The sequence below is a fragment of the Sciurus vulgaris genome (assembly GCF_902686455.1).
Source record: "Sciurus vulgaris genome assembly, chromosome: 11".
NCBI classification, from domain to species: domain Eukaryota; kingdom Metazoa; phylum Chordata; class Mammalia; order Rodentia; family Sciuridae; genus Sciurus; species Sciurus vulgaris.
The window spans coordinates 121640859-121712030 of record NC_136472.1 but is presented as its reverse complement, the minus strand read 5'-3'; the positions used below and the strand labels follow the sequence as shown (position 1 = coordinate 121712030).

Below are 71172 nucleotides of genomic sequence, written 5' to 3'. Positions count from 1 at the left end.
TTTTTTAAATGAATACTAAAATATTTACTGATGAGACCTAATAACTTCCGTAGTTTACCTTAAAACACTTCTACAAAAGTAAAATTGTTGCTGCTTTAGCCAGGTTTCTAGTTCTACGTTGGCGCAGGGATTTTTGCAGGGCAGAAGTAGTACCTTCCTGACACCGATTTTAACATTTTCCACATGTGTTTGAAAAAAATATACAAAACATTTTTCTAATTTCTGAAAAGCCTAGATTCATGGAAAAGTCGTGTGAGGTGTGCTGAAAGAAAAAGAGAAAGGAAAGTACTTTGGGATGCAGTTACAGTGGGGGCAAAGAGATTTCATGAGTCTGGGGATAGGTCAGAGGTCATAGGAATCTAAGAGAGCTTGAGCCCTGAGAGGCCTTGAACCTCGGGGCCAGAGAAGTGGAGAGTCATTGTCATTTCACAAGTTCACCCAAGCCGTGGACGACAAGGAGTTCTGCAGTCCGGACAGACCAGAGATTAGAGGCCTTTCCCTGTTCTCGGTGCCTCTCAATTCTTAGTCATGTATGCAGTTGTAACAGAAGAGCTGGTTAATTGAAAAGGAGCAGGAATTTATTTCTCACTTATCTGGAGGCTGTGAAGTCTAAGATCAAGATGCCGGCAGGCTTGGTTATCAGATAAGGGCTGCTCTGCTCTCTGCTTCCATGATGCTGCACCCTCTGGAGGTCATGGATATTGTGGAAGGTCGAAGGGCAAAAAGGAATGAACTTCCTCTGTCAAGCTCTTTTATAAGGGCACCTAATCCCAGTCTCAAGGTAGGAGGCCTCATAGGCCTAATCACCTCTTAAAGGCTCTGTCTCCTCATACTATCACATTGACAACACATGGATGTTGGAGGGGACAAATTCCAATTCAGCAACAAGTCTCCTGGATTCTGGTGGAACCCAGGAAGGGGCAGGAGCCTATGAAGTTGACTCTACTTGATTTTAATGAAAAAAAGCAATGGATATTTTTATATACTCGTGTTTGTGGAATACGATTCATATCCATAACCCTGCCATTATTGTTAGCATTATCATTGTTGTTATGATGAAATAGATTGGAGTCTGTGACCCTAGGTCACAGTGTGTGTTGAATCTGCTTGGTGTGAGTTAAATGCTCAGGATGACTGAGGTTCCTTTCCCTGAAAAAGGCTGCAGGCCCTTCAGCTCCAAAGTTCTTCCATGGCTCTACCCCAGCTGGCAATGGGACTTCTAGACCTGCAGTGATGGTACAGACAGTTTTCTGTGGTTGAAGGCTTGGCTGGAAGTCCCTAGTTAAGAGTTGGCTGGATCCAGTAGGTGTCCGTATGGACAGAGTGGAGGAGGAATTGGGCTTCTTTATCCCTTAGCACTGTAGGTAGGTCAGGCACTTGAGGCCTGTGGGGTAATCCAGGGCTCAGAGAAATCTCTAGTAATACTACTCTCTCCATCTTCACGTCTGGCTGACTTCCCTCTCCCTGTTCTCAAAGCCCTCCACCCCAACCTGGCTAGATGCTCCAAGTTCCTTGGCTGGGGCTCAGGAAGGAGTAGGGAGTTTCCAGAATGTCTCTGTAGAGCTCTAGGGGGAGGCTTGGCAACTGGAAATTGTCAACGGTCTCCTTGGTGACCTGCAGCCAAATAATTCTGGGAATGGAGGAGGAAGGGGGGTTCTCTGCAGGGCAGCCAAGAGAAGCAGCCCTCAGCCCCCAGAAAACCTCGATTTCTCATTACCTGTGTTAATCTGGGTCTTGCCAGGAGACAGAAACCACACATGTTAGCTGAAAAACAGAATTGAACATAAAGAATTGATAGCTAGGTATAAGGTTGTTAATTAGGTAAGGAGAGGGTAACAAGAGAACACTAAGCTATCAAGGAGGTGGCACCTGCAGAAGCAGCTCTACTCCAGGGCTGGGAAAATCAAAGGAAGAGTTCTCAAGGAGGGAGCCAGAGAGGGGGCTCTGCTCAGCTGGTGCTGGGGTCTCTGGGGCAGGGGTGCAGGGATGGTGGAGGGTTGTGGATGATAAGTCTTCAAGTGTTGGAAAAACTTTGGGTTTTAGTTGCCACTTCAGAATGGGCCTGCTGCTGCTGGGAGAAAAGGTGTTGTGGGGGGCGGGGGGGCACTACGTGGAACAAAGTCCAACAAGGAGTATGTCCGACCTTGTTCTCCTGCTAGCAGTCCAACTCTTTGTTGAGTCCAACAAAGAGCAAGTGGCAAAGCAGAAATGGGTTCACAGGGCCCAAGCCCGGCCTTACAAAACTGAATACAGGGGATATAGGACTGGAGTTGAGAAACAAGACCTTGAAGTATTAGTTACCACTGGGTCTGGAGTTCTGATCTTTCAACCTTGAGGTTAATGGAAAGAGCAATGCTAAGCACATAGTAGCTGCTCACTGAGTATCACTGTCTGGTCTTTGCTCTGGTTGATTCCTGAAAAGGCACATGGGCAGATATGTGACAGGCCCTCCCTTGCCCTTACTCCTTGGCCTTACTCTGACTTTTCTTTTTTTCCCATTTGGTACTAGAGATCAAACCCAGGAGTGCTTTATCACTGAGTTACAGCCCAAGTCCTATTCATTTTTTATTTTGAGATAGGACAGGTCTTGCTAAGTTGCCAGGGCTGACCTCCAACTTACGATCTCTCTGCCTCAGCCTCCCAAGTGGCTGGGATTAAGGTGCACACCACCATGCCTGGTACTTGGACTTGTTTTGATGAGTTATTGACATTCATAGGTTCTGATAGCTGGAAGGAATTTTTATATTAGCAATGATAAAGATGATAGCAGCAAAGAAATACTTAGGCAAGAGGAGCCTTAGGAAAACAATAAAATCATTTTGATCAAATCACATATTTAAGTAAAAAAGATAAATAGACCCATGGGGGAGAAATAAAATAAAGTCCAGAAATATATCCCAATATTCATGGATTGTAGGGTATCAAGGAAGTGAGATAGAACCAAGTCTAGAAATATATCTCAATACTTATGGATTATGGGGTATGATGATCAACCAGTAGGGTCAGGTCACAGTTTATTAAATAAATCATGTAGGCACAACCAGATATGATTGAATAAAAGAAAAGTTGAGCTCTCTACCTCATAGATTATTAAAACTAAATTTTGAATAGATGAAAAATTTAAATGTAACACTTAAACAGTTTCATCAGAAAAATTAGGATAATATTTTTATAATTAGAATCTGAGGAGATTTTTCTGAACAAAAAACATCTGGAAGCTATCTAGGAAAAGGTAGATGTAAGCTGTTTAAATTTTAGAAAAATAAAAAATACCAGATGCGAAGTCAAAAGACAAAGCTTGGAGAAATGTTTTAATACATACCATCAATAAAGAGTTAACATCTGAGTTAACATCTGGGGGTGCAGCTCAGTGGTAGAGCACTTGCCCAGTATACATAAAGCTCTGGGGTTCAATCCCCAGCACCACAAAAGAAAAAAATGAGTTAACATCTGTAATACACAAAGAGGTCCTCACCCACCAATAAGAGAAATAACCCAGTAGAATAATGGCAGAAGACATTAATAGGTGATTCATAGGAAAGAGAATCCAAATGGCCAATAAATTTATGGAAAGATGCTCAACTTCATGAAGAGTCAAAGAAATGCAAATTTTAAAAATGAGATACAGGTTTTCATATATCAGAATAGCCAAAATTTTAAAAGAATGATCATACCTAGGGCTGGAGAAGTTAAGGGAGAAACAAGGCTCTTAGGATATGTGAATTACCACAGACTTTTGAGAAAGGTACCTGTCAAGATATATGAAAATTAAAGATATATATATATATCTGTACTAGGGATTGAACTCAGGGGCACTTAACCACTGAGCCACATCCACAGTCCCCCACCCCCAGCTTTTTAAATTTTATTTAGAGACAGGGTCTCCCTGAGTTTTTTAGGGCCTCTCCTAGTTACTGAGGCTGACTTTGAACCCATGATCCTCCTGCCTCAGCCATCAGAGCTGACAGATATGCATTTTTGACCAAACTATGTAATTTCCAGAAATTATATTACAGAACAAACAAAATCCAGCATTTGAGGATACGCATGCAAAAATTTTTATACCACAGCCCTGTTTTTGTAGTGGCAAAAACACTAGTAATGGTTGACTGATACCCACATATCCATATAATGTTCCCTTAAGCAACAATTAAAAACAACACATTACAGAAAGACAAATGCTGTATGATTGCACTTATATGAGGTCCCTAGTGTAGTCAAAATCAGAGACAGAAAATAGAACGGTAGTTGGCAAGGGTTAGGGAAGGAGAGGAAACAAAGAGTTGTTTAATGAATATAGAATTTCAGTTTCACAAGAGGAAAAAGTTCTGCAGACGAGCTGCACAACAATATGAGTATACTGAACTGTGCACTTCTAAGCTGTACACTTAAAAATGATAGATTTTGCACTGTGTCTTTTACCACAATAAAAAAGAATAAATTGAAGGGATTTCCACAATGTTGTGTTAGGTGAGAAAAGCAAGTTGCAGAGAAATCTCTATAGTATTTGTAAAATAACTGACAATAAAGCTGTAAATAAATGCCTGCCGCGTAATTCAGACCTGCCAGGCCTCAGCCAGTGTCCTCTAATCCCAGAGTGCACTCCCTCCTCATCAGCGCCTGGGTTCCAGGCAAGAGCTGAGCTGACCTAAGCCTACTGACTTCGTCAGTCTTAGGTGGCCGAGCACCCTTCAAATAGACTCCTGTCCTGGTTGCCCCACTTCACCTCTCCTCCCCGAAGCACTAGGCCCCGACAGCCCCCAGCATGGCCGGCGAGGCCCACAGCTGTTTCCAATATTCTGCACAAACTTTATTGAAATGAGAAGCCCCGTTTATCATCCCTCAGGCCCCCACTCCTCCTGATTAGGTGCAGATGACCCGACAGTCAGCCGACTGGAGCCAGTAATCAAAGAGGAGATTGTTCTGAGCCAGGAGGTGAGAGGGGCAGGGGCCTGGGGAGCTGAGGAGGGCCCAGAGGAGGTTCAGCCAACCAGGGGCAGATGGGGGATGTTCTCAAGCAGAGCGGGGAGAAGAGGGGAGGCTGAGGAGATTCTTCAAGGGTCAGTGCTCTGCTCTTCTCCGGCCATATTTTCTTGCTCTTAGCCTCCAAGTCTCCTTCAAAAGTCATAGCCTGTGCCAGCAACATCTCCCATCTTCAATTTCCAAACATAGCTCCAGTTTCTCTTTGCTTAGATATCTCAGCTTTGCCAGAAAACCTCTCCATATGTATTAAGAAATATCATCAGTCAGGTGTGTTGTTATAGACCTGTAATCCCAGCAACTTGTGAGGCTGAGGCAGGAGAACTGCAAGTTCAGCCTCTGTAATTTAGCAAGGCCCTGAGCAACTTAGACCCTGTCTCAAAATAAAAAGTAAAAGTTAAAAGTCTGGGGGTATAGCTTAGTGGTAAAGTCCTGGGTTCAATCCACAGTACAAAAAAAAAAAAGGTATCTTTCTATCCTCTCCATAATTCCACTAGAGCTGCAGATTCCTTAATCATTACAACTCCTATACTGAAAATAACCTTGATTCCCCGGTCTCAGTTGCTTCTCATTGTAGGGGTTCTCTCAACAGCACTTGACCAATAGCTATTCCAGTTTATGTCTGGATACTCTAAGCTGATACAATATGGTAGCTCCTAGCTACATGTGGCCATTTAAAATTAAAACTAAAAATTGAGTATTTTAGTCACACTAGCCACATTTCAAGTGTTAAATTGCCACATTTGTGTTGGACAGTGTGTCAAGAAACATTAAGGGTCTTTTATTTTTTCCTGGTTGCAAACTAACAAGTCAGTCTGCCAGTTTCATGGATGCTGACAGAAGACATGAGACAAAGAACTTTATTATTTATAGCAATATCAGTAGCCAGAGTTTCAGCATTTTCTTGTTCTAACTTCATGAGCTCCAATTCCCACAGGGCAATGTGAAGAGGATCAAATGATACCTGCACACATAGTGGGTTGCCATACCAGAACCCTGAGTTTAGGGAACATGAATCTTCTGTAATGAGCACTAAACATGCTACCCTTTGCTCTAAAGGAAGGCTCTGTCTTCCAAGGCTGCTGGTTATATACAAATATACTTGAAAATATCTAGAACAAAGTCAGTCAGTGCCTTTGTTTGGAAAATGTGTAGAAATGCAAAAGACCCATGAAAAATTATCTCCCAATACAGTGTAGATTTGGAACATTTCTGTCATTGCAGAAATGTTCTACTGGACAGCTGTTGTTTTAGGAATGGGGAACTCACTTATTTGATTCTCCCCACTGCTTCTGAATTCTGACCCAAGATGTCACAGAAAAACTAGCAGGCATTTTGCACTTTTATGTGTAAATTTCAAGGTGTTTTCCTTGATGTAGGTGTTCATTCACATCATTTTTTTTTTTTTTCCCTGTAGGTCAACCATGAAAGGCTGATTTCATTAGCTCTGTCTTCATAATGGCCCTGTGAGAAGAGAAATAAGAGTAATCCAGGAAGGGGCAAACTACTGTTGATTTAAAGAGATATTTATATAAATATGTAGTATGAAAATTGGCAAAGATGGTGAAGGTGTTAACAGAACAACTGAGGTTTGGGCAGCATTGATGCAAGACCAGTGCAGGCCTGCAGTTCAATGCCAGCTCCGCTGCATCACAGAAATCAAGGCCCTTTGACTTCTTGTGCATGAAATGACATAGTTTCCAAAGAGCCTCCCAGGGTTTGTGAGGATCAGCTAACTCACCCATTCCCTCCTTTTCCTCTTCCCCTTCCTTTCTTCCTCAGTAAGCAGGCACAATCCCTGCTCTTAGACTGCTCACAGCTTAGTGTACATGCTCTGTCAATTTAAATGCTAGGAATTTGGAGGGGCAATTACCGTTCCAGGCTCCCCAATGTAAGACAGAAATGATCCCTTCCTGTCAGCTAAAGCCTGAGGACTTTGGAAGGGGGAACCAGGCCTAGCATGGTGGAAAGTGGAGGGTCATGTAGCCGTGTCCTGGGAAAGTGTGACAGGCTGACAGATCTGGCTCCATGAGAATGTTCTAGGCCAGACTCTAAGGGAAATGACTAAACAGACTCCATTTTGCTCTGCAACTCCATGTTATGTAGCAAATAAGCTTCTCCCAAGGGAACACCCCACCTCTGTGCCCATCATCAGTTACTTGGTGTGACATGTTTAATAACATACGATGGCAACTCCTATGTAGTAAAGAATTGCTCCCTTTTGATTCCTATTGCTCCTAAACAATGTACCCTGTGAACGGTGATTGTGTGGATGTTAGCAACCATTCTTTAGTTTGTACCTAGGTAAGGGTCATTTTGACCCACTTCCCCCTCTGTCGATGATCTCATGATGTTAATGTGTAATTTCGAATCATAGCAACAGACACTAATGGTTAATGTGATTTTTGGTATAAGAACTACAACCCTGTGGTCGGGGCTGTTCTCCCAATAGCCATTTTTGGGGCATTGTGTGAGACAGTCAGCCGGCAGGCTGAATAAAGATTCTCAAATTTGGACTTCTCAGGGGTGATCGGTCTGTTCTTAAGTTGTGCCCCATAACAAAAGGCAGGCACGGACCTTGGGTTCACAGATAATACAACTCGCTCTGTCCTTTGGGGCAGCTGTTCTTCAATCCTGCTACCCTAGGTTAGTATCAACACCACTTGATGAATTCTGAGCCTGTACCCACATGAGAAGGATGGACCCGAACCTGGTCCAGATAATCCATACAGGGCAGGTTCCTTGTTCCTTTTCCTGTTCCAGAGCCTAGTCATGATGGCAGTGGGGCAGCAGGAGTGAAAAAACATGACTTACCAAGAAAGGAAAATTCAGATATTCAGGGGATCATTGGCATCAGAGACATTCCTGGAGGAGGCTTTCAGGAGCCTTGCTGACTGGAACAGACACAGCAGGAGAGAGGCAGACTTCTGAGTGAGCCCCTAGCTCCTTGCTCCTGGTAGAGCGCTCTCGACTCTAAGTGGTGTTTCCATCACGCCATTCATTCTGCAGGTCTTTCTGCCCCCTGCCCGACTCGTTTTAATGATCTCAGACAGACATAAAAATGGCTGAGCTCAGCCTAAGTGACTGAGACATGAACATTGCCTCAGGGTCCCCACAGACCCCAGCTGGGTACCCTGCTGCCCTAGGTTCCACTCTGACAGGATAAAGTGAACTCATTTATTCAGTTGGTTTAAGTGAGCTAACACAAGGCGTGCCAGAGAGCTGAGACATAAATCTTTCCCAGTACCTGGAGTCACTGCCAAACACCTTGGGTAAAACTTTCTGCCTGTTCAAGATAGTTTTCCCTCCCCTCTAAAAATGAAGAGGGGAAAAGTACTAAAAATTTGAGAAACGGGTGTGGGGGGGTGTTGGCAGATTGTGGGAATGACAAACTTGTCGACGCTTTAGCCTCATAAAAATTCTTCCAGTAAGAAAGGAAAACTTCTACATCAGACATTTTTGTTTTTCTTTTTTCTTTTTTTTGCAAGTACTGGGGCTTGAACCCAGAGCCTGAAGTGTACTAGACAAACACTATCACTAGCACAACTACACCCCCATCCCCGCTCAGAGATTTTTCTTAATACTCTTGGTGGGTGTGGAAGCCACCACTGGTCATGTGGTCTGACTGGGTTAACCGTGGCTGGGAAATGAAGGCTTTTCTTCTATCTCTGAAGCCTACATTTGCACCAGAGGTGGGACAGCTTGTCACATGTCACCCCTTGGGCTGTGGTTAGAATCTCAAATGCTTCTAAACTAGAGCAAAAGTCAAACAAGCTGTTTGAAAACATTTGAAACTCTTCCCAGTCAGAGAGAAACCTTACCCCAGGAGTGCAGAGCAGCTCAAAGCAGGCACAATGAGTGGTGTGCCCCACACAGTCCGTGTGGCTGGAGGACAAAGAACTGCTTTTCCATCCTGTTTACTAAGAGATTTCTTTAAGGTTCCTATTCTTTGCAGTTTATAGCAACAGATATATGGCAGAAAGTCACCCACAACCCTACTTCCAGCCCTGTAAGTGTCAACTGGTTTTGTGTTTTTGAGTTTCTTTTCTACACATAATTACACATCTGCCATGTCGGAGATTAAAGGGATCGTGGAACTGGGGGTGAGACCACAGCAACTGAAGCACTTTTGACCAAAGCCAGAGCAGATTCGTGGTGCCCATGGGGCCTGAACCTTGTCCTCTTGCCTCTCTCCCTACACATCACTCACCCCTCATGTGCACTCACTCTTGGCCAGCAGAATCTGGACCTGCAGATGCGCTGGCAGGTGGAGGTGCCTGGGCCTGCTGCTGAGGTCCTCAGCCACCCCACACCCTCTGCCGAGACTGCCTATCCCAGCATGCCCAGCCTGTCTCTGCCCCTGGCAGTCACAGACTCTTGGTCCAGGTGCAAGTCTTTGCTCCTAGCATGCCCCTGACTTTTTCCTTGACACGGAAAGACCCAGCATGTGACTAAAAACTGTAAAGAAATCAGTCTGCAAAGTAATATATGGAGTGAATAAATTATTACTGTCAAATGGATGTAGTCAAATAAAAATCTAGAGCATTTTTTTTTGAAATTGAAGAAATGGTTCTAAAATTAATCTTGAAGAGTAAACAGGTAATGAAATTAAAAACAAAATACAAGAGAGAATTAAAGTAATGGGGAAGGTGAACAAGTATTTAAATTAAAACTCATTATATAGCTGGGGATGTAACAAAATGGTAAAGTGCTTTTCTAGCATGAGTGAAGCCCTGAGTGCAAACTGAAGTACTGCCAAAACCCCCAAGAAACAAAATTACATTCTATAACAGTAATACTTAACTCTTTACTACTGGCACTGAATAAACAAATTCAGTAGGTTCCCAGAATCCTATTATGTGTTTAGGGGTACAGAAATTTAATTATGATAAAGGAGATAGCATAAGAAAATAAAGAGATTTCTCAGTAAGAAGTATTGGAATTATTAGTTTGTTTTTCTTGGTACTGGGGGATTGAACCAGGGGTGCGTAGCTACTGAATCACAACCACAGCGCTTTTTGTCTTAGTTTTAAAATTTTTAGACAGAGTCTAGCTAAGCTGCTGAGGGTGGCTTTGAACTTGCAAACCTCCTGCCTCCACCTCCAGACCCGCTGGAATTACGAGTATGCACCACCACGTGGCCAGTTAACATTATTAAAGAAGCAAAACTGTAATTCCATGTATCTCACACCAGGATAAATTACAGAGATTAAAGTCAAATAACTTTTTAAAGACAAAAGTCACAATAACCAAGAACAAAGTTGCATGTTTTCTAGAGTAGTGCTAACATTTTAGAACCAGTAGCACAACAACAACAATAAAAAATCACAGAATAGTTGATATATTTCATTACACAAATTATGTAATTTTGTGTGAAACTAACAAATTTTTAAAAGGCTAACAGATGGGCAATATATTTTCAGTGAAAATAAGGTTAATATCTTTATTGTAGTTGGAAAAGGAATTCACATACATATTTCAGCAACTTGATAATGAAAGCATTAAGACCTCATAAGATAAATGGGTGAACAATGAACTTCACACAAGGAAATACTCTATCTTGTTTGTACTTAAAAAAAGGTAAACCAAAAAAAGTCACCATGTAATATTAAAATGAAAACATTTCTTGCTGGTAAGGTGAGGAGAAAAATGAGTGAGGAACATATATTGATAAAGCTACAGCCTCTGGAAGCAGTTTGATATACCATCTATCAAAAGCTATAAAAATGCTCTTATTTTCTTTTTTTACCTGGAACTCAAACTTAACATCTCTAATCCTAAGAAATAATTCAAAATATTGGGCAAGAAGATATCCACTATAGCATAGTTATAAGTATAACGCAAGAAAACTGGATACCACATAATTGTTGCACAAAGATAGTTGTATGTATATTCACCAGAAAATCTTGTCAATTATTATTTTAAAAATAATAACCCCAAAGATGATGTAGCAACACGAGGGGAAAAATGCACTTGAATGCTTCAAGTAAAGTGATGTAATAAAAAACATGATGAAGTTATTCATATTAAGATGAAAAGGACTATATCAAGGCAATATTTACAATGATTAAGCAATGAGATATTGGATAACTTTGCTGCTACTTTTGTTTGTTGTTTTATTGCTTTATAATATAAATATTAAGTTAAAAATAATCTACATTCTGCATAAGTTGATGAAGGTCAGAATAAAGAAATGATCACATAAAGAGGCCAGTGAATCTGAATGTTAAGACAAGGTGCAATAGAAGTTAATCACCCCATTTTCCTTTCATCTGTGAGAAATACTCTTTTGTGCTAAGTTTCTGTGGCTCACAGGTATGAAGCTATTCTGTGAGGGGTCATGGAAACAGGGTACATTGGAATGAGCAGAGCTTCAGAGATCATTTTATTCCAGACTCCTGGTAATTCAAGAACCAGAAGTACAGTACTCATTACAGGTAACTGTTTGCTTTTTGATTGCCTGAATACTTCCATGGATGGGCAGCTCGGCCTGTTCAGTCCACACATGACATGCCTTGACTTCAAGCAAGGCAGGGCTTTCATGTTAATCACCTCTTTCCAACTGGGATTTCAAACCAAAGGACTGAAGTGAGACTGATTCATTCTTTCTAGCAGTAGAAAAATATTAAACTCAAAACAGGAGACCATTCCCGTTTGGTTGTTTTTTGAGAATCTCTACCTCTTTTTGCTTCCTGCAGGTACTCTTTCAGCTTTTTATTATCATTCATTGCCTGCATTTGCTCTCTTATCTCATCCTTTGCTTCGTGAATCATCTTAATCATGTATAATCTGAAGTTCCTTTCTGACATTTCTTCTAACATACTGTCATTGGATTCTATTAATATAGAGTCTAGATTTGTTTGGATCATTTTCTTCCCTTGTTTTTTCATGTTGTTCAGGTATCTTCCCCTCTAGCAGTGCAGATCTGGGGTATTGCAGATTTCCCCCTATAGGCTTATAGTGGCCCTATAGGTTTCCAAAACCCTTTCTTTAAGGGATGAGATCAATATTAGCAGTGCCCAATTCAGACACTATGCAATCCTAGACCAAATAGCCCCTGACAATGAGCTTCAAGCCTCCAGCAGGCGTCTCAGGATGGGGAGACCATTCCCATTAAAGGAAAATATAGTCTAGGAACTGCAATGCAGAAATTGATTAGCAAGAAAATTAAAGGCAAAGAATAATTCTCTAAGAAAAGTGCTGCAGAGAGTTGCTCTATTTTCACAGGCTCAAGATTCTCATGAAAATTCTTTTAGCACTCTTGAATACAAAAAGGGAAAGCTTCAGAGCTCCTCTTTCTTATCATATGAGAACTTCTGGTTGTTTCTAACCTTGGCAGAAGTGGATGGCTGGTAAGTTGGTGAAGAAGGACTGGTAGTTTCAGACACAGGCCACTAGGACCCTCTGTGGATTGGCCAGATTCACTGTTACTTCTCTAGTAACACTGCAGATTTATTTCCTGTATTTCAATGGAAGAGTCTAAAGTTTGAGTTCCAAGGGGAGTAAAAAATCCACATTAAAAACGGAAAATGGTGCTTTGACCTGACCCACATTTTAGAGTCATGTTTTGCAATGCAATAAAGGAAACCAGAAGAAGAAAGAAACCTCTAGAGAGGATTGTCCAAATAGCATTTTGCTGAGCAGACACCAGGCAACATTGAGAGGTAGGAGGAAGCCAGTGTGAGAGGGCCTAAGAACAGCCTTCTGACCCTGCAGCAAGTGAAAAGGTGGAGAATCCAGATGAAAACATCAGCCTGGGGAAGTGAGAGGCAGAACTGGAGAAAGAGGGAGTCAGTGAAAGAAGTGGCTGTGTACAATTCTTTTCTCATTCATGGATTTAAAAAGGTACAGAAAATGTTGAAGTGAATGCCTTTTGAATTCTTTTTAGAGTAGTGTTGGTATTCCCCAAGCTTACTGCATGACTGTGATATTTCACAGTGTGTGGGTTAAAATGATATGAAGATGTACTTGATGTACTTCATTATTTCCCAGAAGGGATTGAGAGTTGGAGAGAGGGGTTAGGATTGAAGAGAATCTGACTTTTCTGTTACTCCCTTGTTAAAACTAGGGGGTGACCAATTGCTGGGCTCTTGAAGTTCAGAGAGATCTCTGCTTGGGTGCTTTCTCTGTTCTAGTCTTCTACTTGAATCAAGAGAACCAAGAGCCAAACCAAGGCTTGACATGACCAGCTTCTCTCCCTGGTGTCTGCAAAGGAGCCGCTCATGGCCCTGCCCCCACCCTACCCCAGCAATCCCCTAAGATTTTCCACTGTTGATCATCTCTGCAGAGACTGCTAGTGCTTTCATGGGGACTGAGCCTTGCCGAGGAGGATCAACACTTTCTCCAAACACAATAATGTCTCTTGAGAAGGAGCTGTCAGACATCCTACCAGACGATGACCAGCTCATTTGCCTTTCCTGTTAACAGCTGCCTTAGATCCAGCACCTAACATCACAGCAGCCATGCTCCAGGCTAGGTGATCACTCACAACTCCCACTGCAAATCACAGCCCTGCTCCACATAATCATGAATCGCAATATGTTAACAGTATGAAGCTGGCCAAGATAAACCTAATGGATTTGGTTTAGTACTTGGTGCCAAATAACACACAGCTGATTACGCCAGTTCACAGATGCACTGAAGTCATCTGGTATTCCTTGCGTCTCCATTTACTTCTTCCTCAGGCAGGCACTGAGAGAGACCTCGGCCAGGCCATGTGTGGAGAAGTGAAAATTGCTTACAGTTCTGAGCAAGGAGCTGCACCCTGCTAAACGGCCTTTGAATTGTTGACTCACCAATCTGGACAGCTAGTGTTAATACAGCTGTGACCTCAGCAGAAAACAGGATGGCTCTGTTGCCTCCTAGGTGGCGAGACAAAGGGATGTCAAGAGGGGCAAAGGGGAAGACAGAAGAATGCCTAGTGTTTGCAGACCCTTAGGAACAGGTGCCAAATGGAGATTAGTGTAGGCACTCATGAGAGTAACTGGTAGAGATTTTACCAGAGGTCTGAACTGGAAATGGAGGTGAGCAGGTTTTATTTAAGATATGCCAACACTGGGCTGAGTATGGTGGAAAGTCCAGCTCAATCATCAAACAGTAAGGGAGCAAAATATCACGCTTCCCAAGCTTACCCATCTTATTGAGGTTCAAAACAAGAATGGAAAACATCAAGGCAAAATGTTAATGAATGAAAACATCAAGGCAAAAAAAAAAAAAAAAAAAAAAAAAGAAAATATTTACTAGACAAGTGCCTCACTATATGCTGGGCTCTGTGTCAAGGGCTGGGTATAGAGTAGACAATGAAATTGACCAGTTTCCAGGCTAGAGAGGGATGTGTAATAGTATAAGGAGACCTGGGGTAGACACTCCCAAGGGCAGCTCCACTTTTTATAAATTCTGTCTCCAAGGACCTCTCTTTGCCTCAGTGTCTCCTCCCTAAGTCAGTGGTCTTTACTATCCATTGCTCTGCCTCTCCTTTCCGCTCCTTTTGCCTGAGTATGTCTTTTGGGGATCTACTCTCAGAAAGTGGCTTTGTCTGTAATGGGGGAAGGAATCTATAGTTTTCTCTCAGGTTCTCCAGGCAACAGAGGTGATGAGCGGGGTCTGGAAAACTGCCTCAGTGGGCCCAGGTTAGGAAACTGTTAGGTGATAGTACAGGCACACTGGGCATGTAATAAAACAACATATCCTGCCCTCCTATAGAAGACCCTGAGTGTCTACTCCTCTGGAAGCTGGCCCAGATGGCATGAGGGGCCTCTCCTCTATGCCAGGGACCTGTACATTCTCCTTTAGCACTGTCTATTCTGAAGTTGTCTTCTTTGGGTCTCTGCCATTAGACTCTGAATTCTGAGATGTCTGTTGTATTCTATTCACCCCCCTTTTCCTGGGGTTAAATGTGCACAATAAACATCTGATGTTGAATGAGGGAGCCTGGTGATTTTCATATACTTCTGAGTCCTCCACTGAGGGATAGAAACACAAGCAGGGAGATCTGCAAGTTGGAATGATCATCCACACCAGGATGACAGAGGCACTCACTAGAGCCACTTTCAGCAGCCTGAGGCTGTGACAGAACTGGTGCCTGGGCTTCGGCTGCAGGCTACATGACCTACTTTGTGGGAGATGAGCCATTCATTCCTTGTTCTCAACCTCAGGGTTCACTTTTGAGTAGGAAATGGGAGAGAGAAATCATCCCAATGGGGCTTGAAGGAAAACGACGAGGATTCACAGATATACCATTAAGGCTCCCTGAACGTTACTTCTTTAGGAAGGCACGTGAGCTTTTTTTTAAAATCCCCTCTGCCTGTTTTTAGTAAATGCCTCAAGTAATGCCACATTTTCATACTATGAAAGAACTGACGATTGAGTAAATTTTCTCTAATATGAAGACAATAAAAAGCAAAATAGGAAAATATTCTGAAATTCTCGATGTCATTTGAAATATTAAAAAGCAAAATGTTCTTTCTTCTAAATATTTCACTTTTTAAGTTTTACTCATTTTTTTTGCCTCTGAATGTGTGCACACACAGAAGAGGGTGGAGAAGGAGAGAAGAGGGACATTAATGGCTGGAAAGGATAGCCTGTAAGCGAGGAGGCCTGGAAATACTTGGCTTTTCCATTTGTCCCATCAGCTCAAATTCCAAAACCAGCAATGTTCTACTGCCATCTTGTGGCACTGACTGGCAAGAGGCATGATCTGCTTAGTTTATATGAACTAAATCCAGAAACATCCCAGAAGCCCACTCACAGATGTTTACCTGTAAAGAGATTAGAATAAGAAAGAAAGAATCTTGCTTTTTTAATTCAAAAGGATCATGTGCTTCACATCAATTGTGGTTTCAAAAATTCCTCAGGTCTTAAACTAAGGGTACCAGGTAATTTATTTTGCCATCTGTGAAGTTTCACATTGAAAGAGCTTCAACATAAAAAAAAAAAACAAAACAAAAAACTACCTTCAAAACCCACTGGAACATTCCCACATAAACTAGGATATCTCACAAACAACAGAGTTCTTTCTTCAATATTCAATCTTTTCAATCTCATCCATGTCTTCGGGGTCAAGCTGCTTAATACTGCTGTCTAAAAGAACAAGAGAGAAAGAGAAAGAGAGAGGGAGAGAGAGAGAGAGAAAAAAAAAAAAAAAAAACAAAAAAAAAAAAAAAAAAAAAAAAAGCCTAAATGAAAGCTCATTTCAGCCAACTGAGTTTCTCAAGACAGTACACCTTTGAAAATCTAAGTTCCTGGGATAACTTGCATAGAAAGTCTTGAGACAGGAACACAAAGAAGGGATGATAGCAATATAACTGACTGACACTAACTGAAATGGCAGCAAATACACCTAGACCACACACATTCAGATGCCATGGGGCAGAAGGCTCTTCCACTGGGGTCACTTCCCAAGACCAGATCCTTAGATGCTCACCACAGGAACAGGGCCAAGGTTCTTTCTCTTCCACCCCTCCCCAGTCAGCCTGACACAGGGGTATATAATCTATTTTCCTGAAGGCATACATATAACATTCGGTTTGCAAACTTTTAAAAATTATATTCCAAATGCTATATATGTGTCTATGTGTATTTTTTTGGAGAGTGCCTACTACTTTCAACAAAGGGTAAGTACCACCATCCCAGAAAGGTGCACCGCCCTACTCCCCAGACACATCTGTGCACTTAGGGGAGTGCAGTGATCTGAGGAGTGGATATGCCAGGTGATGTGACTTCATATTAATGCATCTGTCAGTTCAGAGTCCCAGCAGGTTAGTAGAACCTGCCTTGTTTAGCTGGTGGGGCAAGATCTTAGAATTTAGGACTGTTCTATCTGGGTGTAGGTGAGGCGAGAGTAGGGGAAAAAGGTAAATAAAAGAGGAAGCTGGCAGTAGAACATAATCTTAAAGGACTTTAAGATTTTGCTTAGGGTACATCTTTATAGGATGTGAATCTCTGCTCTGGATACTGGAATGAGTTCATATAAATTCTGCTAACTTTTAAATTTTCTTTAACTACCATGTAAGAATTATTTAATCAACTGTCTCATATTATTAGGATTCTGATCCTATGAATGGAAGTCTTCCACCTCATGGCTTCTGCCTCCACACCATCCTAAGCCTTTGACCTAGGGTTCCCTGGTACACCTCGCCCCATCAGTGTGAGCGCATCTCTGGCTCCTACTGTGAAAGCAGTGCTACTTACTAAAATGGTCCTGAATTTTCATGAGCAGGGGTAGCTTGTCCACTTCAATCATGTTGAAGGCAAGGCCTTTTTTCCCAAAGCGTCCTGTCCGCCCTATGCGGTGGAGGTAGGTCTCATAGTCCGGCTCTTCTGCTTGGTTTACAGGGAGATCAAAGTTCACAACAATCGTGACCTGCTTCACATCAATCCCTAGGAGAGGAAGAACACTGTAGGTTCTTGCGGTATTTTCCTCAGGACACAGCCACTTAAGAACCACATTTGCTGAAGCAATTTTCATTAATGGAGAAGATCTGATAATCGAACCTGGCTTTACATCACTGAAACAGGTACTTTGGTCCAGGCAGTTTGCTTGTGTGCTGTGATGCCTACGATGCTGGATAACAGTGTCAAGACAGGCTAATTCTACAGGAGTTCAAATATGTCAAAGCATGTGCACACGCATGTGTGGGGGAAGGGAAGAGGTGCCTAGAGTCCACAGGGCTACTTGCTCCTTTCTGCCTCTGCTGTACTTCAGTCTCCAGCAGGCCCCTCAGTCTCTACCCTTTACCTATTAGCAGGCCTCTGCTCTGCTCCAGTTCATGACTGTTGCTCTCCTCAGGTCTTTTTTTATCCCTTGAATCAACAGCTAGGACAATTTCCAGATTGATTTTTCTCCCACTCCTCTAATCTCTCCTTCAACAATCCCACAGAAAGGTTCAGAGCACTTGTGCTCAGAGCCTACTGCCCAAATCACACAGGGTAAAGTACAAGCCACTCAAGACCTCACAGCACCTGAAGTATCACCTCCTCCTCTCCAGACTCACAGATCCGAAGCACTCGTCACAAGGGTTCCCCATGTAAATTCTCATCCAACTGAATTGCTACCCTTCCTTCAAAACCTTTCAGCTCTAACATTGCCCGGGAAGACATCTGTAATCCCTGTGCCTTCCATTCCCCACACTAACAAGCTATGTGGGTCATGACCCTTGTCCTCCTTGCCCTTGATCTTCATCCTGGACTTTCTGTGCTCCTTTTCCTCTAGGGTCTGGAGTTGTGCTGTCCAATATGGTAACCATTAGCTCCAGATGACTATTTAATTTTGATAAAATTAGATACACTGGCCACATTTCAAGTGCTTCAGAGCTGTACATGGCTAGTGGCTACCAACTGGACAGCACAAAAGAGAGCAATTCCGTGACTGCAGGAAGTGCTACTGAATGGTGCTAGTGTAGAGAGGTAAGCCTCAGTGGTGAGCTTCTGAGGGTCAGGGACTTGGTTCTTTCTCAGGCTATACTTCTACAAGGTAGAGCTCAGGCTTCATCCTAACCCAGCAGCTCTCAGTTCTAGTTGCAGAACTCAAAATGAACTAGGAAACATGGATCAAACTGGATCCAAGGATATGGGAAGGATGAAGAAAATGAGACAGTCCTTCTCTTAAAAAAGATTTTCCCCCTGGTACTCAATAGCTTTAAATCAAAAAACACCCCAGATATGTTCAACATCATCAGTTATTAGGGAAACGCAAATTAAAACCACAATGAGATACTACAACATATCTCCTAAGACGGTTAAAATCAGAAAGAGTGACAATAACAGTTGTTGGCAAGGATGCAGAGCAAGTGTAATTCTGCTACATCGCTGGTGACAATGGTACAGTCACCGTAGAAATATTTTGCTGTTTCTTATAAAACTGAACATATACTTATCATATGACCCAGCAATCCTACTACTAGATATTTACTCGAATCAAAACATATGTCTAACACAAAGAGCTACACATGACTTTTTACTATAGCTGTATTCAAAATAGCCCCAAATTGGAAACAATCCAAATACCAACTGGAGAGTGAATGAACTACCAAAGGACTATTACTAGCAATAAAAAGGAAGGGACTACTGATACATGTGACAACACTGATTCAACTCAAAAGCATTATGCTAGGTGGAAGAAAGACACAAAGGCCATACACTGTATGATTTAACTTATATGGCATTTTAGAAGACACAAAAATGTGGAGACAGAAATCTAATCAGTAGGCGCTAGAGGACATGTGACAGGAAGAGGAGACTGACTACAAAGAAGCATGAGGAAATTGTGGGGAGACAATTTTCTGTATTTTGATTATAGTGATGGACACATGACTGTATGCTTGTTAAAATTCATCAAACTGTACCCTTAATCACTATCATGTGTAACTTATACCTCAATACCTGACTGTGTGTTTGCATTTTTGTTTTTTCAGAATGGGGTTCAAACACACACACACACACACACACACACACACACACACACACACACACACACACCTCGAGCGCAAACATTGGTCGTTATAAGAACCTTCTCTTTCCCATCCCGAAACCTCTGAATGATGGAAGCTCTCTGTTCCACTGTCAGCTCCCCACTTAATAACGACACCTGGTGGCCGTCCTGCATCATCTCCACGGTCAACCACTTGGCGTTTCGACGTGTCTATATAAAAAACAAAACCCACCACAGCACCCCTGGTTACAGCAGACTGGCTGTGCCTTTGATGCTTGATGCTCCTGGATGCAGGGTGTGGGTTGGGTGCAGGAGAGAGAGGGCTGCAGAGGAGTTGTGCTTCATGGCTTTCTCAATCCTCCAGGAATCTTAGAATGTGGCATGGGATTCTCCTGCCACCCGTGTTTCTAAGGATCGCATCCTTAGGTCCACAAAATGAAGGTAAACATGGTGCACTTATCTCATATGGGGCTATAATGACAAAAGGTATTTCATTATGATGAAAACAACAGACACTCTTGAGAGTGCTTTGTATGTGCCAGGCACTGGCTAATATCTTTACATGCATTATGGGCACGTGTTTGTGTGTTTGCACAACACTTTAATGAAGTAGCAACCTAATTTTATCAAAACAATTTTGGAAAAAAAATTTTGAAAGTGAACACAAAAAAATCCAATGCTTAAAAATGTTAACTTGTCCAAGGTTATACAGCCAGTCTGTGGCAGAGCTGCGCTCTTGTATTCTACAGATACATTTTCAGTGCTGTCCACTGGAAGGTGCTAGTCTAGTGCAGTGAATGTGGACATGAATGAGATAGATGAGACCCTGTTATCATGAAGCCTTAGCATGTTCAACTGGCAGTGGGAAAATAAAACACACAAGTGTGAAAAAAACAGCAAAAAATAGACATGAAAACAAAAAAGTCAAAATTAATAATAAGCAACAACTTACCCTGTAAAACTACTATAAACACCAATCTAGATGGGGAGAAGTTAGAGTAAGAAAGACCTTCATTTAGGTTCATAGTGAAGATCCTACTCCATTCCTTAACCTTTCTAAGTTTCCCCCCTAAAATTCAAATCATTTATATTCAGAGCTGCTCTGCAGAGAACACGTAAGTGTTGAACACAGTGCCTGGCTACCTGGCACCTATTCATATTACCATCCCCTACCTCTCCCTGTAGGGAAATTAGGGTACAATAAAGACACATCCAGCGAGTTTACCTGGCAGAAGATAATGGCCTGGCCAATGGTGATGCCGCCATAAATGTTGCACAGAGCTTGATATTTGTCTTTCCTGTCCTCACACAATACGTAATACTGTCGGATGTTGTTCAGGGTCAGCTCCTCTTTGCGCAACTTGATGACATTAGGGTCAGGAATGATTCGCTCAGCAAACTGCCACACAGAGTCCTCAAATGTTGCAGAGAACAGGAGCATCTGGCATTCGGAGGGCAAAGCTCTGTAAAAGAGAAGATGGCTGTTACCCAACTGCCAGGACGGTCCTCTCCTCCCAGTACTGCAGGTCCGCTGCCACCAGATGTTCCACACGTACCTGAGGGGCGTGAGGTGCTACCTGCAATGACAAGCTACACCTCCAGGTAACGAGCCAAATGTCCTGCCCCTTCTTGTCACCAAGAATTTGGAAAAGCACATTACTGGAATGTAGAGCTGAGAAAAAAGTTTAGGTATACACTCCAGAGGGTATGCCTCTGAGGTTTCTCATGCCAACTTCCTCCCTAGGTAAGCAGACTCCCAGAGCCAGGAGGGGTCATGTACACGAACATAAATGGGAATGAAGGAAACAAAGGCTAGTTGTTCAATGGCTGGTGTTATGTGTCCTGGGAAGAAAAGAACCACAATCAACTTAGTTTGATTGGGAGAACCTATAGATAAATAAAAGGGAAGCGAAGGGGAAAGAGCAGTAACTGAAGTGTTACTTCATAACACTGAGCCATCATAACCATCATAAACCCAGGGATAGTTTATATAAAGCCATCATAAACACAGGGATAGTTTATATAAAGTTCCAACACAGGAGAAATGAATCCATGGAGTTAGCAGCCAGGAAAGAGGTGAGTCCTGGGGAAGAGAGATGGGCTAGTGATAGGAAAGGGTCTCCACGGAACTCCTGGGATGCTGGTAAATAAATAGTACTTCCTGATCTCAGCTGTTATTTCATGGATGTGGCTTTGAGTGAGAATTTACCCAACAGTACACTTGGGACTGGTCTTATTTCTTTGTACATATTTTACACATCAATAAAAAGTCAACTTTTAAAAATTAAATTTATTTTAACTGATATATGAAAACATAAAAATTATACCTATTTATGGGGTACCATGTGATGTTTCAATACGTATGTTATGTAATGCTTAAATCAGGTTAAATGTATCTATCTCCAATCATGAAATTCATTTGGAAAACAGGAGACCCAGAATAGCCAAAGCAATCCTTAGCAGGAAAAGTGAAGCAGGAGGCCATGACAATACCAGACTTTAAACTATACTACAGAGCCATAGTAACAAAAATGGCACAATATCAGTACCAAAACAGATATGTAGACCAATGGTACAGAATTGAAGACACAGAGACAAACCCACATACAGGTATCTTATACTAGACAAAAGTGCCAAAAACATACAATGGAGAAAAGATGGCCTCTTCAACAAATGGGGTTGGGAAAATAGAAATCCATATGTAGCAAAGTGAAATTATACCCCTATCTCTCACCCTGCACAGAAATCAACCCAAAGTGGATCAAGGACTTAGGCACTAGAACAGAGACCTTGTGCCTAACAGAAGAAAAAGTAGACCCAAATCTCCACCATGTCAACTTAGAAACTGACAAGACATCTAAAGTGCAAGAAGTAAAACCAAGAATCAATAAATGGGATGGAATCAAACTAAAATGCTTCTTTTCAGCAAAGGAAACAATCAATAATGTGAAGAGAGAGCCTACAGAATGGGAGAAAATTTACCATCTGCAACTCAGGGTATTAATATGCAGGATATATAAAGAACTCAAAAACTTTACACTAAAAAGCCCCAAATAACCCAATTAATAAATGGGCTAAGGGGCCATTTCAGGGAGCTTGCTGACGCTGTCGCAGGGGTGGATCCTGTGCTGCCGAAGCCGCCGTCCTGCTCCTACGTACGGGCTCTTCTAATCCCATTGTTTCTTTCAGATTCGCTGGGGCCTAGTCGATATACGGGCTGGGCGGTACCGCGGCCTGGGCCTCGGGGCTTAACAGTAGCAACAGCGGCAGCGGCGGCAGCAGCAGCAGCAGCAGCAGCAGCAGCAGCAGCAGCAGTAGCAGCGCAGCCGACTCGGGACAAGTACTACAGGCGCCCCAAAGCCCGCGTAGGCGTTTAGAGAAAATGGCAGACGATATTGATATTGAAGCAATGCTTGAGGCTCCTTACAAGAAGGATGAGAACAAGTTGAGCAGTGCTAACGGCCATGAAGAACGTAGCAAAAAAATACTTTGCATTTAAAATTTAGATCTTCTTACATGGAAGAGGTCAAATCCAGTTATAGCAAAACACCTTTACAGCAGAGGCCATATAACCAAAAAGTCCAAAGGCCCAGACCAGTGGACCATTTACTTCAGTGATGTTCAGTACAAAATTCCACTGCCACTAAAGACTTTGGAAAGTCCCATTTTAAGTTGTAACAGGATTTGACTATTAGAATGGATTTTGATAAGTTATTTAGTTAACTTAATACATGTTCTTTGAAGCTGGAATTTGTTACAGAGAAGTATACTGGTTTCTTATAACCTTAAGTTTTTGTCTGGGCTTGTATGTAGAAGATTGTTCTTTTGTGAATGTCTTAGTACATTGTTGTCTTTTTACCTGTCTGGGGTTGCCTTCAGATGTGGGCGGGAACTCATTTACAAAAAGTCCTAGGAAGGCCTTAAGTTAATTCAAATTAGCCCTCTGATTTTTTAAGTCTTTTCTTCTGGCAAAATGTTTTGGGGTCTGTGAGAGGGAAATACGGAGGTTGACTTACCTCTCTGCTACAGGCCATCTGTGAGGAGAGCAAAAACTTTATTAAAATAATGTTCTTTTCTTTATGGGGGATAAAATGGCTTTTACCTTGTCCCCTAATTTGAATTTTGTGTATATATACACACACACACACACACACTTTTACTTTTGGTTTTAACTATCTCACAGAATTTTGTGAGAGAGAGTGTCAGGTTTTTGAGGCAAAATGGAATGTTATCTGTTGCCCTTCTGGGCATTGCTTTGACTTCTATATGAATAATAAGTGTAGCCTAATTTTCTGTCATGTGCTGCCTAGCATATACATTTCTGACAGTCAGGTGGATTATCTTGAAATTTTAGACAAAGTTTCTGCCTCCTTGGAAAGCTCTACATCTCCTTGTGATTGGAGTGTGGCTTTCAAGATTCCAGAAGGAGGAAAAAAAGCAAGAGCAGAAGTCGCAATCATGAACGAAAACGAAGCAAAAGTAAGGAACGAAAGCGAAGTAGAGATAGAGAAAGGAAAAAGAGCAAAAGTAGGGAATGGAAGCGAAGTAGGAGCAAAGAAAGGAGACGAAGCCGCTCAAGAAGTCGAGATCGAAGATTCCGAGGACGCTACAGAAGTCCCTACTCCGGACCAAAATTTAACAGTGCCATCCGAGGAAAGATTGGGTTGCCTCATAGCATCAAATTAAGCAGACGACGTTCCCGAAGCAAAAGTCCATTCAGAAAAGACAAGAGCCCTGTGAGGGAACCTATTGATAATCTAACTCCTGAAGAAAGAGATGCAAGAACAGTTTTCTGCATGCAGTTGGCAGCAAGAATTCGACCAAGAGATTTGGAAGAGTTTTTCTCCACAGTAGGAAAGGTTCGAGATGTGAGGATGATCTCTGATAGAAATTCAAGACGTTCCAAAGGAATTGCTTATGTGGAGTTTGTTGACGTTAGCTCAGTGCCTCTAGCAATAGGATTAACTGGCCAGCGAGTTTTAGGAGTGCCTATCACAGTACAGGCATCACAGGCAGAAAAAAATAGAGCTGTAGCAATGGCAAACAATTTACAAAAGGGAAGTGCAGGACCTATGAGACTTTATGTGGGCTCATTACACTTTAACATAACTGAAGATATGCTTCGGGGGATTTTTGAGCCTTTTGGAAGAATTGAAAGTATCCAGCTTATGATGGATAGTGAAACAGGTCGTTCTAAGGGTTATGGATTTATTACATTTTCTGACTCAGAATGTGCCAAAGAGGCTTTGGAACAACTTAATGGATTTGAACTAGCAGGAAGGCCAATGAAAGTTGGTCATGTTACGGAACGTACTGATGCGTCCAGTGCTAGTTCATTTTTGGACAGTGACGAACTGGAAAGGACTGGAATTGACCTGGGAACTACTGGTCGTCTCCAATTAATGGCAAGACTTGCTGAGGGTACAGGTTTGCAGATTCCACCAGCAGCCCAGCAGGCTTTACAAATGAGTAGCTCTTTGGCATTTGGTGCTGTGGCAGATTTGCAAACACGACTTTCCCAACAGACTGAAGCTTCAGCTTTAGCTGCAGCTGCCTCTGTTCAACCACTTGCAACACAGTGTTTCCAACTTTCTAACATGTTTAACCCTCAAACAGAAGAAGAAGTTGGATGGAATACAGAGATTAAGGATGATGTGATTGAAGAATGTAATAAACATGGTGGAGTCATCCATATTTATGTTGACAAGAATTCTGCTCAGGGCAATGTGTATGTGAAGTGCCCGTCAATTGCTGCAGCTATTGCTGCCATCAATGCATTGCATGGCAGGTGGTTTGCTGGTAAAATGATAACAGCAGCCTATGTACCTCTTCCAACTTACCACAACCTCTACCCTGATTCTATGACAGCAACACAACTACTGGTTCCAAGTAGACAATGAAGGAAGATATAGTCCCTTATGTACATAGCTTTTTTTTTTTTTTTCTTGAGAATTCATCTTGAGTTATCCTTTATTTAGATAAAAATAAAGAGGCAAGGGTCTACTGTCATTTGTATACAAAAAAAAAATAAATGGGCTAAGGAACTGAAAAGACACTTCATAGAAGAAATACAATCAATCAACAAATATATGACAAAACGTTCAACGTCTCTAGCATTAGAGAAATGCAAATCAAAACTATACTGAGATTCCATTTCACTCCAGTCAGAATGGCAATCATCAAAAATACAAGTAACAATAAATGTTAGTGAGGATGTGGGGGAAAAGGTACATTCATACACTGCTGGTGGAACTGCAAATTGGTACAACCACTATGGAAAGCAGTATAGAGATTCCTCAGAAAACTTGGAATGGAACCACCCTTGACCCAGCTACCCCACTCCTCAGTTTATGCCCAAAGGACTTAAAATCAGCATAGTACAGTGACTCAGTCGCATCAGTGTTTATAGCAGTTCAATTCACAATAGCTAAACTATGGAACCAACCTAGGTACCCTTCAACAGATGAATGGATAAAGAAACTGTGGCATATATACACAATGGAATATTACTCAGCCTTAAAGGAGAATGAAATTATGACATTTGCTGGTAAATGGATGGAACTGGAGAATATCAAGCTAAGTGAAATAAGTCAATCCCAAAAAACCAAAGGCTGAATGTTTTCTCTGATATGTGGATGCTAATTCACAATAATGCAGATGGCTAGGGAACAACAGAGGTACTTTGGATTAGGCAGACGGGAGTGAAGGGAGGGGAGGGTGTATGGAGGTAGGAATGATAGTAGAATAAATCAGACATAATTACTGTTGGGGGCTGTGCCATGTTGGCGGTGCCGGGATGGCGCCTGATCACATCGGCAGTGAGGAGGTTAATTGACATAAGCACACTCAGGTGATTTTCTCGTCCACGCACACAGTGTATGCGCATGTGTTCTCAAGCACTAATTGCCTGCTCCGAGCGACTCGCCTAATCTTTGCGTAAGAGGCGTGGCCCTGCTCTCGGCCTCCTGGAGGTGATATAAGCGTAGGCGGAGGGAGACAGAGACGCAGCAGCCATTAGCAGAAAAGCAGTAGAAGAAGGTTCACCCACAAAAGCAGCTAGATGCGCGGCAGCAGCCAGACGGAAGAACATGCGGCAGTAGCTAGTAGGGACACACACACTACAGCAGCCATTAGCAGAAAAGCAGGAGAAGAAAGACACATGCCCGGTAGCAGCGAGTAGGGGCAGCAGCGGAAGGCAGATCGCAGAACGGAGAACTGAGACGCATCACTAGGGCACCTTTGATGGACGTACCCTTAGTTCACAGGATGCAGGACTTTAAGGCGTAGCAAGTCTCTTCCTCTAAGCTCTAAGCAAAGCCTGTCCTTCTCTCAGAGTTTCTCTCTTAAGCAAAGTCTCTTTCTCTCTGATAAGCGGGGTCTCTCTCTCTCTCCTCTCAAAGCAAGTAAACCTCATTCCTCTATCCTCTATAAACAAGCAAGAAAGCAGTGCACTAAAGAGAAAGATAGAAGGGCCTCAGTTTCCACTCCACCACCCATAAGACCCGTGCAAGTTGTTGCTGCAGGCGGTGACAAATATCCATGGATTTTGGAACCACAAAGAGCCAGCGACAATTACCTTATGTGCACATATGATTACATGACTGGTGTAACTCTACTATATTTATGTATGTGTCAGAATGCATTCTACTGTCATATATAACTAATCAGAACAAATAAAAAATGTATCTATCTTCTCAAATACTTATAATTTCTTTGTGGTAAAAACTTTCAAAATCCTTTCTTCTAGCTTTTTGAAATGCACAGTATATTACTTCTATCCAGTCGTCCTGCTGTCCAGCAGCATGTCAGAACTTTTTTGCTCTTAACTGTAACTTAGTATTCATTGATCAATCTTTTCACACCCCTCCTCAATCCCTATTCTCCCCAGACTCTGGTAATCACCATTCTCCTCTCACCTTCTGTGAGATTAACTTTTTGAGTACAGTCATTATGGAAGCTAATAGGAGCTTCCATAAATTATGAGCTTCTCAACAGTTAAAAAATAGAACTATCATGTTATATAGCAACACCACTACCATGTAGTGGGAAATCAGTATGTAGAAAGATCTTTTCTCCCATAACCACTGTGGCACTACTGACAATAGTTAAGAAATGAAAAACACTCAAAAGTGTCCATCAACAATGGATAAAGAAAAAATGGTATATATACAAAATGGAATACTTATTCAGTCTTAGAAAGAAGAAAATCCTGTACCACATGGGTATAGTGGAAATCATGTTAAGTGAAGTAAACCAGGAATGGAAAGACATGACATATGATCTTGCTATATGTGGAGACTAATAATATCAATTAAAAAAAACAAAATAAATAAGCTAGGTCAGAGCGAAATCACCTCTTTTGAGATGAACACAGAACACTTGGAACAATAAACTGTTAGTGCTAACAGGGAGTGTGAGAGACCATTTGGTCCAGCAATTTCCAAACACTATTTTAAGCCCGAAGCCTGGATCATCTGGATAGCTTTTAAAAATAAAGATTTGAAAAATAAGTAAATAAAATAAAATAAAAATCTGATAGATTCCAGTTAACTATGGCAACCCATTTACACATGTTACCTTCTCAGCTGTCTATATCTCACTAATGTGAGATAAAGAGTAATCCACACAAACATGGAGACTATCAGAAGAGAAACTGATGGACAAGATATTTTAGCATATTTTTGGAAGAGGGAAAGGAGTGGTAAGAAAGAAAGAGGATGAAACTAGAATATGAGTGCTGCAGAGCAGAGAACTGATGAGAAGGCAGCCAGCTGTTCCCTCACAACCACCAACAGGTCTAGGACTTGCAAGCTCCAGAGACCAGAGAATTAGGGGGAAAGAACTGGAAATGGGGTGCATGTTACAAGACACTAGGAAAATTTTGCATTCACATGCTGGGGCTTCTTGGCCATCTTCTGTATCCCAACTCTTCATCTGGAGAAAGATGGTACAAACACTGGGATTCTGAGGCCTGGTCATTTCATTTCAAGGAGAAAGTTTGTACACGTTAATGTAAGGAAAGGAAATTACGGGCTATTCTGGGATTTTTGAAGACTTAGGTATGAAAAATAAACCTTAATTACTTACTGAAATGATATTTTGATATCTAGGGTTAAATAAAATAAACATTAATTTTACATGTTTCTTTTTAATGTGGCTCTTAGAAAATTAAAATTTCATGTTTCTCATATGATATTTCATTGGACCTTAACCTTGTTTTAAGCAAAAGAAAAACTAAATAATAGAAGGCTCAAAAACGAACATAAATGCTCTAATTATTATACAATATTTTCCTTTTTGCTTTTTTTTTTTCAGAGATGTCAGAAATGAAAATTGTTTTATTAAAATTTTGAACTTGTAAAATTAAAACATGAAAAGTTTGAAAATTTTATTTAAGATAATGTATCTTATATCGTGTGAGAGACCATATGGTCCAACAATTTTATTGGTGCATTATAATTATACCTGATAGTGGGAGGCATTATGTACAATACTCTCTTGAGCAGAAAATAAAAGGAACTTTTAACAAAGTTTAAGCCGATTTCAACTACTGAATCTTTCCTGGAGTACTCAAACTTTCACTTCCTTGCACTTATAAAAATACCGATTTATGGGACAGAGGAGAGCAAGGAGGGAGTCTCCCTTGATCTCTGGCCAAAATTAAATAGGAAGGTTGGTTGCAAATATGAATGAGAAGTTGAATCCCCCTACTTCAGGCCACTAAGCATATAATGTCAAAAGACTACAGGTTTACTCTGTGCAGAAATCCTAGAGCTGGGGATGCCAGCATTAGGATGACGGTGAAGGTAAAGCACACAGCTGAAAGGAGGGGATCCAGTGAAAATATGTATACTCAAAGGCAGAACCTCCTCAGCTGGTTCCCCCACCCTGCCCTTCAAATGCCAGAAACCACGGGTCAAGCTCCAGGAAAAGGGATCAGAGACATTAAACTCCAAATGAAAACCATCCTAAAGTGAAGCTTCTTGAGTTATAAGCTCCAGCTATGCACACAGTGCTGTCAACCAGAATTTTAGTTCATCATCTTAGATTATGAAAGACTAGCCAAGATTCAGTGGATATAAAGAGGAAAGGTCCACTGTGAAAGACAGATGTAGCAAATGAAAAGAAAACCTAGATAATTCAGAGATAAAGTTGAAAACAGAAAAAAAATTCTAATCAATGTCAACATGAATAATAACATGAACAATGGACAACATCAATATGATCTAGATGAACAGAAACACAAAGTTAAACAACTATGTTAATTTAATGACAGAGAGAAGGTAACACAATTGAGCTAAAAGTAAATAATGAAAATACAGCATAATATACCACTGGAAAGAAAGAATTTGGGGTTAGGCATGGTGGATGAGGATATGTGAATAGCATATCTGGAGAATGGATCTTACAACTTTAGAATGAGATGGGCATCACCTCTAAATTTCTAAATTTGGCCTCCTTAAAAGATACCAGAGCTCAGTTGTAAACAGTAGACCCTGATTTATCTTGGCATACCACACAGATCAATGTGCATTACTGCATTGTTCCCCTGAAACCTCTATGAAACTGACTACAGTCACATCTCCTGGTTCAGAGGAAGCATGTAAAATGTCCTGTGGGTGAACAAATGGGGGGATGCTGATTAGAGATGACGCACCTCTTTTAGCGTAGGAGTGCTCTACCACTGAGCTATATCCTCAGCCCTTTTAATTTTTTATTTTGACACAGGTTCTCACTAATCTCTTAGGGCCTTGCTAATTTGCTGATGGTGGCCATGAACTTGCAATCCTGCTGCCTAGCTTCCCAAGTCGCTGGGATTATGGGTATATGCCATCATGCCCAGATCCAAACTAGTCTTAACTATCTGTTTATGCAGTATACAGTACAAATGTAAATCTTGACAAATTCTGTTCAATCCATAAACTTATGAAAAGAAATGAAAAGGTCTTACCAGCTAAATGTCTTGCATATTTTGCACACAACAATTTTAAATGAGTATGATCTACTTACTTGTGATAGCAAGTCTTTCATTATCAAAGTTTTTGTCACTTTTCAGTTTCCCTGAAGCTTGCAGAAGTACTTAATAAGATCATTAATTATACAGAGATGGAGGGAAATATCCTCCACATACATGTGCCTGGAAGTTGACTGTGACCATTGATAGCCCTTGAAAAACTTTACAATGTTGATCTGCTGTGATATATTTTCAAAGTGCAGGATGCAAAACAATGTTCTTCTCCAATTTGGAAACACACTGAAGATGAGAATAGAGGAAAGGAACACTATAAAACAGAAGTGACATGCTGTTTCTGCAAAACTGTTTGATGACCTCTGAAGAGGAACTAAGGTGTCTAGAAAAAAGGAAAGAGTAGACTGCTGTCTAGTGTTATGTACGGGGATGACCAAGAAAAAAAACAAAACAACACAAAAACAAAAACAAAAAGACCTTATGTGGCAAGAAAAGAACTCCCCTAAAAAAAAAGAGAGAGAATTAAGACAGATGCAGAACTCAAAAAATATCACCAGAAAATGGCAATTATCTGTTCACTGAAAGTGTAATTTATTTGGAATCCATCTTTAATTTCAAAAGTTAAATCACCTCTGTGATTTACAACCATTTTCCCTGAGAGATGTTTAACTTATGATGATGTCTAATACTTCAGAGTATTGAAAAATGAGGGATATTTTAGATGTAGACAGTTTATCTGATATATTTATAGATGTAAGATATCTGAATGACAAACAGCTGGTCAATCCAAATAAGCCCAGATGGCCATTTCTAGAGAAAATAATTCTCACATGTCTAAAATACCTTAAAAATTCTACATACACACACACACACACACACACACACACAGTAACTACATGAAGTGATGGTTATATTAATTAGCCTGAGTGTGGTAATCATTTTAAAATGTATGTGTGTATGTTGTGTGAATATGCACATCAAAACACAATGTTATATACCTTGATTATATATGAATCTTATTTGTCAATTATACCTCAAAAAAGTTGTAAAAATAAGTAAAACAATCAGAGAATTGCAAAAACCAGTTAATGAAAATAAAAACCTTCTGTTGCCAATAAGTAAAATCCTAAGTATTCCATGCTTAAACATTTTTCTTAAGATGTGATGTGATCTTATCACATCAGACTGATACTAATCAGCATGGCCTTGACAGGTCCACAGTTGCAAGTCAAAATGAAGTTTACATTTCACTACATTCAGTTTTACCACCCCATTAAAAAAGGCTAGAGGTAGTTCAGAGAAGTATTATTGGAAAATAAAAGAGAATGAGGGAAATAAAACTTACTAAGAAAGAAGCATGTCATTTTTAATTAAGTATAGGTATTCTCTACTTCATTACCACTATTGTCTTTACGTTCTCCCTGTAAGAAGACTTATGTTTATGTATCTTAAGAGTACACAATATTACCTACAAAGTACAAACATCCCACAATGAGTTTAAAATAGAGTTGAAATAAACTGTTGTATCAGAGAACAAAACATCATAAAATATTACTATATTTTTTCACAAAATACTATTAATTTCTACTGTCAACTAATCATGCTATTATTTTGATTAAATAGTAGCACTGATATAATAGAAAAGCACAGGATTCATTTTCAAATATGTTTTTCATATTTTTATGTTAAACTATAAAGTGTGTAATTATTTCTCATCTTTTTTACATAATTTTTGTCTGCTACAGTTGTGTTCTGGATTGGTTTTCCAAAAAGGTAGTTACTCTAGGAAAATAAATAACCTAAGAAATTTTCCCAGAAATGGCAAGCACAAGTTTTGAGAATGAAAGGGCATACTAAATGAGACAAGAAATGAACTAAATGAAATGAACTAAAGCATGTCACTGGGGAGAGAGAAGAACCCAAAAACTTCTAAATAAAGAGGAAAAAAATGGTCATATACAAAAGCTTGGAGATAAGGATGATATTCAACTTTTTAGCAATGACACTGGAAGTTGAGGATATTAACTGAATATTAAACTTCTCTAAGAAAACTTTTGTTTTCAGTCTGAAAAGAAATGCAGGAGGGGAAGTCCATCAAAGTAGAAGAAATATCAATGGAGTAGAAGAAAGGGATTGAGGGGGGTGGGGAGAAGAACAGGAAAAGGGAAAAATGTTGGAATAAATCTGCCCTAACCTTCCTATGTACATATATGAATATAGAACAGTGAATCTCACCATTATGTATATCTACAAGACACTAAAAAAAAAAAAAAAATAAAACCATAAATAAATAGCAGAAAGATCAGTAGAGTAGAGTAAAGGGGACAGGCGGAAACAGGCGGAGGGGAGGATAAGGGGAAGTACTGGGGACTGAATTAGAATGATATTCTATGCTTTTATAATTATGTCAAAATAAATCCTAATGTTATACATAACTAATATGAACCAATTTAAAAAGGAAAAAAGATGTATTTGACTATGTGGAGACACCACTGACATGGCATATATAATAGAATAGTGAGTGAAAAGCTTAAGACCCCTACAGTGATATTAAGTGAAGAAAACAATTATTAATTTTAGGGGAAAAGGTTACAAGAAAAACAACACAGCAACAACAATCATACAATGCTTGGCTCAGCTATTTATACTGCCAAAATGATATCAATACTGTTAATATAACCAAATTCTGATGGTACAATCACAGAGAGGTGATAGAGGGGACAGCAAAGGGATAGTGGTAGTCTAAAGGAACTCTGGTCCCACCTCGTATAATGGGAAATTGGTAGAGACGATGAATATACATAAGGAAATAGCAGTGTGAGTCTATTATTTAAAAGGATGAAGGTTAATATCAGAAAAACAGAGGTATTCTTTGGGGTTTTGTCAGGGGATTACTGTTTTTCGTCACAAATCTTTTGACACTATTTGAACTTAACCCTGAGTAATATGATTTTATTTTTAAAAATGATATGATTTCTAAGCCCCACCTCCCAGAAATTCTGATTCAGTAAGTCTGAGATTGGGTCTGGAAATCTGTAATTTTAAGTCCTTCAGGTGATCCTGATAGAGAATCCTAGAAAATGATATGATTTATTTACAAATTAGAGTAAAAGTAAGGTCTAAACAACCTGTCTAATGATTTTAGGTTGCTGGATTTCCTATTTTATCCCAACCATTCATTGTATCCTCAATAGCTCTTTTAACAGATTCGGTTTACTTGGAATTTTACTCAGAATAGAAAACATTGGCAAATTTGTTACATACCCAGTGTATAGATTTTCTCTAAGCCTTGTGTTGTGAAAATAAAGTAGAGGGGCAAGGTTACAAGCTGAAGCTGGAAAATTCTGACAGTTTGAAGACCCCGTGTGCTGGTGAAATTAATGAAAACCCAAATTTATTTTCAGAGGGAAAGGTGGTGAATTAAGCAATCAAAATAATTAGGAGCAATAGACAAATGAAATTCTTCATCTGGAGAGAAAATGCAAGAATAAAGTATGAATTTGAAAATTACCTTTGAATACGAATGCTCTGATCTGAGAATCCCTGGGTGTCAATCATCACATCTGCTTCATCCAGGACAAACACACGAATCTTAGTCAAATCAATCAATTTTCGCTTAAAACACCAATCGAGGACAGTCCCAGGAGTGCCAATTATAATCTGTTTGGTGACTTCGGTGCCTCTGGGAACTAGGAAGGAAAGAATTTTAAGTGCTCCTGCAGATGTGAACAGTCTTAGTCCAACAGGACACAGGTCAGGACAATGTGTCATAGACATTGGAAACAAAAGCACAGTTCATAATAATTTTCCAAGTGCAAACTCTGAGGGTCATGGGTAGGTTTTGATCTTGCAGAGTGTTAAGAAAACTTACTGAATTTCTAGGTTCATGGGAATAAAAGTCTTGCATATTTGATTCTTCCCCTTGGTCATTTAAAAGGCCACCCTGCAAGCTATGCATGGTGGTGTGCCTGTAATCCCAGCTATTCAGGAGATTGAGACAGGAAGATCACTCGAATATACAAGTTTGAGACCAGCCTGGGCAACATAGCAAGATCATGTCTTCAAAAAAAAAAAACAAAACCTAAAACAAACAAACAAATCCACAATGCAGCAATTCCACGTCTTAAAGAAATACTTGTACAGCTGTGAAAAAACTTCAAACCTTCACCATTTTGGTTGTTTTCAATCAATAGTTGTCATTAAATAAATTGTGAGATATTGCACAGCTAGTCAAAAGAATGAGCAGTGTGGAAAAAGTGCTTCCATTTTTTTGTAAACACTCAGTGAAAGCAAATACATACACAAGCATTTATATGTGCTTGTATTAGTTAAAAAAAATCAAAAAGCAACTATTTGCCTGTTAACAATAGTTATTTTCAGGATAGGTTTCTGGAGGGAAAGAAAGACCATCTTTGATTTTTTTACCTTCTCATCTTCTAACTTTTAAAATTTCTTTTCACAATAAACATGTGATACTTTAAAAAATCCAAAAATAAAAGATGTTCTGCACAAAACAACTGAGTCTTAAAGAAAGTAATACATAAAGGCATCCTCTCCAGGATGTGGATATGATGTAGCTCACATTTACTGTGTCCTTACTATGTCCCAGGCATTGTGTACAACAATCTATATCATTTAATTCTAATAATGATTCTATGATACAGGTGTTATATTTACTCCACTTCAGAAATGAGAAAACAGAGAAGTTATAACACTCTTGTTAGTGGTGAAGCTAGGATTTTCAAAATCAGCCAGGTCTGGCTTACTGGTACATACTTCGATTCCCTCGAATGGCATACATCACTTCAACATCCACACAGAATTTTCCCATCCGCTCAACCACACGGCCAGTCTGCAGAGCCAATTCATAGGTAGGAGCCAGGCAGAGGCACTGTGAGATAGAGACAGAAGAGGGGAGGAGAAAGATTCATACAGGTCATCGTTCAAATTTGAACTACAATTAAAATTTGTACAGGGAGTGGCACAGAAATGAGGTTTGGGTTAGACAGTTTAAATCAAATATAATTTAATAGTCAATAGATTTGAAGCAAATGCTGGATATGAGGGGGGAAGGGGCTAAAAGATGAAGAAATAGCCAATTTTTACATATTCCCCTCTAAAGGGTAATTTAGAAATATAAGTTACTGTTCACCCTCTTTTGATGGAAGAATGACATGTAGGAAAGGGGGCAATTAATGAGAGGGAAGGTCAAACAAATCACAGCTTGAATATGCTCCCCTTCTCCTCCTGCCTGTTATTAAAAATCTACCTGTTTTCCAGAACACTCTGCCCATCCATCTATATAATTTAATAGAGATTAAATCTATCTATACTATTTATATGATATATACATGTTATAAAATCCTGCCAGACTAATATTCCCCCAAACTTTCATTTGTTATTCCATCTCTCCTAGAAATGGTTATTGATGAAATGAAGATGCTGACGGAAGAAACTGGTGATATCTGACGTATTTATGCACTTTAGAAACCTGTGAAACAGAAGGAAACATACCTGGAGTGTTAAAAATATTTTCCACCAGATTTCTCAATATGTGCTCAAGGATAGTCTGTCCTGAATAATTTAATATAAATAATATAAAACCACAAATATAAGTTCCACTGACCTTTTCTAAAAAGCACAAAATGCCCAATGCCTGGCCTTATTCACACTCATCCACAGCTTATTTTGCTGATACGAATGTAAATTTGCTGAGAAAGCCCTATGTTCCCCATAACCTGTAGTGTAGATGGGAATGCAGGAGAATGGGTGAGTACCCTTTGAAGAAAGAGGGAAAGACTACCAGATACTTTTCATGAGTGCAAAGTAGGATAGAATGGTGAGTGGGCGTGCCAGGCCTTGATTAGCCACTCTGATGGTGACCTCAGGAAAGACACTTCCCTCTCCAAAGGCCAGCTTCCCTCTCTGCTAAATCAATGAGGTAGATTGGAGGATTCTCTGGCCCTACAGCTAAAAAGCCATCACAGTGTATGCTTACTTTATGCCAAGCACAATGCTAAACATGTGTTTCACTGAATTCACACTATAACCCTATGAGAAAAGCATTCATTCATACAGTGTTTAAGGAGTGGTTATACAAGCCAGGCATTGGCTAGGTGTTGGATTCAAGGGTGAACAGATCAACTATGATCCATGCCTATACAAATTCTATCTTTACAGACAAGGAAACAGACTCTGAGTGATTTAACTGATTTGTCTAAGACATTCAGCTAGAGGATTAGTAGACAGGCAGAAATTGGAACCCCCCTTGGACTATAAAGCCTGTGCTCTCCATCCCCACCCCATACTGCTGCCCAATGCTTTATGACTTTATGAAAGAATGGCTATTCCACATACTGATGTATCACAAAAGTAACTGTATACTTACAGTAATATCACCTGTTACTGAAATATCATTGCCATTACAAGGATTTCCACCTCTCCTGAAGCCCTTCCTTACCTGTGGGAACAATTCCAAGGCATTCACTCTGCTTAACATTGCCAAGACAAAGGCAGCTGTTTTTCCTGTTCCAGACTGGCTCTGTGCTATGAGATTCTGGGGACTGTAAGAGAGAGGAGACTACTGGGCATAAACTGAATACAAGAGCCTGGGCATAAATCGAAAAGACTAAAGATAACCAACTTGGAATACCACTACCCTGGAAACTCACGGGTGTGCCAGCATCATAGGAAGAGCCATCTCTTGGATTTTGGATGGCCTGTTAAATCCCATTGCATAGATTCCTTTTAGTAATTCTTCCTTTCTGTCAAAAAAAAAAAAAAAATCAAACACTTGACACTTGCAACTGAGCTTTAAACTATTTAAGAACACATCATTCACACCTCAATTCCCAAACGTATACATTCGCATCTCTAAAGTTGGATAACTAAAATGATCTAAAATAAAATGCTATGCTATGAGCCTAAAGTTGAACTTTCTGTTAAAAAAAAGCAAAAAAAAAAAATTCATTTGATAAAAGGAGTTCATCAATTTGCCAGGGGAGTTATATTTTTCACATAAACAGAAAACTAGGTGACAAGTGTTATTTTTTTTTCATGAATGACACTAATGTTTTCTACAGCATTTTTCAGAAAAAGTTTTATTGAGAGAATTCTTGATAAGTCAGACCTTTTATATATTACCTTATCTTTCTGAGGTAATTTTTTTTTTCTTCTTTGTGGTACTGGGGATGAAATCCAGGGCCTCGTACATGTCAGGCAAGTATTCTACCATTGATACAAGTACTCTACATCCCCAGCCCTTTTTGTTTCATTTTAAAACAAGGTCTTGCTAAGTTGCCTAGGTGGACCTTGAACTTGTAATCCTTTCTAAGGCAGTATTTTTAAATGAATCTTTCTCGGAATCTTAAGAAAAATGTTAGAACAAGGGTAAAGCAAGTAAGATGGAACAATTTCACCTGAAGTGACTTGTCTAGTTGGATGTTCCTAATTGGTAGATTAATTTATAGGTGACTGGCAAACAATTTTTAATCATTATGTAGGCTTCTCCTAATATATAGAAAACATTTGGATATTGGGATTTTGAATTTTTACCTTTTACATAAGTCCATGTTACCAAAGCAAGACTTCCTTTTGGAAAACAAATACTGGGTGTTTCCCCCAAACCAGGAGCCTTGCAATGAAGGCCAAACCAGAGGGAAGGAGAAATAGTAATATGTCACTTTTACTGAATTACTGACTGAATAATATGCCTTCCAGACCCCCAAACCATTTCTCTATTGCAAATGTAAAATCATATGTCAAAGGTCACCTACATTGAGCAGCAGAAAGTCCCAGGGATGGTCCTTGGAACAAGAGGCCCAGCAGCTGGTTGGCCTCTCCATAGGATCTCAATACCAGCAAAGGGCCAACAAGGCATGAACCAAAGGTATGTCTCGACTTATCTCCTAGCCGGCTTGCCAAAATGTTACCAAACCATGCCTGTTTTGCCACTCCCATCCATGTGCAATGGGAAAAATGGGTTTGGTTTGGTATTATGTAAATTTCTCTTTTTGTTAAAATACATTTCCTTAAGGCAACTGATAAATCCCTAGGGAATGTAAATCCACTTGGGAGAGTTATGAATTTTTAAAAATTTTTTTAAGTTGTTGATGGATTTTTATTTTATTTATTTATATGCAGTGCTGAGAATTGAACCCAGTGCCTCACACATGCTAGGCAAATGCTCTACTGCTGAGCCACAACCACAGCAGTTATTAATTTTAATACCATCTGAAACAAAATATAATTAGGAAAGTAAAAGCTTGTAAGTTATATAAAGTGGATGAGGAAGGATGTTGTGTCATCTATGACCCTGTATCTGTATTTTCATAGGTAGAACAGCAATATGGCTGTGCCTGGCTTAGCCATTCTTTGAACTGTAAAATTAAAATATTTTACTATCAAAATGTTCTCAATTTCTTGGGCAACTAAGGTATCTTAGTAGTATTCTTTGAGCTATATCTTTATTGCATGCAAAACATACATATCTCATTTTATTATTGAATATTAGAAAACAAGATCCTGAAGGTTTTTATTATTTGCAGAATAGTTCATTGTGTTCTGTGCTTCAGCATTTTCCATACCAAAAATTTAAAATACTCACAGCCTCAACTCTTCAAATGTTTTTACTGAGTAGAGTGGAGAGCTGGGATCCTTTTGCAAGACTTCAACTCGGTGACTGGATTCTACTAAGGACTGACGGATTAACTTGTTCAAGAGTGAATTAGTTGCCAAATCCACTAGAAAAGCAAAAATAAAAAGGGTGGGGGGACATCAAGCCTCCTGAAAAATATCTAAAAGTTGTTCTCTCCCATTCAGTGGTAGTATACCAATCAATTAAACCTAACCTACTCTCATCTCTCTTCTACAAGAAGGTTCTGGAAAGAATGATATAGCACTGAGAATTCCTTCTTTCAAGAAGATCCAGTTTCTTGTGCTCTGTCACCACACCAGCCTCTAACCTCAAGCAAACCAATATCCATCTCCACCACTCTTACTTGCTAGCTGGAAAATCTTAACCTACTCCTTGCATATCCCAACTTCCTCTAAAGAAATATTCTCTGCCTAATTTAATATTTCTTCAGATATTCACTACTGACAAAGAATAGAGAAACAAAGATAGCCCTTTTCCAATTGTGTGATCACTCATTCATATTGTGATAATAAATCTAACAGAATACTAGTAAATACATGCAAATGAATTTATCTCCTACCTACATCATCTTCATCATCTTCTTCGATGTTAAGAGAACCATCTAAAAGGACAGAAGAGAAACAAGGAATGCAAAGATAAACGCTGAGCAGAAATGTAAACCATACTATTCCAATTTTTCTTCCCAAGTCTACAGAATATATGGACAAAGTTACCAGAGAGATAGTGGATAAAATTATTGGGAAGCTAGTGGAGGGTCTCAAATGTTCAGCTGGCAGGGACATGATGAAAGCAATACTTTTTAATTAACTGAGGCCAACCTTTTTATCCTAATAGCACTCACCTATGTTTGGGACTGCGGTACTTCTAATACCCCGAAGGTTCTTCCGGGGGTGGATGAGATTTGAAAACTATCGAAAGACACAAATTTCAACCAAAATTAAGCAAATCATCAGGCAGCCCAGTGCTCCCCTACAACAGGGACTGGAGGGGTTTCAGGGAAGATCACCCCATAACTATTTCCTTTGCAATGTTAGCGATTAAAGGATTCATTTCAGGTATTAGATTTCCTGTACGAATTATCCTAAAATAGGAGATTTTCTGTAGTCCCTGCACAATGCAGTTCCTCTTTATTAGGCCTCTGTAAATGTAAGCAGTACTTGGGGATCGCAGCGCCGAAAAGGGGACAGTGGCTAGCAAAGTGCGTTGGCAGATATAAGACTTAAGTTAGCTTAATGGTCAAATTACAGTAGAAAACTCAAGAGTCTAGTTAGGGCTCTCGGCTGCTTGCCCTCCCTGGATTTCCAGATATCTTCATTTTGCCCTTTCAAACCGAAGGTCTTTTCTCCCTGTGGGTCTCCTTTTCTGTGGCCCTCTTCCAAACCCATCCCACATCTCCCCTCCACCATTTGACACCCCACTCCAAAAGCTAGCAGGGATCTCCTCGTCCAGATTTCCCTCTGGGAGTCCCTGTTCTAGCCCCCGCCCCTTTGCCCTCCCCTGCTCGGTGGCGGTTACGTGGCTGTTCAGCCGCTCGCTCTCCGCCGCCCCTGCGTCGCCTCCCCAAAATAACGACGCCATAGCTGCGATCGCTGCTCCCGCCCCCAGCACGTGCTTCCACCCCAGGCTCGAGGATGAGCCCAGCCCCGCTCGGTGGCCAATGGGCTTGCTCAGGGGGCAGGTTCAAACCCCCGCGACCACCCGCGGCGCGGCGCGCAGGCGCCTGGGCTTAGGCGCGGAGGGGGCGGAGGCAGCGGGGCGGAGGAAGAGGGGAGGACACGAAAGAGACGGAGCGCTGTGATCATCCGGGAATTTCGGGGTGGCTAGCCCCGTATCGGCGCCAGGTGTTAGAAACGGCGGAGGGGACATCACCGTCGTCCACGTTCTCGCGCTGCTGACCTTTGCTAAGCCGACCACCCACAGCTTGGGAGTCTGAGTGGAGGCAGGCTTACTGATTCGAGAATTCTACCTCCACGGCCCAGTAGTTCTCCCGGCGGAGAGGCCGTGCCCTACCGCCTGCTTCGGCTTTCCTACCTGTTTCCCTGAATGTCTCCTGCTCGTTGCGAAACGTGATAGGCTCAGCAAATTGCCTAGGAAAGTGGAGGGACCAAATGGGTTTGATCTGAATGAATGAGCTCGAATGCGAAAGTCGCAGAGTTCAAGTCCCTGCCCTAGATAACTGCAAAGTTCCCTTATACCAGCCTCATTTAATTTTAATTCTGAGATGCCCTTGGTTAAAGCAACCCCGAGAAAACGCCTTTCCTTTAGGTACAAACTTAATCAGCCACATGTATTTGCATAATCCAGAATAAATCTCTGTACTAGCGACTGCTAAACTTGAACAAAAGAACCAGATTCCCCCCCAGTTTTTACTGGAATTTCGAGCACTGGGTCGGCATATCTGGAATTGGGGCTAAATACACAAAAACCCACAAACAAAACTGTTTTCATGATCTCTCCGTGGTGCTGAAGTAGCACTCCCCATCTGTTCTGGCAGCGTCAGAGCTCTTCAGACGTTTGTTTCGAGGTTATAACACTCCTTTTTTATTTAGCCTTTACACCTGTATTGCAATAGTTAATGTTTTAGTCTCTCACGGGTAACTTTCCACTAATTAAACTAGACACAAAATCGGGCCAACATCTGCAGTCTGTTTTCGTCCAAGGATAGCAGCCTTTTGAAATTCACCTCTTATTTACTGTTTTAGAGCAGCACTGGAATTCCTCCTTTTGTTCTTGTATTACAACAGGCTCCGTGTGATGCCTTGTCGGGGAGGAAAAACTGTGGCTGCTTTAAAAATTCTTTCCGGAGGCAATTTTGGGGTCGAGCCGCGCGGGGACCTGGAACTACATTTCCCACAGCCGCGCGGCACCTCGCGCGAGGCCTCGGCGCGCGTGGAAGGCGTAAAGTGACAGCTTCCGGCCCCGCTGCGGGCGCGCTGCCGACTACCGGAAGGTGAGCGTGGGCCGCGTGGGTTGCCGTCTGGGTTCTAGCCCGGTAGGAGGAAGGGGACGCACGGCTTTACGGTGTTTAATTTTTGCATTTTCCCATACTCTTTTCGGGAAGCCGCTGGTGTATAGAAGTGGGACCTGGTTTAGGATCTTTTGTGCCTTGTATTTATGGAGCTCCTGGCAGAAAGTCGCATCCGTAGGGGGATAAATCGACTCAGTAGTTTGGAGGACTCTGCTGCACTAGAATTGTTTGTTCAAAAAGTAAACAGAAGTCGAAAGCCCAGGAATCTGTTGGATGGGAGGGAGTCGTGTTGGCAATTTTCAAGTTATTTGGGGCCTTGCTTTACACACCACACTTGCTTTTCAGATTGTGATCGTAGTGCATGTCCCCTAACCCTCTGAACATTACATCTTCCTCCCTTTGGTTTATCACGAGGAATGCTATTTCTGCCATTCCACTGGTTCCTGATGTTTTCGAGATTAAGATCCCGTTTTGAATTTCTAAAAGATATTGAACGGCTGATGGTGGCTATTTTATAGTTGATGAAGAGGTGCACCCAAGAATCCCCTTTGTGGTAATTTGGGCGCCCCTCCAACGTGTTACATCTGCCTGGGAACTAGTCTTTCACTCTCAGAAGGGTGTGGTGTGCTGTAGAATGCTCTGGTCTTAGTCAAGAGTCTAGGGCTGAAGGTTTCTTTTTTTTTTTTTTTTGTACCACAAATCTGCTTAATGACCACTTGCCCTGTCACTCTGGGACTAGACACTTTGGGAACTATTTTTGATAATTGGGACTTTATCTAGATAAAGAAGGTAAATTGCTTTCTCTGAAACATCACCCTGTAATGTTTAGTTTTGAAAAACTGAGTTACCTATATTCCAACTTTCTGGAGTTTTAGTTGCCCCCTGTGCTTTGCATGTATGACTGAGCTGATGCTTTATGGTTTGTGACCTGTTTGCTTAAGTTTGCATTTTTCCATTACCTTCTGTGACACTGTCATTTTTAAGTAGACATCTAGTATTGTTTTGCAGTTTTTATTTGCAGTGGATGTATTTTTTTTTTTTTTTTTTTTTTGGTGCTGGGGATTGAACCCAGGGCCTTGTCCTTGCATGGCAAGCACTCTACCAGCTGGCTATATCCCCAACCCGTGCAGTGGATGTATCTTACATGCATCTATGTTATTTCCTAATAAGAGCCTAGTAATGGAACTGGGCAAATGTATCATGTAGTCTGAAATATGCAGAATGCATATCGTATAGCAATGGTCAGGGTCATCTTATTAAATGTTTTCTTCCTTGAACAAGCAAGCTATTTCTGCTGTCACTCTTTAGGCCTCAAGTGCTAAAACTGACAACTTCCACATTTTGGATATTCCTCATTGGATAAGAAATAAGAATTAAGTTCTAGTATAGGATGAGGACAATTTGTATTTGATCTGTACCCAGACAGTTCAAATTCACTTTGACATATTAACATCTGATTACAGATGTACTTTGAAGTTCTATTCAGTGTAGGAATAGTCTTCAAAATGACAGGCATAATTCCAAACAAAATCTGTGGTGAATTTTAAAAAGTGTGATATTCCAGAAGTGACAACTGGAGGGCAATACCTCATTGAAATAATTCTGAAAACTTGGGTTAGGATAATGTGTCATGTAATAATATTGGTAGGGCTTTTATTAAAAAGTACATGAATTTACTGTGTTCCTTTAATAATGGGGGTTTATCTATGGCATTACCCTGCTCCCATCCTTCAGGACTGTAAAAGCAAGTTTTTTTTTTTTTTTTCTCTCTGGTTTTTATTATTTAGATGGTGAGAGTGAGTGGGGGGTACAATCAGAAGCAGAATCAGTCTAGGTTTATCATCTTACTTGAGAAATATTTCATAAAAATAAGGTCCAAGTTCATGAATTTCCAAAATTCTTTAATAGATAAGTTTAATGTCCACCAACTTTAAAAACACATTTAAACACAGCAATTCACACTGCCTCAAGGTAAAAAGGTTATTGAACAGAAATAGTGCTTACTAACTAGACAAAATACAAAGACAAGGTAGGTTTTCTTTCTCTAGCATTAATGTGCTCATATAATTGCTGCACTTGAGAGTGGTAATTTGAAAGTTAAGTGGTGTCAGATACCTACGTGATACACAGGTATACTTCCCCAACTGGCTTTTCTCCCAATGATGGGTGAAGTTCTTATTCTATACAATATTCTATGGGCTTTTCAAGTCAGTTGTTTCTATTTAAAAGGATATAAAGCAGCAGGTTATCCTAAACAAATCCTCTGGAAGGAGAGACAGGAAAAAAGTCTTAAGAAGGAGAAAGAGGGAAGGGCAGCTTCCTGGGCATGACACCATTTGCAAGGTCACAACGAACACCCCAACGAAGGGCAGATCTTTTCTTTTCAGTTGGTACTAGGTAATTGTTTGGAACATACACATGCTGAGGTTTGGATTGGGGTTCTGCTCGGGAAAGCATGTGTTCTCTGATACCCCAGCGTAACTCCTTCCTATGGTCTTCACCAGGTAACCGCATTGAGTCCCAGTCTCTTTTGTACTCAAAATATCGCGCTACGCGGTCTATCTTGCCCCGGTTTCGGCTTAACTGGTCCAGCCTTGGAAGAATAAAGGACTTGGGTCTGCTGGCAACAATCAGGTCTTGTTCATAAGCTGGAGAGCCCATTCCTTCTCTTTGAAGATAACAAATGAGCTGCTCTTGTGAAATTCCTTGGTATTCATGTGGTAGATTAACTTTTTGTGAAGTATCAACTGGGGATTCCCTGTCTTCCTGGAACTGCAGATTCATTAATCTTTGTTTTAAGTCCCAGAGATCAAGATCAGTTTCTCCACCAGATTCTGATTCACTGATAATTGACTCATCTGTCACTAATACTTCCCCTCCTGGCTTTCTACGAAGCACCTTTCTCTTCATTACTGGCTTTCGGAGTCTTTGGGAAGCCTCTGAGACAGTTTCTGATGCAGTATGACTTTCTATATGTGGGTACTGCAGTTGCACAGGAAAAGCAGGTCGCTTCCCTGGTGTTATTGAAGCTTTACTGTAGGGATCGTACTGGCTACACTGGACTTCTCTCCTGACATCTCCCTCACCCTGCCCTGCACAGATATGGGTAAATGCTGTAGCAGCTGCTAACATTCGTTCTTCTGGATCCATATTTGCCCATTTTTGTCCATTTGGTCCTACAAGTTCCTCCATTGCTTCCCCTACACTGTAGGACTGTCTGCAAGAGAGAACATTAGTCAGTCTCATGATAAATTCCCAGGTCAAAAACTGCTCATTCCCTTGTCTCAATTTTATAGTCAAATGGAAAAAGAATGGCTAAGGTAATTATAAATACAATAATTACAATAAGCAGAGAATTGAACAGGTAGTGCTGGAATAGTTTAGAGGGGCATTAACTCAGCTCTAAAGAATCTATTTTCTGCTTACATTTCTACTCCTAATTCACCCCTGCTTTCTACTCCCTTGATGTACTTAACAGCATTTATGACAAGATAGGTGGGTTCTAGAGTAAGAAAAAGCTTGAGACTGTTTGGAGCATCATGTAACATGTTTAGTGGATATTCTGTGTACCTGGCATTTAATATTTATTAATTCAGGAAATGCTCACAATTTGTAGGATCAGTTCCTTTTTGTAGATGAATAATAAGAGGTAGAGAAATTCACTAACTTGCCTAAAATTACACAGCTAATAAGTAACAGAGCTGGAATTCTAACTCCAGCAATCTGGCTTCACACTGAGTCCTTGCTTTGAACCTTAAGAGTGACTGAATCTAAAGAACTATCAAAAAGCAGTATTGTGCTATCACACTCACACACATAAATGAATGTAGGCATAATACTCCCTGTGCTTCAGTAATTTTAAAGCATCTTCAGTAGCCAGGGTAAATCTGTTCATTCTAGAACCCTGCCACAGATAAAACTTTTAGTATCCAAATCAAGTGGTCAAGATCTAAGGTTATCTATTGCCTACAAGTTTCTGTGTACTATTTTTTTAAATTGAAAAATGAATACATGTGTATGATAATTTTAGATAATTTCCCCTTGCTGACCAAGTTTCACTCTCAAAGACAGTTTTAACTTCTCTCTTTTTTTTTTTTAAAGTACCAGAGATTGAACTCAGAGACAACCACTGAGCCACATCCCCAGCCCTTTTTTGTATTTTATTTAAAGACAGGGTCTTTACTTATGGCCTCGCTAAATTGCTGAAGCTGGCTTTGAACTTGTGATCCTCCTCCTTAGCCTCTTGAGCATATGCAGATTTACTTCATTTTGTTTAAAGTTGCATTGAATTCTAATGTATGGATGTTCCATAATTTATCATTAGACCCTATTCACATGATTTATTTAGGTTTATTATAACTTGTTAACAACTAATGTTATTAGAACAAACAATAAAAAATGTTATAGGAAGTGTTGGGGAGTGATATTGGCCAAATTATATTGTTTACATTGTGTGAATATATGAATATGTAACAATAAACCCATCATTAATGTACAACTATAATGCACCAATAAAAAATATGAGAAAAAAATGTTACAATGAATATCTTACAACTTTTAAAATATTGTGTAGGTTAAATTTCTAGACATGGAAGAGGTGGGTCAAAAGATGTCAGTTTTGACAGCTGTTGACAAAATGTTTAGCTCATCTTTAAAGAAGCTGTACCAACAATATGTAATTAGAGCTTTGTTCTCCAATATCGCTCCAAAGTGGACTAGCAAACTTTATCATCCTTATAGTCAGTTCTGTGACAATTTCTTATATATTCTGAATTTATTTAATGTGAGTATACCTGGGCATATTTTTATATATTTAGCTTTTTTCTTTTTATATGAAGCGGTTGGTCTTTGCTAATTTATCTCTCAGGTTGTTAGATTTTTTTCTATTGTCTTTTTTTTTTAAAGTGATTATATTATTAATGAAGTACTTACATAGTAAGAAAGTTAGACCTTTGCCATCATCTATTTTTTCTTTGTTGTTTACCTTGCTGGCAATAATTTTTATGTAGGCACATATTTTGATTTTCTAGTTTCTGGGTTTTTATAGTATGTTACCTAAAAATGCCTTTCCCACTCCAGAATTATAAGAAAAAATTATTCTATGTTGTTATTTCTACTTGTTTCACTTTTTTACATTTAATCATCACATAAACTCAAAGGGCAGAACATTAAATGAACTACCTAGACTTAAATAACAGTCAGCCTTTAGAACAGATGTGGAGATGATTGTCTAGGACTGTCCCGATGTTAACCCACATTAAGTTCGAAATTTTCAAATCTGTGACTACTTCAACAAAACTTGCACAGGTACATTATAGTAGGTTGGAAATAATAATCCACAGCTTATATATATTCATATTATAGCTATTATGTAATAATTATATTATTATATAATTGTTATATATCAGGGTTTTATAATGTTCCAATCTGGAATGATGGAACAAAATGGATTAAGAATGTAGAACACTTTCCCTCAGATTACTGAAATATACAGAAATTTCAGCATTGACATCTAAATTACATCAGATTGACTCTTGTAACTGTCAGAGATACAGCAATCTTTTATCAGAATATATATTAAATTTGGCTTAATAAAAGGTCAGTAATGCTTAATTACCTTTTTTCTGCCATCAGGAATGCTTAATTTAAATAACAGAATCTTGTCTCCAGGTTGTACTCCCAATGTGAAATATAATAACTGGTAATATCTCTTCAATTAGGCTAGTTTATTTTGTGCCACCTTTAAAACAGAACAGAATATTATAGCTGATAGAACACACAAACCACAGATTTTATCTGAAGTACTAGAAAGCACTGGAAATTCAGAAGTAGTCGTAAATAGCCCATGTGAAGAAATCGTATGATTAGAAAAACTGGACAAATAATAATGAGAAATCAACAGAAAATGTTATAGAGAAAAAAACATAAGTAACAAGTCTTCAGTCATCTCTGTTAATGAAGAAAAAAGTGAAATCAACAGACATTTCCCAAAAATTTTTAAAAGAAACAATTTTTTAAAAACCCTTAATAATGTGTGAATGTATTTAATTTGCCCCTGTCAGATGGCCAGATAGGATGTAAAAGAATAATATCCATGGATAATCAGTCCATAGTAATTAAACTAGTACTTATATCTCTGGGCAAGCAAAGCCTATACTCTTTGGGCATCAAATTAAATCTTAGTCGCTGTTCTACCATAAGGATATTGACATCACCAAAGGAACTAGTGCTAACATTGTTTTATCCCTTTGCTCTCTTTTCAGGGAGGGTAGACCAGTACTGTTTGTTTACTCCTGGGGTTGTCACATCATGGCTGAAAATGACACAGATAGAAACCAGATTGAGAAACTCCTACAAAGAGTACAAGAATTGGAGCAGGAGGTGCAAAGACTTAAGAAAGAACAGGACAACATTAAAGATTCAACTGTTAGAGAAGATTCTTCAGGATCTGGAAAAGCTAAGCGTGCATTTGACTTCAATGCTCATGGCAAAAGACACGTAGCCCTAAGAATAGCTTATTTGGGCTGGGGATACCAGGGCTTTGCTAGTCAGGAAAACACAAACAATACCATTGAAGAGAAACTATTCGATGCTTTAACCAAGACTCGACTAGTAGAAAGCAGACAGACATCCAACTATCACCGGTGTGGGCGAACAGACAAAGGAGTTAGTGCCTTTGGACAGGTAAGGGCCAGTATACTATTTCTCAAAGGAAGCAATCCCAGGGTATCCAGTTATACATAGAGTATTGAGATTATTTGTGTCTCTAAAACAGTATTTTTTTTTTTTTCCTAATTCCACAGGTGATTTCTCTTGACCTACGTTCTCAGTTTCCAAGGGGCAGGGATTCAGAGGTTCTTAATTTAAAAGATGAAGCCAATGATGCTGCTAAAGAGATCCGTTACACCCACATTCTCAATCGGGTGCTTCCTCCAGACATCCGTATACTGGCCTGGGCCCCTGTGGAACCTAGTTTCAGTGCTAGGTTTAGCTGTCTTGAGCGGACATACCGCTATTTTTTCCCTCGTGCTGATTTAGATATTATAACAATGAATTTTGCAGCTCAGAAGTATGTTGGCACCCATGATTTCAGGAATTTGTGTAAAATGGATGTAGCCAATGGAGTGATTAATTTTCAAAGGACTATTCTGTCTGCTCAAGTACAACTAGTGAGCCAAAGCCTGGGTGAGGAGAGGTGGCAAGAACCTTTCCAGTTATGTCAATTTGAAGTGATTGGCCAGGCATTCCTTTATCATCAAGTCCGTTGTATGATGGCTATCCTCTTTCTGATTGGCCAAGGATTGGAGAAGCCAGAGATTATTGATGAACTACTGAACATAGAGAGAAATCCCCAGAAACCTCAATATAGGTAAGTTAAACCAAACCAAATTAGCATGTCCTCCCCTCCCCCAAGATTGAATAACCAAGTCACTGATTTTGATCTCATGAAGCTCTTAATAATCTAACTTGTAGAATGTTGTGAACATGTGGGAGTATATTCTAATTTTCTCATTGTTCCATCCTATTAATAAGGTGTTTGGACCAGGCTCCTTAAATTTCTGGCCATCCATTTCCACATCTTTTTTGCTTTGAATTTGCCAACAGGTATTAAACTATTAGTTTCTGGTTTAATTAAAGCATGAATATTCAAACTATTTATATCTTGATTATTTTGTTACTGAATAGTCATGGTACCATACTTTTGTATCTTTCCAGCTTCTGAAATGGTACCAAAGACAGAAAACACCTGTTTTTTTTTTTTTTTTTGAGAACAGGCTGAGGTCAGAAATCAGTAATTCATTCCCAGGTAATGAGAATGTCAAATTAACAAATTTGGATAAGTACTATGGGCTATTCTGAATTTTACTGAAGTGTTTTGGAGCCATGTCAACTCACCTCATTAACCAAATATAGACCAAATTGATCCGTGGTTTGTTGTTTTTTTTTTTTTTTTTTTAATTTTAAAAATTATAATAAAGTTGTTCATGATTAAGACAATATTATATTTTCTTAGCTACTAGATCCTAAATATTGATACCTGTAGTGTTCCCTTACATTTTAGTTTAAGCAAACTTCAGTTTTTTTAAAAAAGAACTATTAAGTGGCTGCTATGTATTCTCACACTGTTTCTTCTCTCTTTTTCTATAGTATGGCTGTAGAATTTCCTCTAGTGTTGTACGACTGTAAGTTTGAAAATATTACATGGATCTATGATCAGGAGGTTCAGGAGTACAATATTACTCACCTACAACAACTATGGGCTAATCATGCTGTCAAAACTCACATGTTATATAGTATGCTACACGGACTGGACTCTGTTGTGTTACCCTGTGAGACAGGACCAAAGATGGATGGAACAATAGAGTGGAGAGACATAAAGCCCTCTGTCATAAAGCAGACCAGTGCCTTTGTAGAAGGAGTGAAAATGCGCACGTATAGACCCCTCATGGATCGTCCTAAATGCCAAGGTTTGGAATCTCGGATCCAGCATTTTGTACGCAGAGGACGCATTGAACACCCACATTTATTCCATAAAGAAGAAACAAAAGGCAAAAGGGACTGTAATGACACACTAGAGGAAGAAAATACTGTTTTGGAGAAACCAACCAAGAGGGTCTGCATAGATGCAGAAATTAAAAGCATCATTTAATCACAGATAACTCACCAGGATCTAGGGAGCAACAACCAGCTAGTGGTAGGTAGTAGAAATGAAATTTAAAGAAAAAAAAAAAAAAAAATTCAAGAAGTCTTAGCAATTCTGATGAGTAGCTTTTTGGGGGAGGGGGGCGGGAAGAAAGCCATAAGTTCTTGATTAAACAGGAAAAAGTTCAGACATTCTGTCATCCCTGTCCAAAAGGAGTAAGAGATGAAAGAAGCAAAACTCACTTGTAGCTAGGCACGGAGGTGCCTACCTGTGACCCCAGCTACTTGGGAGGCTGAGGCTGGCAAGTTTGAGGCCAGCTTTGGCAATTTAGCAAGAACTTATATGAAAAAATTTTAAAAAGTACAAAGATGATGTAGTTCAGTGGTAAAGCAGCCCATGGTTCAATCCCCAGTACTAGAAGGGGTAGAGGAAGCAATTGTAATTTCTGTATACCTGGAAACCTGTGCCTTGTGTACAAATTCATTAAAACCTGATCCTGCAAGTGTCTAGTTCATTTTGCTGCTCTTTTTCAAGACAAATGAGATTTTTACTACTCATCTGAATTCTCATAAAGAGCTTTATTAAGATAATTAAAAAATATTAAATTTAGTCAGTTAAGGATTGGATAACTTGGTTTAGTGCTAGTGATGTTTTTGGAAATTTACCTACTTGAATAAGGTACAAGACCTTTTCTATGAAGCATATAAATCTAGTGCAGAGGTTGCCAAACTTCTGTGAAGGACAGCAGAGTAAATACATTAGGGTCTATGAGACACAAATGGTCTGTTGCATATTCTTTTTAACAACTCTTTAGAAATGTAAAAAACACTTGCTCTACTGTATTATTTTAATTAGTGCATTATATATATAAATGGGATTCACTGTGGTATATTCTTACATAGACAAAGAAAAAATAGATTTCATTCCCCAGTACTTCCCAAAGCCCTCCAGGAGGAGGGAACAGAGAAGGGAAAGGGAAGTAATGAGATTGGTCACATGCACTAATACGGCATAATAAATCTCACTATTATGTATAAATCTTATGTCCCAATAAATTAATTTAAAGAGAAGACACTCAAGCCAGATCTTACAGAACAAGTGGGAGTTGGTTAAAGTTAGGATAAAGAACCAGAGCTTTGTCTAACTCAGAAGATGCAATTTGTATAAAGGTTAGAGATTATAACATGTATAATCATAAAACTAAATACCTCAGTATGGCAAAAGCATAGTTTAGAAAGGCAGGCATGGGTCACATCTGTACAGCTTTGTAGGCCTTCCTTAAAAATCTTGATTTTATCTTGAGGGGCCATTGGAAAAAAAATTTAAAGCTAGACAGATCTGTATAGCAAAAGCACTGCTCTGGGTATTCTGTGAATTGAAAAGGGGCAAGACTGAGGATAGAGAGACCAGTGAGGATGTTGGAGTAATCGAAGCAACAGATGAAAGCTTAGAGTAGATCTTAGTTAGGAGTAGTAAGGGATGTAAAGAAGATATATTTGAGGTTAAAGAAGCAGCAGCCGCAGGACTTGGTGGCTGAGAGAATGTAGTATTAAGAGGTAGGAAGTCTTTTAGGATAATGTCTAGGTTCAGATCTGAGCAAAAGAGTAGCTGTTGTTGCTACAGACTGAGATAGGAAAATGAAGTGGGGCTTTGTTCTCAAAGCACAGTTGGTAAGTGACCCTTAAAATGTTATTTATAAACATCAATATGTATTTAAGAGTTCAAAGTTCTTAAGTAATATTGTCTTTTATTAACACAAAAATGATAAACAACAAAGCAAATGAACTCATACTTCTGCTTCATTAGTTAACTGCCATTAACTGCAGAGTATGTTATCCACATTATTATGAGACTCAAAGTTTCATTTACCACTCAACAAATAGTTTCCTCTACCTATGTTTAAGACTCCAAGAATAAAAATATGGATTTTATTAAACTGCTGGTTAAAATTTAAGAAACACATGAGACAATCAAAAATAATACTGATATGTACATAGAAAACTGCATTGGTGCTACAGAAACTCAATAGTACAGAAATAAGACTGTACTGAAAAGAGTTCTAGGGTTAAGAAATAAAATAGCCTAAGGAAAGTGAGGTGATCCTGTGATACTATAAAGTGAGGAGGTACAATGTGATAGTGTTTTTACTTCCTAGCAGAGAGGGAACCAGAAAGTATCTCCATTTTAAAAATGGGAAAATAGTGATACAGAATAAATTTTTTCAAAATATCCAACTGTATGATCTATGTCTTCTGGATTTTGAATCACTGTTAATTTTGGGGATCTGACATAACACTTCACATGCTCTAATGTTCTTAAAATATTCCTTTGCCATTTTATTTTGATATAAAGATCTTGTTTATAGTGTATTCATTGAGCATAGAATAGTAGACTAACCTTACTTAAACATGTAAAAACAAATCAGTTACTTTTTTCAATTTCTTACCTTACTTCAATGTACCTTGATTGGAATTATTATTCAGGTTAACAACAACAAAAACCTAGAAAAGGAAAATAAAGTTTAAGAAATCATTCCGCACCTTAAGATCAACTCTAAAACCATGATAAATATAACAAAAAGCACTAGCTGAAAGTTATATGCTAGGAGAGTCTGTAGAAGCAAACAGAGAATCAGGGTCAGATTTTAAGTAAAATCCTTTCAAGATTGACCAGTTATATTATCAAATACAGAAAAGTAATTATTTAGTAACCTCATTTTTGATAGTTGCCACAGGAAAAAGTTGCAACAGTCATACTGGATAGAGGAAATGAGTCCCCCAAAATGTATATTTGCAAAATTAGTTGTTACTGGAGGTAGTGTTTGTACAAAATCCAAAGACTGATCCATAGTAGATACTCACTAAGTGTTAGAAGAAAACAAGTAGGGATTAGATTTTACTTACTGTTTTTAGAATGGAATTATTCCAAAAGTCGTTAAATTTAAATTAGATAATACATAGTGATTTGTGGACTTCTGGACTGGGAGGATTTGAGACTAAAGCCAGATTTTTTAAAAAATGGCATACGTAACTATACTATACATGTTTTCTTTATTTAAATTATGTTACATTCATTTTATTCCTTGAACAGGTGAAGATAGGTGTTTGCAAAGAGTAAGGTGCTAACTTTAATAAGGTCCATAGGTCACCGATTTTTTCTAATATTAAGACATGGCAATCTTTTCTGTTTACTTAGAGGGAAACTTGCTAGAGCAACTTTTATTTTGTCGAGTAATAGAATAGTTTTGACCAAAATATCTACAATATCTTTCTTTCAAAAATCTCAAGTGACTCACTGTCCTAGTTTAAGTAGTTACAATTGAAAGGATTTTAAGTTGGGGGGGGGATTTTAAATGCAGATAGAGGGTCTGGGTCCACAGATTCTAAGCATTACAAGGAGGCTACTGTAGAGTTGTAACAAATTCTTCTACCACAGGGTAGGTAAGCATGCAACTTGAAGAATCAGTATTAAAACACACTACGTTAAAGCAAATGCCACCATAAGAAGGTCAAAGATAAACTGGGGAAAGTACTTGTAATATGTTTAATAATCAGTAATTAAAATTCTTAAAAAGTTATTAAAAAGTCAAACATCAGGAAAAGATACCTACCAAAAAAAAATGACTAAAACACAAAATGTTTAACCTCATTAATAAAGATATCCTTAGGTTGGTAACATTTTTTTTTCAATATTCAGTGTTGATGAGAGTGTAAAGAAATAATCACTTTCAAGGGCTGGGGAGATAGCTCAGCTGGTACAGTGCTTGCCTCGCAAGCACAAAGCCCCGAGTTTGATCCCCAGTACCGCAGGAAAAAAAAAAAAAAAAAATCACCTTCAAAAACTCATCCACTTTTGGCAATTTATTCTAAGGAGTTAATACTGGATAAAAATGCAAATGTTACAAATGACCAGTAACATACTATTTTATAATCATGAAGAAATTGGAAACAACATAAATGTCCATCATTAGGGGATCGGCTACATATATGGTACAACATAGCCATAGCATTAAAATGGTAATGCACACTACATTTGACATAAAAACATGTTTTGAATACGGTACTGACTGAATAAGACATAATCTGTGTATTCATGATAACCAAAGCAAGGACATTTTTTTAAGGATAATCATGTAAATATAATGCATATATCCATAATGAACATATCTGATGTAAATCCAAATGTGAATGGTGACTTATATGATGATTATTTGCGGCTGGTGGACTTTATGTGTACTTAATATTGCTTGGATTTATTTCTAAAAACGTGTACATACACATGTCTTCATTCCTGTCTGATGTATCACCTTAGAATAAATTCCTGGAAGTGGGTTATGATTTAGAAATTATGGTACAGTGTAAATCCTAAATCAAAATGATAAAACTGCCCTCTACAAAAATCAATCACCCTTAACATGCAGAGTATGGAGGGGCTTATTTTTTCACTCTCACCAGCACTGGATATCGAAAAATCTTACCAATCTAAAAGGATATCGTAGTTTTAATTTGCATTATTAATTAGATGATGTAATTTTATAGTAAGAAAAGGTTTATTTTCATTTTGGGATAAGACTATAGGGTCCTCCTACCCGCTATCCTAACTCTGCAGACAAACACCTCGACAGTAGGAAGACGTGTCTGCTCTTCAGAACAACAAAGGCAACAGTCGCACCAGCTGGCCGCGCGGGGCTCCCGGGAGCTCGGTTCCTTCCCAGCAGAAAGGAACCACCTTCCCCAGGGCTCGGTCCCCTAGCTCAGAGGCAACCGCGCCAAGGGCGGGCGGCGTCGCGGTCAGCGGGCACACATTGTGACCTCGAGGGGCTGCGGTCGCCCTGTGCACGGCACAGAACGGCTTTCGGCGCCTTAGGGAACACGCGGTCGGGACTGGTTATGAACGCCAGGACACGGGATGGCCTCCAGGGAGAGCCTGTTCAAAGGGTGGGGACAGTGCAATTCCGAAGAGTCCAACAGAGGGAAAAGGAACACGGCTCCCGCAGCAGCGGCGGGCGAGCATTCCCCAGCCCCCGTGGCTCCCACCTCGGCCCAGCTCACCCGCCTCACCGACGGCCAAAAATCGCCCCGCGTCCGATGGCCCCACTACAGGAACCCCGCAGGTTTCGGTTAGTGCTCCCGGCTCGCGCAGGCGCACAACCCGCCCACGCACACAGCCAGCCGTTAACCGTCCAGCCGTAGAGGTTTAAACCTCGGGAGCGAACCCGCGCCCTTGGCCCCGCCTACCAGCTTTCTGATTGGCTTTGCTGACGGTACGCACTCCATATCTGCCTTGTGATTGGCGCACGTTTTCTTTCGGCCCTCCCCCACAGGCTCGAGGAAACCGGGATCCCGGGTAGTGGAATTGCTGCTGTCCTAACCCGCCCGGTTGAGGCGGGTATTCAGCAACCGTTTCCTCTTCACCTTCTCAGGTATTAAGTCTGGCGGTGAGGTTAGGTCCCGGAAAAGGAAAGGACTCTTAATTCTCGGATAATGGCGAAGCAGCTAGGTTGGACAGGCTGACCTAGTCTGTCCAACGCAGTTAACCCTAACCCCACTTTGCGGCTAGGGGTGGATGGCCTGGAGGCCAGTGGGCTGCAGAGCACTTTCGGCACCATCGCTGGCAGTTCTGCTGTTTCGTTTCAGATGTGCCACCCGTGGTCTGATACATCCAGCTTATAAAGACTGCGCGGCCCCATTCATTAGTCTCAACTACAGTTCCCACTGTCACTCTTCATCTGTCTCCAACCACCGACTTTCTTGCTAAAACATACACTTCTCTGAAATGCACTCTATACACTTCACATGGTCCGCCCGAGAATATATTTAAAACGACCGATGTTTTAATTTTTTATTTTGTATATTACGGCAAGTAAGGCCTAGTGCTTTGAGGATTGCTGAGGACGAGATCTGGGAAAGAGTTCCCTACAGTTCAGTTTTTTAGTCACTGCCATGCATCCAATCCAACTTATCTTCCAAGTCCTGATGGTTGTATTTTCCATCTTCTACAAACAAGCAGTGCTGTTTGTCAAGTTCAATTTATGCAGTTTCTTAAATTCAGGATTCAGGGGGAGGGAAAATAATGTTTTATTCTTTTTATCCAAACAATATTACCTCTTAGTTTCCCCGCTTTGCTTGACCTTGCACTAACTTCTAAGTCACTTTAGAATTTGGAGGAAGGAAATAGAATGAACGAAATAGAAAAGATAACAGAAGTAGGTTGTGGAGATTTGAGTGACCTTACTCCATTTTGCAAAATTGAAACACTACCTGAGTGCATGCATTCTTTTCTTTGTTCAGGAATAAATATCTCATATTCAGGTTTGGTCATTTTATACCCGAGTGACTTTTTCCTTGAAGGGAATTTCTGATGAATGTACTCTTCTAAGAGTAGATGAAATCATTTTCTTACCCATTACTTTGAACATATCCTTACCCTGTCCCCCCTTAGTTTCTTGTTATCATTTATGTTAAATTTTGATCTTGAAACTATTTAGTAACACCTTGAAAGATGAATTTCTGTTATATTTCAAAATTTAAGGAGTATCTTGTGTTCTACCCGACACTTTTTGGTGCATCACTTAAATTTGCCTACACATGATCCCTATGTTTTCCTGAAGTTCACCAAACACAGACCAGGAAATATTAACCAAGGTGATCTAAAATATACTATATAGAAGAAAGTCCTGTGCTAGAAAACCAAATCTCATTTTTAAAAAAGTTACCGTGGAAAGTTGCAAACATTTTATAGTGAAGCCCAATAAACTCCATACCAGATCTAGCCATTGTTGATTCACGACCATTCTTTTTGCTTCTATATCATTATGTGCATATTTTCTCTTGTGTTATTTTGAAACAAATATCAGTCACCCAAAACTTATAAATATTTTAGTATAACAAAGCATAACCCTAATACTATAATCACACCAAAAGTTCTTAGTGTATTTACTTAATATGGTCAAATATCCACTGTTTAATTTTCTTCTTCTTTCTTGTAGTTTGCTTTCTTGAACTAGGATTCAATCAGATTCACACATTGCGATTGGTTGTTATGTCTTTTAAGTTTATTTTTTTCTATAAATAACCTCTTCCACTTTTATCCCCTTTGCAACTTTTTTGAAGGAACCAGGTTGCTGGTTCTATGAAGTTTATCATATTCTGTATTTTTCTGATTATATCTAAGTGGTGTAATTTAACATGATTTCCTTACCTTTTGACTATAACACAGCTCTCTTTTATGTGCCTTGTCCAATCAGGTGTTTTGGTTTATTAACCCATCAGCATCTTTATGGTTTCAAATATTGTTTTCAACTGGTTCTGTGCTTAAACTGACTACTTCTTTATGATGACTTTACTTACCTCATTGTTTGTTGACATTTTCAAACTCCTTCAATGTTAGTTCTCATTTCACTAATTATATCCTGTATCTAACATTTTAAATTCTTTCCTCCTTAAGTCTTCCTATAATGGGGAAACACCAGTAATGATATGAAGAATAACAAAATGAAAATAAGCAGCTTTCCCTTGACAGTGGTGTTTCCTCTTGCTAGGCTTCTTGTCCATCTTCTCTACTCCATTGCCATTGCTCCTTCAGTTCTTCATTCTGAATTCTACCTTATCAGTAGTTTCAAAGTGCACATTCAAAGGTCATCAGTAATCTTAATAGTCAACTCTGTTGTTTTATCTAGTTCTATTTTTATTTTTACTTTTTAAAAGAGTATTTAATAATTGATTCAACAAATATTTATTGAATAGCCATATTAGGTACTGTGGTATGTCTTGGTGATTTGATAATTAAAGAAAACAAAAGCCACAAAGTCTGCCTTTATGAAGCTTCTTTTGAGAGAAATTGACATTGATTAAACAATCACAAATGTAAAATTACAACTGTGATCAGTCAGTGATAAGGAGAGGCAAGAATTAAATGAGCACATTATCACTAAACCAAGATCTGAAAAATAAGTAAGCAAAAGTATGTGGAGGGAAGAGATGGGGATGAAAGGCAGTTCCTAGATAGAGGGAAATCATATACAGAGGTCTTTGGGGGTAGAAACTTAGAAGATTCAAGAAACTGAAAGAGGACTAGCAAAATAAAAAAACAGATGGTAGAAATGAGACTAAGAAGTAGGCAGAGCTTTTTTGCAATAGGTTTGCCACCAGAACACAGGTGTCGTGAAATCCACTGCTAGAATGGATTTCAGCCAAATGGGAAAGGAAAAGACTTATATCAACTTTGTTGTCATTGGCACATACTGGCTATCTGATCTATAAATATGGTGGGATTGACAAAAGAACCATTGAAAATTTTGAGAAGGAAGGTGCGGGGATGGGAAATGGCTCCTTCAAGTATGCCTGGGTCTTGAATAAACTGAAAACTGAGTGTGAGTGTGGTATCACCATTGACATCTCCCTGTGGAAATTTGAGACCAGCAAGTATTGTGTGATTATCATTCATGCCCCCACTTTATCAAAAACATGATTATAGGCACATCTCAGGCTGTCTGTGCTGTCCTGATTGTTGCTGCTGGTGTTCATGAATTTGAAGCTGTTGTCTCCAAGAATGGGCAGATCTTTCAGCATGCCCTTCTGACTTACACACTGGGTGTGAAACAACTAATTGTTGTTGTTAACAAAATGAATTCCACTGAGCCATCCTACACTCAGAAGAGATATGAGGAAATCATTAAGGAAGTCAGGATCTACATTAAGAAAATGGACTACAACCCTGACGTAGTTGCATTTGTGCCAGTTTCTGGTTGGAATGGTGACAACATGTTGGAGCCAAGTGCTAATATGCCTTGGTCCAAGGGATGGAAAATCACCCATAAAGATGGCAGTGCCAGTGGAACCACACTGCCTGAAGCTTTATATTGCATTTTGCCACCAACTTGTCCAACTGACAAGCCTTTGTGTCTGCTCCTCCAGGATATCTTCAAAATTGGTTGTATTGGTACTGTCCCTGTGGGCCGAGTGGAGACTGGTGTTTTTAAGCCTGGCATTGTGGTCACCTTTGCTCCAATGTCACAACTGAAGTAAAGTCTGTTGAAACGCACTGTGAAGCTCTTCCTGGAGACAATGTGGGCTTCAATGTCAAGAACATGCTGTCAAAGATATTTGTCGTGACAGTGTTGCTGGTGACAGTAAAAATGATCCACCAATGGAAGCAACTGGTCTCACTGCTTAGGTGATTATCTTGAACCATCCAGGCCAAATCAGCGCTGGCTATGCCCTGTACTGGATTGTCACAAAGCTCATATTGTTCGCAAGTTTGCTGAGCTGAAAGAAAAGATTTCCATTTTGGTAAGAAGCTGGAATATCATCCTAAATTCTTGAAATCTGGTGACCCTGCCATCGTTGATATGGTTCCAGGAAAACCCATGTGTGTTGAGAGCTTCTCTGACTATTCTCCTCTGGGTCCTCTGGGTCATTTTGCTGTTCATTATATGAAGCAGACAGTTGCTTTGAGTGTCGCCAAAGCAGGACAAGAAGGCTGCTGGAGCTGGCAAGGTCACCAAGTTTACCTAGAAAGCTCAGAAGGCTAAATGAGTATTACCCCTAACACCTTCCACCCCAGTCTTAATCAGTGGTGGAAGAATGGTCTCAGAACTGTTTGTCCCAATTGGCCACTTAAGTTTAATAGTAAAAGACTGGTTAATGATGGCAATGCATGGTAAAACCTTCAGAAGGAAAGGAGAATGTTTTGTGGACCATTTTTTTTTTTTCTGTGTGTGTGTGTGTGTGACAGTTTTAAGTTATTTTTAAAAATCAGTACTTTCTAATGGAAGCAACTTGACCAAAATCTGTCCCAGAATTTTGAGACCCATTAAAAGAAAAGTTTAATGAGGAAAAAAAAAAAAAAAAAAGAAGTAGACAAAGACCAAATCATGCAGGTCAAGTAGACCAAGGCAAGGAATTTGGACTTAACCCCAAGAGCTAAGAAAGCAACATTTTAAGCAGAATTGGGTGTTTTTTACATAGTCAGGTTTGCATTTGAAATTTACATAGTCATCTTGTCTACAATTGAGGAGAGCAAGATTATATGTAAAGTTTGAATGGGAGGTAGTTGCACGTTCCAGGTGGAAGGTGGTAGTTTAGGCTAAGATGGTAATAGCCAAAGATGTTAAGAAAGCTTTAGTTACAGACTGATAATGACTTGAATGAGGATTGGTTGGGATTGAGGTACGAGAGACAGGCAGGTCATGGATTATTCATAGGTTTCTGGTTTGTGCAGCAGGATGTTATTTTCAGAGATAAGGAATACTGGAAGAAGATCATATTCGAGGCAGCGTTTGATTCTGAGCACGTTGAATTTGAGATGGCCTTGGTGAAAATAAGAGTAGACAGTTGTGGAAACCTGAGTGTGGGGCTTAGGGAAAACTTAAGGTGAAAAGCCAGGTAATATGGGCATGTAACTCATTTGCATATGAGTAGATGGTAGTCAAAGTAATAGGTGAGAATGAGGATTCCCAGGGAGGGACTGCAGAATGAAGAGAAGGCGACCTGTGTAGCCCGTGCCTGCTCACTGCTCTCTCCTCGAAATGCTCTCATCTGTTGAACCCTGAAACACCCGCCTTGGCTCTTCTCTCACCTCTCTTCTGCCTCTGAACTATTGCTGTTTCCTCAAGGATCGATCATTTTCTTAAAACCTTGGAGACTTTGGTAGTTGGGTTGTTTCTGTTATCCATTTTATGTGGGGTAATTTCAAAAATCTATATTTCCAATTCTTGTCTCTCCCCTGAATTTCTAAAATCTTAGATGGATGCTTAAATTTCCATATGGATATCTTTTCGTCTTCCAAAATCCAACATACCTGAAATATTTATTACTCTTCTTTTCTTCTGGGTTCTCACTTATGATTTCCCTATTTCTCTCCATGGTATTATTTCCCTACATTCCCATTTTTTTTTTTAACACTTTCTCATTTCTATGTGTTTAATAAGCATTAAGTTTTTAAGTTTTGTCAGTTGTTCCCTAGGAAATTATCCTTTATTTCTCTTCCATTTCCTTTTTACTATTAATTACTAGTTTGCCTCTAATTATTTTGTTTTTGACCTCTTTCAGTAACACATTAGTAATATGGGGGAATATGACTGTCAAAAGACAAAAATCAAAACAAAGAACTAATTAGCTTTTGTGATTCCAGAATTGGACAATTCCTTATTTTTAAAAATAAAATGATTTTTCCAATGAACTAGGGAAAAGGAGTTGTCTTTATAGACAGAAAATGGCTGAAGAAAGCAGAAACAAACAAAAATGGATTGCCATTTCCTTATAAGGTTAAAGCAAAAGGGATAGCCTTATAATTCTGACCTAAGTGAACTGGATCTTTTCTGATTGATTGCTTTGAATTTCCTTTCTTTGGATACTTGACTCTTTTCAGAGTTCATTTTGATTCGGTGACACCTAACACCAGTGACTCTGTTTTGTCTGGTGTGCTGCGGCCTAGTGCAGGGGACTAGTACAATGACCTCCATAGTTTCTTTAACATAGTAAAGAGTACAGGCTTATTTTATGGAGTTGCATTCTTTCAACTGCACTCTTTATGGAGTTGCATTCTTTCAACTTTCAACTGGCTCCTCTGCACCCTAGTTTTGTGACATGGGCAAGTTATTGGCATCTTTCACTTTTTAAAAAAATTATTTTTATTTGTTCTTTTCAGTTATACATGACAGCAGAATATAATTTGACATATTTATATAAACATGGAGTATAGTTTATTCTAATTAGGATTCCAGTCTTGTGGTTGTACATGGGGTAGAGATTCTCTATGGTATATTATATATGTACATAGGAAAGTTAAGTCAGATTAATTCTATTGTATTTCCTAGTTCCTATTCCCTGACCCTTCGCTTCATTCTCCTCTGTCTAAATCTACTAAACTTCTGTTCTTTCCCTCTGCCTTTGTTGTGTTTTAGCATCCACATATTAGAGAGAACATTCAACCTTTGTTTTTTGGGGATTGACTTATTTCACTTAGCATAATAGTCTCCAGGTCCATCCATTTTCTGGCAAATGGCATGAAGTCATTCTTTTTATGGCTGAGTAATATTTCATTGTGTATATATACCACATTTGCTTTATCCATTCATCTGTTGTAGGGCACCTACGTGGGTTCTTTTCTGACTAAATTCTCTCATTTATAGAATGGAGATGATAATTGTGATATTGTGATTTATAATAAGCATGCTCTGTCTCTAGATAAATACATATCATATTACATATACTTAGTTTTTATCTCATTTCCTAGCACAGGGGTTCTAAATCTCTGGAATCTGTGGTATAAGGAGTGTCTTTTGAATGCTAGTAAGACGACTACTTGCTGGAGGCTCCTATATGACCTCAGGATGGCAGCTGGTGGTGAGAAAGTCCATGGCATGGTTAGCCTCACTCCCTGCCCTCTGGAGAGGGGAGAGAGGTCCTGGACTGTATTGATCACTAATGGCCTGTTGTATCATCAATCATGCCTTCATAATGAAACTTGGACAAAAACCCAAGAATTGAATTTGGAGAGATTCTGGATAGCTGAACATCTGGATGTTTCTGGAAGGTGACACCCTAGGAGAAGGAATGGATACTCCATGCCCTTTTTAGTAAATGCTTTGTTCTATGCATCTCTTCCATCTGGTTATTCATTGCATAATTTAGAATTCCTTTATAATAAACAAGTAAGCATAAGTGTTTTCCTGTGTTCTGTGAGTCATCTTAGCAAATTAATTGAACACAAGAAGGGGGGCTTGGGGAACCGCAATTTAAGACTAGTAGATCAGACAACTGGCACTTGTGACTGATATCTAAAGTAGGGAGCAATCTTGGGGGACTGAGTTTTCTACCTATGGGATATTACCCTATCTTCAGGTAGAGAGTATCAGAATTGAATCGGAGGACACCCAGCTAATTTCTACAGATTTGGTTGCTTAGTATATGAAGAAAGAAACCCCATACCTCTGGCATCAGAAGTGTTATGTTGAGTGGTAAGTGATAAGTGAGCTAAAGGGGTGAACGTTTTTTTCTTTAATACATCTTTTAAAGGGTTATGATAAGCATTAAATGAGAAAATGAATGTTAGTGCAGTGTCAACAAAGCAATAACTCCTTACATTATAGATATTATATAGTATTGTTATTCTTCATTTTTATTCTTATTAGGTGAATGGCTCCTTATCTTTTATCTCTCATGGTTCAATCCATCATCTACATCATTACTATAAGTGCAAAATGACAGATGCAGACCTCAAAGATTCAGTGAAGCTGTTTATTCATTTGCAGACTTGGGCATCATAGGGGCTCATTTTCATAGGGATGTGAAAATGGCCATTGGTTACAGAAGGGATTTTAATTTTATAGGGTACAATGAGGATGACTTAATCACTGGAAAATGTGGACATGCCATTTGGATAGTCAGGGGGCTAGTTGTTCAGGTTGAAACTATAACTCAGGAAAGCAGTTGTAAAAAGGTTGAAACCTATTGTTATATGGAGAGATAGGAGCCCAGATCCCGAGGGATGAGTACTCACATTTTGCCCATTGCTTTTCTTTCTCTGGGATTCATTTGTTTCCTAGAATTTGGATATTTACTAATTTGCAGTGGGGAAAGATCAAAGTCCAGAGCCCAGCATTCAGTGTCAGCCCTTTTCCTTCAGGGCCCATTGTTTTGGGAAAGGATTTACTGGAAGAGGTTAGTGCTTGATTAATTTCTCCTCCCTCCTCCCGTGCTATGTTTCTTCCCCACCCCCTCCCAGGGGCTGTCTTGTGGGAATATTATTCTCCATAACCCTTTAATTACCAGATAAGTATTCCCAAGACATTAATCAAGTTATTTTGCTTAAGCCTCTGCAGTGATTTCTCTTTGCAAGAATAAATTCAGGGCCCTTGGAGCCCCGCATAATCCAGACCCGTCCTGCCTTTTTCAGTCTTATTTCCCAATTCCCTGGACTCTCAAGTGTTCTACTCCAGTTGGCTTTGTTCTTCTTGGTCTTCAAAATCACTTGGCTTATTTAACTCTGAGGCCCATACTGCCATGTCTATCTAGATTGTCCTCTTATATCCTCCCAAATCACATGCCTCTTGAAGGAATACTCAGCTACAATCCATCTCTTCCACCAAGCCATCTCTAATTACCCTTCAGCCTCTGGAATCTGATCATCTTTGAAATTCCTATATTACTTGCTTTATTTCTCATTTAACATCTAGAACACCTAGACTGAGAATATTATTAATTTGTTTAGTCTTACCTTTTCATACCAAGATGCTTATTCCTTTATGGTGCTTCATAATGTGAATCCCTCTCTGGTTCACTCACCCAACAAATGTCCACAGTAATGATGTGATGGGGATGTACATTTGCACTGAGAGACAGATAGAGCCTTCTCTACTTTTTTCTCCTTTTCCAGCAACCACAAAGTCAGTATGTTGGAGGGCAGTAGCAAAGGGTCAGCAGGCATCAGGAGGCTACAGTTCTTGTCTCAGAAATTTGCATCCTAATTCAAACAAGTTAGTCTCTGTGTTTCAGTTTCTTCACCTGCAAAATAAAGATTTAAATGAAATGTCATTAATTACTTTCAGCTCTAAAACTCATTGTTTTTATTTTTAATCAGTTATTTAAGGAACAACTCAAGTATATTATTCTAAGTCATTCTTATTTACTTATTAAGCACTTGTACTGCTATCTTATACTTCTATTTAATGTTACTGCTTTTCAAGTGCACATGCCTTATCCTCTCAAGACTATTAAGCTCTTTGAAGATAGCATTGTCTTCTATTTATTGTTATTTACAACCCCTCGTATTACTTGTGTACAGTGGGGATCAAGTATGTTTAGATTAATTCCATTTTCTATAATTTTAGCTATTAGCCCCCAGGAACTGAAAGGGACCTAAAGATCTATCTTTATATCAGAATAGTTACTTTTTCTCACTTAGTAGCCAAGTCCCTGTCCTGAAATTACTAATATTCAATGAGATGTCCCAATAAGGAAGGGCAGATTTAATATTGATCTAGAGTGAAGTATGTTAATCAGGACTTCTCAACTGCAATACTATTGACATTTTGGCCTGGGTAATTCTTTGATGTGGAACTGTCCCATGCATTGTAGGATATTTAGCAGTGTCCAAGACCTCTACCCACTAGATGTAACAGCAGTTTCCCAATTAGGAAAATAAAAATGTCCCTAGAAATCACTGGGACAAAAAGCAGTCCCAGTTGAGAATCAACTGTTGTAAATAAAAGAGAAGTCTAGATACCGCAGATGACAAATTTGGTTTCCTTTACTACATCCTATTTTTTTCTTGTGTACCTGTTAACTTTTTAGAATAAGCAAATTAAGAGTTGAATAGGGTATTGCATGGGCAGGAGAGAAAATATCACAACATTTCTGTGCTCTTAATTTCAGGAAAAAGAAGAATAAAGCCAGAAACTAGGCAGCTTCATAGAAAGTCAGTTTAACGTGTGACTCAGAAAGGGACCCATATTTTCCAAAGCCTTAGGAAGTTGTGAGGAGTAATTTTCACTTTGGAAGAAAGAATGAAAGTTTGATTGCTGGGGGAATAATTGCCCCAAGAGTTAAACTAGATAACTAGGCTGCAAGGGAAAGAGATGTCAGAACTTACTAGGAATCTTTTGATGCCTCAAGAGCCAACTTGAGTTTCAGCCAAACTGGGTCTTTCTTGGGTGTGATGTATGACCATTTAAAAAGGAAATTTTTCTGGATACTGATAATTTTTATGAATAAATCTTGGTAAATTGAAGGCCAGCTATTTGGAGCTTTGAGAATAGATGGGGTTTTCTGAATTCCCAATTCCTAACAACTTGGGATATGTGAGCTAATGTCTGCATGGCTTCTATGTGTCAGATATAACATAACTGCCTAATACCTTGAGTTTTACAGTCCTTGCTGTGATCCTGGAGAGTACTGAGCTTTTCTGGTTCCCACCAGTGTTGAACATCTCAGAATCAAGGGTACTATGGCCAAACACATGGTGGCTACAGGGGAAGCATTAATTTCTTTGTTGCTTCAGCAAATTAATTTGGTAGAGATTCATTGGTGAGTTTTGTGGTGAATCCTTTTGTGCAAAATTTCATTTCTAATCTCAGTTTTATATGTTGATGTACCTTCAGATTTTACCAGAATACTATGTAACATAGTTCTAATTAGGTTAGGCCAGTGCTTTTTAAGGACTCTGTGACTGATTCTGTTTGTACTCTGAAGATTCCCCAGAATGCTTATAAAATAGTTTTTTTTTTTTTTTTTTTTTTTTTTTTTTTAAGTATAGTAACTAGCCATAGGACAAAGTAAATGAAAGGTACAGCAGAAGTGATGAGGGTTATCATTTATTGTAATGATGATGGTGATCATTATTATTTTGTATATGACAAACCCCAATTTAAACTACCTTTAGCAATGTGGAGAAATTGTTGTATGTAGACGATCATTCCAAAGAATAATGCTGGCTGCCCATCTAACCAGCGTAGGGAGTTGGAATGACTTCAACAGGTATATTCTCTCTTTACTTCATCTTCACCTCTGTGCCTTAGCTTAGCTTTTCTCTGGGTTAAATTCATTCGCAGACAGTCCTCAGATGGCTATGAAGACTTCTGCTCCAGATTTACATAGTCTCGAATGACAACTGTCAGAATAAGAGAAATCTTTTTTTTTTCCCCCTAATACCCAAACTGATCACTGGGAAAGAAAATTAATTGTTCAGTTTCAGTCTTTGGCCATTTTAATGTGTGTGCTTCCGTGCTTGTGAAAGAGGTTTTTTGTTTTTTTTTTTTGCGGTACTGGGGATTGAACTCAGGGCCTTGTGTTTGGAAGGCAAGCACTCTACCGGCTGAGCTATCTCCCCAGCCCTTCAGTTTCAGTCTTGTGCCCTTCTCTGTGGCACATAATTTACAGATGTTTTACAGTCACATAAGACTCACATGGAGCTAGGGAGAGATGATTTATGAGGTCTAACCTGGAGCCTTGGATTCTGGAAAAATCATCTCATAGGTAAATGTATAAAGTATTCTCAGCAACGCATGTGGTAGGGCACACTACAATTTAAAAAGAGTTGAATCAGAAGAGATCATAAAGGAGACTGGGAAGGAATCATCAAAGACCTATAATATGAACCTGAGATTTTTTTAATCAAAATTCAACTCGGCCTGTCTTAAGTATGCCCCTGCATGCACACATGTGTACACAGGCACATGCACATGCACACACAATGGACTTACTGGTTCATTACCTGAAAATGTCAAGGAAAGGAATCCTGGGGCTCAAATGTTGTCATCATGACGGTACCTTTCTCTCCCTCCCTTGATCCTTTTCGTCTGGGTTATCTTTAATATGGGGTAGGTTAGCCCTCCAGTGCAGGCAAAGCTAATCATCTGTAGCTCTGAGTTTACACTTCACTCCTTCAATCATTCTAAAGGAAAAATAAACTCTGTTTTTTGTTGGGGTACAATAATACACACAAATGATTTCTTCTACACTCTGCATGGGTCAATATTTTCTTCAGCAATGTGTTAAGTACATTTTCTAATTAGATTTTTTAAATGGTGATTTTCAGAATAACTTTTATTTCCTATTAGTCTTTTGCCAAATACATAGTTTGCAAGTATTTTCTCCAGGTCCATGGCTTCCATTTTTACCTCCTTAATAGGGTCTTTCAGTAAGCAAAAGTGTTACATTTTATTGGGTTCAGTTGATTTTTTCTTTTATGGATTGTACATTTAGGAGCTTTTGCCTAGTTCTGTATCTCAAAGATTTCTTCCACCATTTTATTTCTAAAAGTTTTATAGTCTTACATTTTATTTTTAAGTTGGTTAACAATAGTTCCTTTACTTTAAAATATAAATTTTATAATATTCTTATCTATATCTACAAAAATTCTTGCTGAGGTTTTGATAAAGAATGTGCTAAAATTGTGATCAGTTTGGGGAAAATTGATATCTTAACTATTTTAAGTCTGAATTCATGAACATTCTAAGTGTTTTGGTTTATTTAAATCTTATTTCTTTCATAAGTGTTTTGTTGTTTTCATCACAGAAGATAGAGCAAAATCCAAAATGTATTTCCTGCTCGTGCATAGTCATTCACTCAATATTTATGTCACCAGGTGCGAGAAGGTTTTTCCACACAGACCAAGCAATTCTCTGGTAGATACTGTAGTCAACATCAGCTGGGTGTCCTATAATTCAATGCAGTTTTGACACTGTCTCCCTGGAGGTTAGGTCAGATCCCACCAGTTAAGGCTCAGTACCACAAGACTGTTTGACACTTCAGATGCCTGTCACAAGTCATAAGTGATCATCTGTACTCAGATGGGTCAGGTATAAATTGATCATTCCCACTACTCCCTCTTTGGGGTCAATTAATTTGCTAGAGTAGCTCGTGGAATTAAGACACATGATTTACTTTTTTTTTTTTTTTTTTGCTTATTTATTGGATAGTACAAAGGATAGCAATGAATAGCCCGGTGAAAGAGAGTCATAAGGCAAGCTATGTGGGAAGGAGTGTAGAGCTCCCATATCTTTTTCTGGTGTGCCACATTGGATCTAGAGTATCCCCCAGTGTCTCCTGTGCTAAAGGCATGCCCCTCTCATTTTGCCTCTGAGCCTCCATGAGATAAACATATTCGCTCCACCATGTGCTTCCTCTCCAGATGCGCTGGCTTGCCACAGTCCCAAAGGCAACAGGCCCAAATGAGTACAAGCTGAAATCTCTGAAACAGTGAGCCAAAAATAAATCTTTTCTCCCTTTAAGTTGATTTTATCTCTGGTGTTTTGACACAGTGACAGAAAACTGATTAACATAGCCACCCTCTGGGCACTTCCACATGTTCAACTGTCCAGAAACTCAGAACTCATAACCTTTCTGCTTTTGATAGAAGCTTCATTCCATTGGCATGACTAATCGGACATTAGGCATCAACTTCACCTGCTGCCCTTTAACCTCCCCAGAGGTTGGGGTTGGAATAATTTTTAAATCCTCTAATCACTTGGATGTCTTCTCTGGTAAACATCCCCACCCTGAAGATATCCAGGAGCCCCCACCCTTCAGTTAATGCATTAGCATACAAAAAGACATTTATCACTTTAGAGATTCCAAGGATTTTAGGAGCTGTGTACCAGAAAGGAAGCAGTGATGAAAATATACACATTCTCTCATCTATATCTATAGATACCTGTATCTTATCTATAGATATCTGTATCTGTAGATTATATATATACCAAATATTCATAGCATACAAATCCTATGAATTTTGTTATATTTTTACCTAAGTATTTCATTTTCATGAACAATTATAAATGATATTTTATTTAAAATATTGGTATCCACATGTTCATTACTAGTGAAGAACAAATATGGCAGGCTCTAATTGTCTTATATCCTGCCATCTTGCTGAATCTACTTATTCTAATGTTTTGGATAGATTCCTTGTGAATTTCTACATAGACAATCATGCCATCTGTGAAGAGGGACACTATTATTTCTTCCTTGCAACATAATGTTTTCATTAGTTTCCTTTTCTTGCCTTACTGCACTGGCTAGAATATCCAGTACTATGTAGAAAAAAAGTGATTAAAAAGTATATCTATGAATGAATAAAATAAAGGTATTACGTCCATCTACAACTAAAACCATATTTAAAGTATATCTTTGCCTCGTTCCTCATCTTAGGGCACAGCATTCACTCTTTTACTGTTAAACATTAAACCTATTGTGAGTTGTTGACTTCTGTGGAAGCGCTTTTACATTGAGAAACATTCCTTCTTAGTCTTCATTTTCTGAAGTTTTTAACAATTTTAATCTTTTTTTTATTGTAAACAAATGGGATACATGTTGTTTCTCTGTTTGTACATGGCATAAAGGCATACCATTTGTGTAATCATAAATTTACATAGGGTATTGTTGTTTGATTCATTCTGTTATTTTACCCTTCCCCCCACCCCTCCCACTCCATTTTCCCTCTATACAGTCCTTCCTTCCTCCATTCTTGCCCCCCTCCCTAACCCTAACTCTAACCCTAACACTAACCCCTCCCTCCCCCCCATTATGTGTCATCATCCACTTATTAGCGATATCATTCGACCTTTGGTTTTGTGAGATTGGCTTATCTTACTTAGCATGCTATTCTCCAATTTCATCCATTTGCCTGCAAATGCCATAATTTTATCATTCTTTATGGCTGAGTAATATTCCATTGTATATATATACCACAATTTCTTTATCCATTCATCAATTGAAGAACATCTAGGTTGGTTCCACAGTCTGGCTATTGTGAATTGAGCAGCTATGAACATTGATGTGGCCGTATCTCTGCAGTATGCTGATTTTAAGTCCTTTGGGTATAGGCCAAGGAGTGGGATAGCTGGGTCAAATGGTGGTTCCATTCCAAGTTTTCTAAGGAATCTCCACACTGCTTTCCAGAGTGGCTGCACTAATTTGCAGCCCCACCAGCAATGTATGAGTGTACCTTTCTCCCCACATCCTCGCCAACACCTGTTGTTGCTTGTATTCTTGATAACTGCCATTCTAATTGGGGTGAGATGGAA

At 39.4% G+C, this 71172-nt stretch overlaps 4 protein-coding genes across 11 annotated transcripts; 2 read left to right on the top strand and 2 right to left on the bottom strand.

Annotated features, from left to right (window-relative positions):
* Positions 1 to 13083: 13083 nt before the first annotated feature.
* DDX25 (DEAD-box helicase 25) lies at positions 13084 to 41819 on the bottom strand. Of its 5 annotated transcripts, XR_013757730.1 has the most exons (13): positions 40549 to 40684; positions 39875 to 39941; positions 39593 to 39634; positions 38983 to 39118; positions 37049 to 37141; positions 36838 to 36940; positions 35154 to 35268; positions 33889 to 34066; positions 20634 to 20871; positions 19456 to 19618; positions 17170 to 17358; positions 15933 to 16059; positions 13084 to 15737 (listed from the first exon to the last, which is right to left on the bottom strand). XR_013757730.1 is itself a non-coding variant. In XM_079103905.1 (12 exons), the coding sequence occupies exons 1-12, from the start codon at positions 40609 to 40611 to the stop codon at positions 15998 to 16000; spliced, it is 1449 nt and encodes a 482-aa protein (XP_078960031.1). In that variant the 5' UTR covers positions 40612 to 40684; the 3' UTR covers positions 15877 to 15997. The 5 variants fall into 5 exon arrangements, 4 of the variants coding, with proteins under 4 accessions (XP_078960031.1, XP_078960033.1, XP_078960034.1 ...); XM_079103905.1 differs by lacking the exon at positions 13084 to 15737 and having other exon boundaries at positions 15877 to 16059; XM_079103907.1 differs by lacking the exons at positions 13084 to 15737; positions 39875 to 39941; positions 40549 to 40684 and adding an exon at positions 41717 to 41819 and having other exon boundaries at positions 15877 to 16059.
* On the top strand, positions 22496 to 25410 carry LOC306640052 (RNA-binding protein 39-like). 2 transcript variants are annotated; one of them, XM_079103904.1, is made up of 3 exons: positions 22496 to 22563; positions 22778 to 22881; positions 23825 to 25410. In XM_079103904.1, exons 2-3 carry the CDS (start codon positions 22791 to 22793, stop codon positions 25306 to 25308), a joined length of 1575 nt encoding a protein of 524 aa, XP_078960030.1. In that variant the 5' UTR covers positions 22496 to 22563; positions 22778 to 22790; the 3' UTR covers positions 25309 to 25410. The 2 variants fall into 2 exon arrangements, with proteins under 2 accessions (XP_078960030.1, XP_078960029.1); XM_079103903.1 differs by lacking the exon at positions 22496 to 22563 and having other exon boundaries at positions 22602 to 22881; positions 23825 to 25409.
* Positions 41820 to 41900: 81 nt separating the features above from the next.
* Positions 41901 to 51147, top strand: PUS3 (pseudouridine synthase 3). Its single transcript, XM_079103909.1, has 4 exons — positions 41901 to 41983; positions 48265 to 48685; positions 48805 to 49370; positions 50150 to 51147. Exons 2-4 carry the CDS (start codon positions 48311 to 48313, stop codon positions 50649 to 50651), a joined length of 1443 nt encoding a protein of 480 aa, XP_078960035.1. The 5' UTR covers positions 41901 to 41983; positions 48265 to 48310; the 3' UTR covers positions 50652 to 51147.
* HYLS1 (HYLS1 centriolar and ciliogenesis associated) lies at positions 43886 to 55828 on the bottom strand. Of its 3 annotated transcripts, none has more exons than XM_079103910.1 (4): positions 55697 to 55828; positions 53092 to 53146; positions 47619 to 47741; positions 43886 to 45218 (listed from the first exon to the last, which is right to left on the bottom strand). In XM_079103910.1, exons 3-4 carry the CDS (start codon positions 47630 to 47632, stop codon positions 44291 to 44293), a joined length of 942 nt encoding a protein of 313 aa, XP_078960036.1. In that variant the 5' UTR covers positions 47633 to 47741; positions 53092 to 53146; positions 55697 to 55828; the 3' UTR covers positions 43886 to 44290. The 3 variants fall into 3 exon arrangements, with proteins under 3 accessions (XP_078960036.1, XP_078960037.1, XP_078960038.1); XM_079103911.1 differs by having other exon boundaries at positions 55706 to 55791; XM_079103912.1 differs by having other exon boundaries at positions 55682 to 55760.
* Between the last annotated feature and the right edge of the window lie 15344 nt (positions 55829 to 71172).

What these genes read in the sequence shown, in the direction of transcription:
- DDX25 (XM_079103905.1), bottom strand. Translation starts at nt 40,611, where the DNA reads ATGGCGTCGTTATTTTGGGGAGGCGACGCAGGGGCGGCGGAGAGCGAG. An exon ending in CCTATGATGCTGGCACACCC is followed by an intron (nt 36,941 to 37,048) that starts GTGAGTTTCCAG and finishes TCTCTCTTACAG; the next exon opens with TCCCCAGAATCTCATAGCAC. An exon ending in TGCCATTCGAGGGAATCGAA is followed by an intron (nt 34,067 to 35,153) that starts GTATGTACCAGT and finishes TTTCCTTCCTAG; the next exon opens with TTCCCAGAGGCACCGAAGTC.
- PUS3 (XM_079103909.1), top strand. Translation starts at nt 48,311, where the DNA reads ATGGCTGAAAATGACACAGATAGAAACCAGATTGAGAAACTCCTACAA. An exon ending in GAGTTAGTGCCTTTGGACAG is followed by an intron (nt 48,686 to 48,804) that starts GTAAGGGCCAGT and finishes CTAATTCCACAG; the next exon opens with GTGATTTCTCTTGACCTACG. An exon ending in CCCCAGAAACCTCAATATAG is followed by an intron (nt 49,371 to 50,149) that starts GTAAGTTAAACC and finishes CTTTTTCTATAG; the next exon opens with TATGGCTGTAGAATTTCCTC.
- LOC306640052 (XM_079103904.1), top strand. Translation starts at nt 22,791, where the DNA reads ATGGCAGACGATATTGATATTGAAGCAATGCTTGAGGCTCCTTACAAG. An exon ending in TGCTAACGGCCATGAAGAAC is followed by an intron (nt 22,882 to 23,824) that starts GTAGCAAAAAAA and finishes GTGGCTTTCAAG; the next exon opens with ATTCCAGAAGGAGGAAAAAA.